General features: G+C 39.7%; 2 protein-coding genes across 2 annotated transcripts; one reads left to right on the forward strand and one right to left on the reverse strand.

Moving 5' to 3' along the window:
• Window positions 1–13527: 13527 nt before the first annotated feature.
• GORASP1 (golgi reassembly stacking protein 1) lies at window positions 13528–24331 on the forward strand. Its single transcript, XM_074574025.1, has 9 exons — window positions 13528–13763; window positions 16955–17035; window positions 18061–18264; window positions 18945–19031; window positions 19383–19513; window positions 20083–20224; window positions 20754–20898; window positions 21235–21390; window positions 22096–24331. Exons 1-9 carry the CDS (start codon window positions 13701–13703, stop codon window positions 22377–22379), a joined length of 1293 nt encoding a protein of 430 aa, XP_074430126.1. The 5' UTR covers window positions 13528–13700; the 3' UTR covers window positions 22380–24331.
• Window positions 24332–27925: 3594 nt separating this feature from the next.
• WDR48 (WD repeat domain 48) lies at window positions 27926–57742 on the reverse strand. Its single transcript, XM_074574026.1, has 19 exons — window positions 57602–57742; window positions 48577–48717; window positions 46788–46866; window positions 46424–46506; window positions 46176–46305; window positions 42775–42863; window positions 41804–41905; window positions 41214–41438; window positions 39930–40004; window positions 39492–39594; window positions 39085–39182; window positions 37146–37253; window positions 36686–36782; window positions 36075–36170; window positions 33770–33875; window positions 32209–32296; window positions 31551–31627; window positions 30601–30793; window positions 27926–29999 (listed from the first exon to the last, which is right to left on the reverse strand). The coding sequence occupies exons 1-19, from the start codon at window positions 57647–57649 to the stop codon at window positions 29904–29906; spliced, it is 2034 nt and encodes a 677-aa protein (XP_074430127.1). The 5' UTR covers window positions 57650–57742; the 3' UTR covers window positions 27926–29903.
• Between the last annotated feature and the right edge of the window lie 11982 nt (window positions 57743–69724).

Consider the following 69724-nt stretch of genomic DNA (forward strand, 5'->3'; position numbering starts at 1 on the left):
AAGCAGGGAGCAAGATAATAGATGGGTCGTGCCAGATGCTAACTGTGTTGTTCAACACAATTCGCAAAGATACACCTGTGCTATGGTAATGGTGACAAATAAAATAGTGAAGAGCAATATTGCTAAAGAATAGCATTTCCCTTAACAACCGAGATCTAGAAAGAACCTCTTTGAGCAACTGGCAAGGATGATTTATAATTAGGGTAGCTTACAGCATTAGGGTATTGGCTCATGCGCTCTCCAGTTACTTACACGGCTCAAAACTGTTATCAGGCAAGCTCCATCAGCTATGCCAAGGGTAATGTTACATGTGCAGTTGAGCTGCTCTAACAGCTTGTTGCTACAAAAAAAAGTAACTTCTTATCACTCTGCCCCTGGCAACGAAGTCCTCACTTGCCTTGAGCTCTGGAACTTTTCCTCTCACATGGTAAAATTATATGACTCACTAACCTGGGGGAAAATACATTTATATTGTTGCTGGTTATTTCTCTGACATTTTAGAAAGCTGAATCAGGCAGGTACAGAATTGAATCATACGGCAAGAAGCAAGGCAGGAGGAAGAGCAGGACCTTCCCATTTCAGCACAGCAAGTGCCCGAATCTGTATCATATAGTTAGACACCAATGATCAGAAGTAAAAAAATTGCACATCTACACAATGAACATTTTATTAAGTTTTTCATTCAGTGCTGCAAAGACAGCCTGGTGCAGGCTGAAAGGTCTGCTCAATATACTCTCTGTTGCGTCTTCTCATGCTTAAGACATTCCAGTCGCTTATGCTTGTACAGACCTACTCTGAGCAATCAAGTCACAAAGAAATCACTAAAGACTTAAGTTAAACAGATTCTAGTTACAAACTATTTGGGTTTGTGTATTCTGCATTACGCAGTAAAAGGAAAAAAAAATAATACCACCGTCTTGCTGTCAGATTGACTATATAGTCCAAATTAGTTTTGTTTAATCGTATTTTGATAAATCATTTACAGATAAATATTAGATGTAAAATCTTATAAATATAACCTCTCATTTTAAAGCCGAATTCTAAAAAGATCTAAAGCCAAAAAGTAGACTAAGAACTGCCTGGACTTTTATATACAACTGGAAAATGTGTAAACCCCCACATTTGTATAATATAGAGGTCATGTGTATAACACAAATGTATAGAAAATGTTTTGAGATCTCAAAAATAAACAGGTGTCTTTTACAGTGTGTTACAGGACTTATTTGAATTCTCTTACTGACTACAGTCTGGAAAAACATCTTGGTCAGAATCCTGGCTCACTGAAATAATTTAAGCTGGGATTTGTCTCCTAATGTTTGTAGGTGGAGGGTTATTTACAATCAAAGCACTTGTGTTAAGTATCTGCAGTTGATATATGCACATCAATGTACTTTTCTATTTGGAATACTCTATTTCACTACACATATAGCTTTCCCCATCTTCATGCTCCAGTAGTCTCCAAAAGAAGTCTTGACTTATTAAGAAGATTGCATTTTTATCAGCTCTAACTTATAAGCAAATCTGAAAACACTAGTTTCATTTTTGTGCACATGAAGAAACAACATTTAAGAAACTGAGTCTTAAAGCAGTCACATAAACTGGACAGAGGTTCTGCACCATTGCTCTGAAAATCCCAAATCCGCAAATATTCCTTTGTATGCCTTACCAGCAGTAGAGTCCTTTGCAGTAGCTATATCCAGGTTCCAAAAATAATCATGTTTCTTCACCATTTCAAAGAAAAATGTAGTTTTATCAAGGTTACCACCTTTTCTCAACGAATCAACTCATCTTTCAAGGGCTGAAAAGTTACCTAAAAATTATAAAGCAATAAAGTACGTTTTATCTCCATCTTGCAACAACTCAGATGCTTTCAAATCTGGAAAAAAACTTAAATATTGACTTAAATCATGCAGATTTTTTGTTGTTGTTGTTGTTTTGGGGGCTGTAATTAATAAGATACAGCAATACTGCTTATCTCTTGGTAAGAATGTAACGTTTTTAAAAGTAATAATGGCAGAGCCACAGAGTCAGAGATGTGGTGATTTCCCCACAGCGTTCTGGTAAAGGTTAATTGCTTGTTCATTCTTCTGTTTCTGCTTCATCTTCTAGATGATCTGCCATCATCTAGAAGACAATAACCCGTAGAAATAAAAGGAGATGCACAAGGAAAAACATCTACACGTGAACTGGCATTAAACAGTATCCCACATTTGGTTCTTTGAAATGTTATCAGAATACATAATAAAAGAACTAATAATTACCATACCAAAAATCCTGCGGGACATTTCCACTTATTAGGAAGAGGGAGGTCCAAACCCTTCGTTAGGTGTCACACTGTAATGGACGGATCAATGTCACCACTTTGGTATTCAATTACCCACAAAAAGCAAATATTTCTTCTGTTTTCATACATGCGTACAGAGCGAAGACTTTCTTCTGTTCTCCAAAGACTGTGTTTGGGGGCTACAGATCTCCTATTTTCATCATTCCATCGCTTCACTCCTTTTCTAGGACTTTTTCTGAAAAACTTTAGTGATGCCAACCTATCATGCCAGCAATTTCAGTATTAGTACTTTCATGTAAAAATAGTGTGCTGGTGTGTAGACTGGGAGAACAGTTATTGGATCTTGACAATCAAGCACTCAAATTAAAATACGCTAACTTCAGTATTGTCTGAGAAAATGAGAAGTAATTAAAAATGAAGTATTTAGATAACAATTTTAATAAGTATCAAGTGCCTGTTATTTTCTCTCTATTGAGTTCTATCGTAGAAGACAGAAACAGTGCAGATCAATTTTTTTCAATGCAATTTCAATCTACTTTTGTAATTACACCAAAGATAGATTTCCCCATTAGCACAACTATTGCAGTATCCAAGTAATTATGAATAATCAGCAAAGGATATTCTTTACTGATTTTTCTTGTGCATCATTAATTATCTGAAGTGACAGGGCTAACATAATTTCTATTATGAATAAACAACTAGAGGAAATACGGAGGAAATCAAATACAAATAATAATAAGATGGCCACTCTGAAAATCAGTGTAATCCTGGAAAATGTTAAAAGCGGTTCTATTTAAATGAAGCTGCATGTGCTTGCTAGACATTAAAGCTTGTAATATGTTGCATATCATTAGTTCTCAGTAAAAGCGTAGATGGAATTCATATCTAATTCAATGCTATTTTCTGCCAGTTAATGGCCCCAAGAATTAAGCATTCACAAATGCAAATGGGAGTTTTTCCAAACCAATATTTTATAGGCTTTAAGAACTAGCTTTTACTGCGAGTAGAAAATTATACTTGAGCAATTTTCTTTGTTCTAAGTGTGACCTGATTTTTACATTTGTAATATGATACTCTCTTCTGATAATTTGCTACATTACACATGGATTTTTCAATATTTTTCAATTTCATACATTTTATTGAATTGATGAATAATGGCTAACATGGCTGTATTTCCTTTATGCGTTCGTGTTCCTTTTTGGCTCTTATTCCATTCAAATGTGTTCAAGGCCAGGCTGGATGGGGCTTTGAGCAGCCTGGTCTAGTGGGAGGTGTCCCTGCCCGTGGCAGGGGGTTGGAACTAGATGATCTCTAAGGTCCCTTCCAACCCGAACCATTCTATGATTCTATGATCCTACAATATGATTTAAGAATTCACCCATGGTAATTCTATGCTCTTGAAAAATCAATAAATATTTCCTTTTCTATATTTTTCAAGACACGACACTAACACAACAATTTCTCTCACTTATCTTGTATATAGATACTCTTGGTCCGAAAAACTGAACTCAGTTCAACTCTCCTACCACCAGATTTGTGTCCTAAAAGCCAGAATGGTATTAAAAGATAAATTTCTTCCAGTCATTGCCCACTGAAGCTCTTCCATTTTGCATAAATAACATATTAACTAGACTTGTGCAACCTGCCCTGAGCCTGTGGGGGGGGCATTGGACTAAAATGTGAATATTTTTTTCTTCCAAGCATGTTTCATACATAAGTGTGGATGACTGAGAATACAGTTAAATAACTAACCATCCATTGAAATATCATGCCTTTTCCTGGTGGATAGATGGTTCTCCCCATCTTCTGGCTTGACCCTTGCTTCTTAAGTTCACTTCGATGAACTCTTTTCAGAACTATGTTTACATTAAAATTCCTGCTCTATTTTTGATGGATTCAAAAAATGTATAAATTGGTTTCTCGCTCACAGAAGCATACATATATATATATATACCTGGCTCCCGCACCACTGATCCCACTCACTGACTAATCTGGTTTATTATTTGCCACACACTAACACACATACCCTCACCCACTCCAGCTGCTGGAACCACAGACACGCAAGTCCATGTGACCCATGGTCCCCACCCCAGTGGCTGGCATTTAGACCCCCATATAGAGGTCTAAGTGACAGATAATGCCATGAGCGATGGCCAGATTTCAAAGGGGGTTCAAAAAGTCACTTGAGAAATGAGTGACCCTCACAGATAACTGGAGGAGAGCACTGAGGACCTTTTTGTGGAACCGAATCTTGCAAGGCCAGCAACACCGAGTTAAGTGCATCAGTATAAGGCATAGTTAACGGCATCAGAAATACCAAATGAGGTTATAGATACAGCAAAACTGGGACCAATGGGGAAAAATGAATGAGAGAATGAGATGGTGTTAAAGAAAGAGAGCTACAAAGGTGGAAAAAAAGTAGGGTCAAGAAACAGGAAAAGGGATAATAATGTATGGAAATCATGTCATCAGTGCTGTTTGGGCACATCTGCTAAGCAGCCCTGGGCTTCTTCATCGTAGCTGGAGCAGGACAGTAAACCAAACCCATTAATTGTGAGCTCCTGCCAGGAGGAGCAGGGTAGAGGCAGAGTGGGATGGTTGGCTGGAGAACACCTGGACAGATGGACTGAGCATTCTGGTATCATGTGTTCTGGGCCTGACTCCATTGGCAGCTAACCACTACTTCATAACAGTCGCTATCATCTTGGAAAGGTCACAACCACCAGGACACAATATCGCAATCATCTTCAACACTGAATATCAAAGGAAGTACAGGCTGGTCAGCCTGACCTCAGTTGTTGGGAACAACAAATACTGTTTAATGTCATTTCCAGCCACCTGGAGGACAAGAAGGTGATTGAGATCAGCCAATATGGATTTACCAAGGGAAAATCACACCTGGCCAACCTAACTGCCTTCCACGATGGGATAACTGGCTGTATGGATAGAAGGACAGCAGTGGGTGTTGTGTATCTTGACTTTAACACATTAGTCTCCCACAGGATCCTTATAGCCAAATTGGTGGCATACGGACTGGAAGACCAGGTAATCAGGTGGATGGGCGGCTTATCAGGTCAATTGCGGCCAATTACTAGTGGCATGCCTCAGGTCAATACTGTTCAATATCTTCATTAGTGATCTAGATGGTGGGATAGAGTGTGCTCCCACTCAACTTGCAGATATTACCCAACCAGGGGAGTGGCTGATAGGCTGGAGGAGACAGAGATGTAGACAGGCTGCAAATGGGCTGGTATAAACCTCCTGAAGTTCAACAAAGGCAAATGCAAAGTCCTGCCTCTGGGATGGAACAACCACACACAGCTGTGCAGGCTGGGGGATGACTGGCTGAAAGCAGCTCTGCCGGAAAGGATCTGGGAATCCTGGTGAACAACAAATGGCACATGAGTCGGCAGTGAGCCTGTGCAGCACATAAAGCTTGCCACGTGTCGGGCGGAATGAGCTCTAGCGGAGCCAGCAGGCCCAGGGAAGAAATGCTCCCCTCCTACGCAGCAGTTGTTAGACCACATTCCTGGAGTAGCGTGTCCAGTAGCCCCAATGCAAGAAAGGCATTCACATACTGGAACAAGTCCAGTAAAGGGCTACCAAGGTGATAAGGAGGCTGGAGCCTCGAGAGTTAATCAGCTTGCCCCACAGTACAAACCTATACTTTATCAGCAGAACACGCCTTTAGAGTCCCTTGGGAGTGATTTGGTCACATAAACATAGGCTCATACAGCCATTTTAAGTGCCCCAGAATATCTGACACATCCCCGCTGGGCTGGCAGTCTGACGTAGGACCTATGTCTACACACGGGCCTGGGCAACCGGCTCCTGGCAGCCCTGCTTGAGCACTGGGGTTGGAGAAGAAGACCTCCAGGAGTCCTTTCCAACCTCAACCATTCTGTGATTCCACGGGAGACCCAGTCACATCTGAAGCTTTGGGGCAACTTAATCCAAACACTCTTCAAGCTATTCCGATTTGCTGACGACTGCATTACCGCTTGACTGCTGTCACGGCAGTCAGCCTGCTCCTCCATCAGGCAGCGCAGCTCAAATGCTGGAACGTTTCCAGGAGCTCTGTTTGTTCAGGAAATACCTTCGCCTGCCCACCCAAGCAGCTGTGACAACACGGGCACACTGGTACAGGAACAGACAGAAGAACAAGTTACTTGGTCTCTGCAAGTCTCAATAATAAGAAAAAAAAGACTATTAAACACATGCTATGCTATACGGCTATACTAAATTTAGCTGCGCTCTAGAGCTTTGGAATCACCACAACTTTCTTCACCAGTGAACATCAATATGTTATTTATATTAAATGGAAATTCTCTCTTGTGAATACAAGAAGGAGCTTGAAACACACTAAAAAATCCACAAAACTGGATACAAGTGAACCCTTGCCTCTGCCTGGCAACTTTTATGTGTAGAAACACCTTTATTTATGCTTCTCTGGGGTTGCAAGATTCATTTCTTTACAAGTTCTGAAGAGGTGATACTGTTAACGAGGTAATGGTCATTTATATTTTTTATGTTTGATGCACATGTGAAAACACTGTTTTGTCATTGTTACGGAGACAACTGCTTTCAGAATTCTTGATCATGAGCATCCTGTCCATGTCTCCAAAGAGCTATAAACAAATATGACTGATTTAACAAATCTTGACAGATTTAATAGTTGCCAGTGAAGTGGATAATCTTGTCAGATACATAATCATTCATGACTGAATTAAATTTCTAACACATTGGCATCTAGTGTCCCTGGAAATCCTCCAAAGTATTTGAAGTGAGGGCTTGCGTCCCCCTTCCCTTGAGATCCGCTTTTAAACTGAGGCTTTACCACCAGCCCCTGCTTGTGCTGTGTCTGCTCCCACTCTTGGACTATGGCCCTGGTCCAAACTCATTGGCTTGGACAGTGAGAGGAGGGAAGTGCTCAGGCCCTACCACCCTGCTGACGTCCAACACACCAGGCTGCCACAATCTGCAGCAGCTCTCCAGTGCAGACAGGGGAACCAACATCTAGCCAGTACTGTCAATGGAGTCTACAATGCTGTTGATCTGATGCAATGTAGGTGCCTACTTCAGGTGAGCTGGACAATTCTCCACATTCTAGACCTCCATCCACTATAATGGGAGCTTTGACACCTAAGGCTCGAATCATTGACCTGCACGTAGCTGTCCGGTGCCACCTGAGATGCCATACAGTATCTCACCTCGCTTTCAGGTACTGTTCCAGAAAGGCACTAGTATCCTGTCATTCCTGTGTAACAACGAACTTGTACAGATTTCTCAAGTGCCCTGAGGCATCTCCGCTGGCACTCAAACCCCATTTTTAAGCAAATGAATTAGGACCACAGGCATTATGCAGACATCCTAATGTTGACCTGAACACCATCCTAGTAAGCACTATTCCACCAAGGCAAATAATACTGCTATCGAGTAGTTTCCAACTCAATGTCAAGTTCACTTTTTTTTTCCAAAGAGATCAAGCAATAAAATGTACCTTTTGAAATAAGTTTAGCATCTTTAAGAGATGGACAAAAACATGTTTTCAGGACAATAAAGGCCCTGTAAATCACCTGCACAAGTTCAAGGTGATATGAATCTCCTCCAAAAAATGCAGTTTAAACAGGTTTGATCCACCAGATGCTCTTCCTCTTATTTCTGCATAATGATTTTCTGTGATCCGTCCTCAGTAGTGCTCAGTTCTTATTCCCAATTATTTTGACCAAAACATTACTGCTTGTTTAGGGTCAACTTCTTTGCTCTTCTTAAAATTTATTATAGGCATATTATTATACAAATATTTTGCACTGATAATGAGTGGAGAACTAATCTTCCATTAACATTTTTCATCATTCTTGATTTTTTTAACGAATTAAACTCATTCACAGAATTTCCTCTGAGTTGCAAGCTCACTTATGAAGCTTACTGAGTTCAGACGTGTAATATTTGGAAACATTTACTCCTTTGAAATTTTGAATTTGAATGTTTATTCCTTTATAATTTCTGATGAGTTCTACAGAAAACAGTTCTGAAAGAGGCCAAAGATCTTTATTCGCACTACGCAATTCTTCTGCCATACTGAACAATTACCTGTACAATGGAGACGAGAAGTCCTTAATTATAAGAGCTACAGTTGAGAAGTGCCTGTTTTTCTCCACTGATTGAAAAAAGGAACCTACAACTAACTCAGCTTCATCTTTTTATACCATATCTGCATATCTAAACGTGTTTTAGAATGGTCAGCACACATTTCACATATCAGCTTTCATTTACACAGGAACCTTTAGAAAAGACTGATATTGCAAGCAAGCTGTAATTGCTAAGCGTACAAAGAGCTTTGAAAAATAAGCACTTAAATTTTACAGTACTCTGCAGAATCTGTCACTTCCACATTACGTTGTTTTAGTTCCATTGCCATGAATGATAAATGACTTTTCTTTCAAAATTCAATATCTGCAAAAGAAAAGACGTCCTATAGATATAACTGTGCGAAAATGCCATAACGCTGCACTATTTCTAGTCGCTTAAAGCCTTATAACAATCAGAATATATTTCTAATGACCTGCCAGTTGTCATGTTTTTAACCTTGCATTACCAATTAGGTGGTTTTTATCGTGTACTGCCTTTATTATAAAAGGAAAACCCTCCGTTGACAATGTATTTTGGAGAATGCCTGAAATATAACTCTTAGCCATTTACTAACAATAAAACAATCCTCTTCTTACTGTCTGATACACAATTAACAGAATGAAATTTAAAAGGTAAGATTTCAAAAAGTGTTTACTAAGAAACTTGGCAACAATTTTCATGCACGAGTTAGGGAGTGTTAACGACATCAACATGCAGGTATGTAACCTTTACGCAGTGTCACAGATGGGACCGGACAGTCCTCCTCATATATTTTCAGAAACTGTTTTACATGTAGGCTGTTTCCTGTCTAACACAATTCATGAGGGAAGAATAATCACAGAAAGAAATACAGGAAGAAGAAGCTTTAAACTCTTCTTAAACTCTTTGTACCTCTTTCTCAGTAGGTCAGGATTTGCCTCTTAGTGGAGCAGTCTGTAATACCTGTTCAGAAAGCCTTTAACTCCAGACTCCTTGCCTCTGGCGTAAAATTACATCAAAGTAATTCCAAAGTTACACAAAAATGTAAGTAGACCTGATGAAACAGTTTTACCCCCAACTCCTCACCAGAAAAAAGAATTTTGGGTTAATGTAGGAAAATCCAACAAAAAAAAAAAGAATCAATTAATTTTTCCAGATTTTATTGTAAACAAGAAATGTAATCTAGGTAATGATAACCTTAGGTACAGTATAAATTAGGTTTTGCATATTTATATTTTCTTGCATTTGGCTAAAAGTCTCATTTTACTCTTTAAATAGTGAGTACTTCTGTCTTGTTACGGATGAAATACCACTTATACACTATCTCTCTAGACCCAGGAGACATGATTTCCAGCATTCTGTCAATTCCTTCATCATTTTTATCCATTAGCCATAAAAACATTCCTGCACAATATAATTCATTAGTGCCTCTATTTTTCCAGCTCTAAACCAGCTTCACTATCTAAAAACAAATACTCAAACAAAAATGTCCAAAATGTGCTAAATTTTGAAAAGTCATATAATGACAAAAACAGACAAATCAAACAAGTCTCTTTAACCCTGAAACCCACGGGTAGGTAGCTTCTCAGATTGTGTTATTGAAATCAAAATTGTTCAGCATTTGCCAGATTGGAAAGTAAATTAGTAAGCTTTTCTCGTTTAGAAATTTTATCTCTAAAAATTGAGTTATTTTTGCACAAAGGCACACTGAAAAATAATATACAATTCTCCACTGATATAGGATGTAAATATCCCATTACTTTGTACAGGACTTCAGCTCAGTCCCAGCTGCTGCTGAACCTCGGAGCACTCCTGTGTGAGCTGCAAGTGTTCTGTGTCTTTCAGGATCTTCCTATTCCTAAAATTTATTACCTCTAATAGAAGAAATAGCTACTAGTTAGTGTTCTCCTCTAGTGTCTGAAATATTCTTGTACTTCTTCTAGAAACACTCACGCAACTAGTCAAATCAAATCTTTAGTGTAACACAGAATTTTCATGTATGTAGCAACACGAAAATAAAACTTGATTGCTCTTCATGAGAATGCCGTAATGTGATCACTATGAATTCTGCCATGCATTGCTGTTTAATAGTTTATTGAAGTCTCTGAGCTTCATGTAAGTTGGCAAATTGAATACACAAGCACTGCTTAAGTGTTGAATAAACACAAACTGAAGTATATTTCTAATAAACAAAAATGTGTTGCAAAAGAGTGATCCAGGGCAGATTACATTTTTTCAGTAATTTCAGACAGCAGCACTGGTTTTAGTATGATTTCATTTAGCAAATTAGGCAAAATATTACTTAAAACATACCTACGTTTCTCAAAAGTTGTTCTACATCTCCGAATGTAACCTGGATAAGTGGATGAAATACTGAACTAATGTATTGCCAAGTTTCTGACTGTTGAAACTTGTGACATGTAATATGTAAAAGCATGGGGGAAAAACCCTTACCTATATTTTAACACCTTTTGTGTGCATACATGAGTACCAAAAGACAACACAATGACACATCAGAATGGTTCTTTCTGGCTTTTCCAAACTGTAAGGTAGCACCTTGCATTTGATCAGCAGAGATGTTGCAGATGGATGGTTGATTCAGATTTTATTAGCAATCACTTAAAAAGTTAGTTGTCTAAATTAACTCCGAGCCACAGTCTAATTAGGTAGTTTGTTTCCTTTGCATGCTCTATCACAATAAGCTATTGCCAGTGCATGCACGTTTCTATGATACCTTTGTAAGCTATGTGGAATAGGAAGGAGTAATGAGCTATGAGCATTAACATCAACAGCAGCTGTGTTGGGCCAAACCAAAGCTACATCTAGACCACTCTCAACCTGCAACAGCAGATCTAAAGTGCTTAGCGAAGACTAAGATCAGGACAAGTGAAATGATTCTTCCCTCAAACAGTCTCCCAGCCTTAAGATGGTTTCAGCTCAGAAAGTATCTTTTGTTATATTGGCTCTGTGTTCTTACCGGCCCTCCCCAGATTCTTCTTCAGTGGCCTTGCCCACTGCCTCCTTGAGTCCAAGCAAACTCTTGGCATCGCAGTCTCCTGTGGCAGTGAGTTGCGGAACTCAATTAATTGCCATGTGAAAAATCACCCCCTTTGGCTAACTTCGAATGCGTCCCCTCACACTTTCAACAGTTCTCTTGTTATTAAACTGAAAGAGACCAAACACTCAATTCCTGACTACCCTCTCCATACCACAAGTGATTTTATAGCACATTCTCTCTTCAGTTCTCTCTCTTCCAAATGAAAAAGCCCTGGTTTAGTTATCATTCCCTATGTGGCAACTACTGATACTTTTAATCATTGCTGCCCTCTTTCAAGTTTTCCCATTTCTAATATTTATCTTTTTTAAATGGGAGGACAAGATATGGGAAAACTATGAGTTTATACTGTAATTCAGCTATGTCCTCTCTCTCGGTTTCCATTGTTTTCCTGATAGTTCTTAACAATAGATTTGCTTTTTGGCTATTTCTGGTTTCAGAAATGACACTTTGTAAACTCTAGATCTCAGTTCAGGCTGCTGCTGAACGGCTCAAAGCCCACTGTTTCACATGTGTAATTAGCCAGGACTTTCCCCGACATGTATCGTTTAACGTTTATCTGCACTTAATTATACCTGTGGTTTTATTGCCCACATAATCTCCTAAAATCCTTCTGCAATTCTGCAATTGCTCTTTAATTTTGCTATTCTGAATAATTCCATGACATCACTACATTTTGTCATCTCAGTGCTTAGCTCTTTTTCCAGGACTTTTGGAATGTGAAGAAAAGCAGGGACTAACCATATTCTTGAAGAACCTTTGGATGATCTTTCCAAGCAGCGATCATTCACTCCTATCATCTACTTCTTATCTTTTAACGACTCATCTGAATAAAGATACCTTACGATATTGCTGCTTAGGTTCCTCAATAAGCTCTTGATAAAGCTTCGATAAGGGACTTTCCGAAATCTGAGCACCCAGATTAGGTTAGGGGGTGACCTGCTGGAAAGCAGCTCTGCAGGGAGAGACCTGGGAGACCTGGTGGACAACAAGTTGCCCATGAGCGAGCAATGTGCCCTTGTGGCCAATGGTCTCCTGGGGTGCATTAAAAAGAGCATGGCCAGCGGGTGGAGGGAGGTCATCCTCCCCCTCTACTCTGCCCTGGTGAGGCCACATCCGGAGTAACTGTGTCCAGTTCTGGGCCCTCCAGTTCAAGGACAGGGAACTGCTGGAGAGAGTCCAGTGGAAGCTACGAAGATGATGAATGGACTGGAGAACCTCTCTTATGAGGAAAGGCTGGGAGATCCAGGTCTGTTTAGCCTGGAGAAGACTGAGAGGGGGTGTCAAGAGGATGGGGCCAGGCTCTTTTCAGTGGTGTGCAGCGAGAGGACAAGGGGTAATGGGCACAAACTTGAACATATGAAGTTCCATCTCAACATGAGGAGGAACTTCTATACTTTGAGGGTGGCACAGCACTGGCACAGGCTGCCCAGAGAGGTGGTGGCGTCTCCTTCTCTGTAGATACTCAAAACACGCCTGGACATGTTCTTGTCCAACCTGCTCTGGGTGACCCTGCTTTGTCAGAGGGGTTGGACTAGACGATCTCCAGATGTCCCTTCCAACCCTCACCATTCTGTGATAACTCCTTTCTGTATGTTTGTTAACACCTTCAGGAACCCCCAACGGATGTGTGAGACAGGACACCTCTTCATCAGAGCTACGCTGGCTCTTCCCAAGAGTATAACACTCAGACACAAACGCCTCGCCCGTTTCTCCTCAGCGCTCCCCCTCGCCCCCTCCTCCTCCTCCTCCTCAGAGCTCCGCTTCAGCCCCTCGCCCGTTTCTCCTTAGCGTTCCCCGGCAGCCGCTCGCCCATTTCTCCTCAGTGCTCCCCCTCAGTCGCTTCTTCTCATCTCCTCGCCCGCTCCCCCTCAGCCGCTTGTCCTCAGCGCTCCCCCTCAGCCCCTCATTTCTCCGCAGCGCTCCCCCTCGCCAGCTCCCCCTCAGCCGCTTCCCGCCCAGCGCCCCCGGCGGCGCGCGGCGCCCGCCCCGCCCCGCCCCGCCCTCCCCCAGCAACGCCTCGCTTCCCCCGCCCCCTCCACCGTCGCTAAGGGCGTCACGTGCCCCGCCAGGGAGCGCAGTAGATTCGATATCCATCTCTCTCCGCCCTGCATGGGTGCTGCGCTCGGCGCTCGCTTGCTCAGGCCTGCGACGCCTTCCGCTGAGGGAGCGGCGGGGGGGTGATGCTCGCTGCTGCCACTGCCTGAGGTCCCGTCCCGTCCCGTGCGGTGGGGTGCCGCAGCGGTGGACATGGGGCTGGGATCGAGCTCCGAGGTCCCCGACGGCGGCGCCGAGGGCTTCCACGTACACGGGGTGAGGCGGCCGTCACCGGGGCGGGAGGGCCCTGAGGGGGCGGGGGGCGCTGAGGCGGCGATCGACAGGGCGCGGGGTCCCGCTTCCCCTCTCCAGCCTCAGGGCGGCCGAGCCCGGCACCGGAGAGGGCGAGGGGCTGGGGGCGGTGGGCCCGCGGGCTGCCCGGCCCCCTCCACCTGTCGGCCCCATGCAGGGAGCTGCCACGGCGGCAGGGGAGGAGCGGCCGCACCACTGCCAGTGGCAGCGAGGGGGAACTCGTCCGGCCCGGCCTCACACCCGCCCCGGCGGCTTCAGCGGGCTCAGAGCCGTGTCTCGGCTGCTGGACGGCCCAGGGGAGCTTTTTATGCCTCTTTTGAGGAATTAGAAGTAGTTTAAGAGTAACCTCGTGAAGTTCAACAAGGCCAAGTGTGAGGTCCTGCACGTGGGTCGGGGCAATCCCAGGCACAAATACAGGCTGGGCAGAGAATGGGTTGAGAGCAGCCCTGAGGAGAAGGACTTGGGGCTGTTGGTTGATGAGAAGCTCAATGTGAGCCAGCAATGTGCACTCGCAGCCCAGAAAGCCACCCATATCCTGGGCTGCATCAAAAGCAGCGTGGCCAGCAGGTCGAGGGAGGGGTTTCTACCCCTCTGCTCCTCTCTGGTGAGACCCCACCTGGAGTACTGTGTCCAGCTCTGGAGTCTCAAACATAAGAAGGACATGGACCTGTTGGAGTGGGTCCAGAGGAGGCCAGGAAGGTGATCAGAGGGCTGGAGCACCACTGCCGTGAGCACAGGCTGAGACAGTTGGGGTTGTTCAGCCTGGAAAAGAGAAGGCTCTGGAGAGACTTCATAGCTCCTTCCAGTACCTAAAGGGGCTACAGGAAAGATGGGGAGGAGCTTGTTATCAGGGAGTGGAGCAATAGGGTGAGGGGTAGTGGTTTTAAACTGAAAGAGGGGATTTAGATTAGATATTAGGAAGAAATTCTTTACTGTGAGGGTGGTGAGGCACTGGCACAGGTTGCCCAGGGAAGTTGTGGATGCCTCATCCCTGGAGGTGTTCAAGGCCAGGCTGGATGGGGCTTGGAGCAGCCTGGTCTGGTGGGAGGTGTCCCTGCCTGTGACGTGGAGGGGTTGGAACTAGGTGATCTTTGAGGTTCCTTCCGACCCAAACCATTCTATGAATATAGCCCTTCCTCTCTGCGCCTCTCCAGATTCCCTCGGCTTGAAGATTTGACTGATTTCTCTGCGGGTCTGTCCAGCATCTGGGGAGTTAATTCCTGCAGCAGCCAGTGTTTTCCCGAGGGGCCGCTTCTCACAGGCACTATATATATGTACACACAAGTTTGTTCCAATTCCTCTATCTGGCTTATTGTCTGCACACACATTTGTTTAAATGTGTGTCTCGGAGCTTAAAGATAGGCTGAGGTTTTGCTGATAAGTTAACAGTTGTTGCATAAGTTATCTGCTCATTTAGTTGGTGGTCTTCCTCCCTGAAATAAGAGTGGAACTGTTGTCACCATATGCTGCTTTCCACTTCATCAGCAGTTAGTGTTTCTCAGCGTCCAAAGATGCATTTAGGATACCAGTGTTGTAATCTGCATTTGTCAGTCTCCTTAACTGAGTTAACACCATCAAAAATGACTATCGATCATGAAATGCCGCCTCCTTTTATGTTCAGTGCGGGATACTGCTTAGTTGTCTGTACTGGAGGATGATTTTGGTGACCTACAGTATGCAGGAGACAGTCCTTTTTTGTTTGCCTCCAGGGAGTTCATGCAACTTTTGATATGGTATCATTTTAAAAAACAAATACTGTAGGCTTTTTTATAACTTGCAGCTTCCTGTGGGAATCTGTAAGGCTTTGAGAGATCTGAACAATGATGTCGTGAGCTCCGTAGTAACTTCCATGTACGTCTTTTTGTGTATACTTTCATCCTTGACGTTGTGTTACGCGATAGTTTGATTGTAAGGCTTCCTGCACATTATTTAGAATTGGGATATAAACTGTTTTAACTTTCAGCTTGGTTCAGTGTAAACTGTCTGGTTTTGATGCAGTTCAGGGTTGCGATGAAAGTTAGTACTTCCTACTCCAATTGTGGTTACAGTGGTCAGTCTTGAGTGTTTAATAAGAAAGCATAATAATTTTTTTTTGCTGTAAAAGCTTTTGCTGAAGTAACTATATTTAAAATATGTATATTTTAAAACTTGCATAGGCAGTTATGCCAGCAAAAGCCCCAATACCGATACAATTTTATTTCAAAAAAAAATATACGACAAAAGACCAAATACAAGATACAAGTGTTTTTATGTTGCTAGCAATGAACTTTGTAGTTCAGATGATATGTGGGTTGTAACTTAGCACTTAAATCATGGGGTGGCTTTCGGGAGTCACATATATTGCGGGTTAAGGGCTGTACTGCTGAGTTCACAAAAAATAAAGTTAAAAGCAGTGCAAACTGTTAGCAGGTTTGCAGTGGTTCCCTTAATATCATGTTGCTTTGTTAGTGTACTTTGAAGTGGGTATACTCTCATAGACTCTACATATATCAAGTTCTGTGTAACTTTTGGTGGGTTTTCTCCTGGTGTGAATGCAATTTAATAGGTATTCTCTATATTTCTTTATTACATCTGTTTTACGATAACTTGGTTATAATGAAATTGAGATGTTGCAACTCTTATTTCTTATGAACCTACTGTAAGCGATGGCAATCTTCTTGACGAGTACTTGTGGTTAGCCAATGTTTTTAGCATGCTCTTTTGAGTGTTCTTATTCTAATGTGCTGTAAATTGTGGGAACTTAACTGTAAATTCTGTTTATGTAAAAAGAGGCTGTGATGTAATTGGGGGCTGTCAATATGCTCAGGCTATTAGTAGCATGGAAGAAAATCCTGAAGCAGCACTTTGAATACTAAGCCCTTCTCCAAAGGCAAAGGGCTTATTCTCCAAATAATTCCATGCTGTACACTCTGAATCACAATACTTGTGTCTTGCATGGGGTTCAAAACCTGGTTTTTTACAGCTTCATTTGGACACCTGTTGTTCATGGTTTTATAAAAATAAGTTCACAATTGTGGACTGCTTCCCGAGGTCTGTCATTTGGTATCTTATCTCTGCTTCAACTCAAAAGTAAATATTGAATCAAGTGTAAAGATTAACGTTGTCACTGTAACTAGAAATCAATGTGTAATAAAAATAAAATGTATGTTTTGCAGGTTCAAGAAAATTCCCCAGCTCAACAAGGAGGACTGGAACCTTTCTTCGATTTCATCATTGCCATAGGACACACTAGGCTTGTAAGCCTCAAGTGTTTTTATTTTTTTTTTATTTTTTTTTTTTCCCTCTACATGAAATGGGGGGTTTGTAATGATGAAAGGTAGAAGCCAAAGTTGTCGCAGTAAAGAAAGGTTTGCACATTGGACATTGTATATGGCATTAGAAAGGTAAAGAAAAACTTGGCGGTGTTCAAACTCTCCTCTCTGGCTGGATCCAAATTTGAGGAGTCTTATGCCTTTAGTCACCTTAACTTCTTAATAGATTAATACAATGTTTATGATATTACTCATTCATGCATATTTTCTGCCACAAGGTGAACGTTGAACTGGTGAGTCAATGGTAAGAGCTCAACATTTGTTTAAACAAACTTGTTTCAATATTTGATAAAACATGGAAAAGAATCGTAGCCTGTCTCACTTATACTTTAAGACTGGGAATGCAATTCCTGTATGTTAAGTTATGACAAAAGTGTTGAGTTTTAGTTTGTTTGTTTGTTTCCGGTTTAAAAGGTTCACAGCTGTGGTTTTATGCTTCATCTTAACGCTGAATTCATTAAGTTTGTCATGCTTTTATTAGTGGAAGTGATCGTTATAATGGTAGATTTTGGAGGAATATCCATCTAATCTTTTAACATAACAGAAATAATGATAGTTCCCCAAGCTGCTCCCAAAAATAGTCTGTCCTTTCACAGTCAATTTGCAATGACTTTGAAGGATTATTGAATAAGGACTGGGATCAGAGGCATGAAGTAAAATGTTGCTGCTTATTGTTAGACTGATATAATTTAATAGCAGTTAAGAAGAACAAAAAATATAAGTGATGAAATGGAGCAATAGTAGGTACTTATGTAAAGGGACATGAGCTGACAGTACTGACTCTTTTCTAATAAAAGCAAATTGAACTGCTGGGACAGATTGTGAAACACAGAGCCTAAATTTTGGTGGTTTTGGTTCTTTGTATTCAAATTCTGCCCCAGGCATGCCATCTATGTTACAGATACAGATAGAAATAACGTTAATTGTGTATCTCTTTCTGTGCTTTACAGAATAAAGAAAACAATATGTTGAAAGATCTGCTGAAGGCAAATGCTGAAAAAGCAGTGAAGCTGGAAGTGTATAATATCAAAACAATGAAAATAAGAGAGGTGGAGGTGATCCCCAGTAACATGTGGGGAGGACAAGGTCTTCTTGGAGCCAGTGTCAGGTTCTGCAGTTTCCAGGGAGCCAATGAACACGTGTGGCACGTTCTGGTGAGACAGAATTCTTCATTGGCTTGTTTGTGTTCATACAACCTGGTTTTAAAGTGTAACGTTTAGAAGTAAATTGTATACTGAAATCACACAGAAGAAGGGGACACAGTCTTGAAAGTTTGCCTGAGTTATTTGAACAAGGACAGGTAGTGGGCGACTGTTAGTGTTGCCTGTTGCTATGAAGAAAATTATCTCCGTCCCTCCCAACCCCAGTCACTGTGTGATGGGGAGAAGGGTTTTGTCATCTTATGATAAAAAAATCAATGGCAAAAGCAAAAAAGATTCTCTTCGATAAGTGTCTCTGTGTTGGCTAAACTTCCTCCAAGTAACATTAATGTTGCAAAAAGCACCAAACTATTATTTTAAAATAGAGGGAGAGCTGAAAAGGTAGAAGAGCCTAGGAAAGACTGACATGATCTTTTGTTATGTTCCTTGGTTGTTTAAATGAATGCAACTCTCAACGTCTTACAGAGTATCTCATTTTGAATTGGTAGTATCTTGGTCTGTCTTATTCAGTATGTTTTACAAGATGTCACATCTAGATTTAGACTGTTCAAGGACTTCTCTTTTGTCTCATAAGCAAAATGTTCTTTCCTTCTGGTGTTCTTGGAGTTAGTTTTCCTTTTTGATAGTAGTTTATCCTGCTGAGAGTGCAGATGACACGTGTTGTTCTTTCACAGGATGTTGAACCTGCATCTCCTGCAGCTGTAGCTGGTCTCCAGCCCTACACTGACTACGTTGTTGGATCTGATCAGATTCTTCAGGAGGTAGGGTGCATGTTCCTTCAAGTGGCAGTTGTCTTCATGCCTGCCAAGTCTATGTTGGAGGGTTTGGGTTTTTTTATAAATCTAATTGCGCGTACATCAAATGTACGGGAATAGTTTTCTGGAATTTTGGGAGGTTGTTTATGACAGATACTTTATGGTTGAGGTAAACATTATCTTTTTTTAATGTGACAATAAAAGAAAGTTGCCCCTAAAGATCAAACTACACTAGTGAATTTTAATCTGTCTTTGGGTTTTTAATATTTCATGTTGAAGTAAATAACCGCGTAAAATGCTAACTTGCTTCTCCTTGTCTTACACGTTTGAGTAATACTACTACTCTTTTTTTCTTAGTCAGAGGATTTCTTTTCACTGATTGAATCCCACGAGGGGAAGCCCCTGAAGCTGATGGTTTATAACACTGAAGCAGATTCCATTCGAGAGGTAGTTGTGACTCCCAATGGAGCTTGGGGTGGAGAAGGAAGGTACTGATCTCCGGACAGTCACTGGCTGATGACAGGTTATATACTCACTGTAAATGAGCTCCTGTTAAGAGTATTATTATTAATAATATTGATTATAGCTTGTTGTTCTCAAGTTAAGCCTTGTTTCCTTACACTTGTCACACAAAACTGTTCATCTTTCCATAAAAAAACCCCAAAACTTAGAATTAAGAATTAGTCATGTTTTAGATCTAATCAATCATGAAACCAGTGGGAAAACCTGTGTTAACTTCCCCACTAGTAGTTTCACTTGCTATGTTCTCACAGTCAAACATTCAGTTAACGCAAGAACAAAATCCAAACTGGGTCAGATTTATATATTTTGTAAAGATATAAAAATAATCAACTGAGACCTAAGCTGTGTATGGCTGAATGTCAGTTGCAGAGTGCTCCTTGAGTACTGTGAGTGAAATGATTCTTGCAGGTAGGTCTTTCTTGCTGTAGATTAAAGACTCAAACTCTTCCTGTTGTATAGAGTCAACATTTATAATCCTTACTAGCTTTGTTAAGAACACCATTTTTTCATGTCTTGTTTTACATTTCTTGTACAGTTTAGGATGTGGTATTGGATATGGCTATTTGCACAGAATTCCAACGCAGTCCTTAGTATCGAAGAAAAAGCCAGAAAGCAAACCACCTTCGCCCTTACCAGAAGCTGGAACTCCTCTACCACCTACTAATGGTTACACAGAGGTATGTAAGAAATTAGTTCGTATCTCTGGCACATTCTCTGGAGTTTCAAAAATTTCTACGTGTTGGAACATTCATAATACAGTATATTTGAGTACAGCGTACAACTGTGCTTGAATGAAATGGAGTTAGGTGAAGGGAAAGTGAGAGCTGACGATGCTAGGCAGATGACAGGTCACCGGTGTTGGCTGATACCAGTTTTTGCGAGATATTTTCTTCCTGTTTTGAAGACTTGGCGTGTTATAGCTGTATCAGTCAATGAGAATCACGTTAGAAGAATACCCTGCTCACTAGGAAGCAAAATACACCTACAAGAATTAAGAATGGACTGTTCTTCTAAGAACATACTGGTTTTAAAAGGCTGCATTGGAACATGTCCTAATCGGTGGCTTGACTGTGAGTTTTGGCATCATAGGTTCTCTCTGAATTGGTGTACTTGGAGACCGAGGCAGAATGCTTTCATAGGAAGGTCGTCTGCAGGTGAAGCTTTCAATATAAAAAGATGCTTTTCCTTCTTACTGTGTTATTCCAGACTCCATTATTGGCACCCACTTCTCAGAGTGACCGCTCTGAAATAGTTATGAACTTGGATCATTCCACAGATCAAGAAACAAGTGGTTACTCACCAGAAAGCTCACTTTCTCCTCCTCCCCCTCTCCAGAGAGTTATGGATCCAGGTATATTTTCTTAGGTCCTTTTTTTTCAGCATTTCTTTAGAGGACCTCTAAGTAAACTAAGAAGGTCTTAAACAAGTTTGAGACTTAAATGCAGAACTGTGAGCATTGGTGGTTGCTTTCCTTAAAGTTTTTGACTTCTCTAGATTTTAGAGCTTTAGAATTTGGGTGCTGATTAATGTTAACGTGATGCAGAAGTCTTTCCACTGATGTCACCTAACAGGTTAAATTTATTTGTGTTTAGCAGGGAGGGCACTTCAGTCTGGATAGAACATGTCTTTTTGAATCGAGAATTCTGTGTTATATGTAAAACAGTACTGTAATTGCTTTCTCCTTCAGGATTTCTAGACATGTCTGGTATTCCATTTCCTGAACTCACTGACTTAACAAAGCTGTCCAACGTGTCTTCATCTGCCTCCTTCAACATGCCAGCAGCAGATGCTTTAGTAGGCACTGAAAAGTTAATGTCAAACAATGACGCTTCTGCTTATTTTGGTAAGTGTCTTCAAGGTTTCCTTTAGGCCTCTGACCTAATTTCTGGAATGGTACCGACTCATTCCTGCTCAACAGTATCATGCTTTTTTGGAAATAAGCCAATTTTAAGAAAAGTCAGAAAGGGGATCGGCTGAAGTGAGATGGAAAAAGTAGCAGAAATCAGGTGTAGAAGTGGACAAAAACTAATGGGCTTTTTTATAAGATTATAGAATGCGTGTCTCTTTAAAATGTTGATGATCCAAATTAAACGGACCTCAAGAGTAGGTATTTCTAAAATCAGTGTAAATGAATTTTGGTACCAAAGGCTTGTCTTCACAGTTGTAAACTGAAAACAAAACTGCAGTCATCTTAATGGTGAATTTTCTATTTTAAAAAAATTTTAAATCTTTGCATTATTAATGCCTTTCCCTTGTAAAAGGTGGGGTGGGTAAGAGTTGTGACACAAAATACAACATCTCTGGTATAAGAATACAGCAGACCAAATGGTTCGTGGTCTCTGAAAAACCTACTTGCACCATCAGATTTTTTTGGATTTGGGGAGAACTGAGTAAATGCAGCCTGTGTATTTGACAGTTGTGAATCTGGTTATGTGCCTGTACGAGGTATCTCAGTCAGGCTGATTTTCCTAGCTGTATGGTAACCAGAGGAATCATCTATTAACCTGACAGTTCATGGGTTTTTTTACAAACTGTTTCTATTTCACAGAAAATGCCACAGCTTTGGACCCTGAAGATGTAACCAGGTATTCCGAAGGCGCAGTCAAGCAGCCCGAGTTAGACGACCAACTGCCTTCTATTCCATCTTTACCTTCTTTTGTTCTTCCTAATGAAATTTCTTCAAAAACAACACTAGGAACTGATCCCGATAACCAAGAAACAAAGCTGCTGTTAAACAGTACTGAGAGCTCGTTAACCGCTCCTCCGGTGACACCAGCTGATGAAGCAGCACGTGAACAGAAAGAGGAAGAAGCTGCACAAGACCATGAGTGAAACGGGATGCTGCTTTTGTTTACGGACTGCTGTATGCTGTAATACTACAGCTTCGAGTATTTTTCTGATCTTGAAAGAATTACAGCTATTTTTGTTAGTGTAGACAATATTATAAAAGAAATCATATGAAATACACATCCTATTGTCTTTTCCAATCATTGTTTAATAGATTAATCTGTGTTCAGACTCTGAATGCTGTCCAAAATCACCAAATAAAGGGAGAAATTACTACAGAGAGAAGTTGGACGCGGCCAAAATGTTGAGTTCCTGAATTCACCTCTGCCTGCAAGTGCTCCTGAATGTATGTATGAAGGCACTCTGCCTCAACAGTGACACTTAATGATGATTTTCTGTGTGATTGATAGCACTAAAAAGAAAGTATTTATGGTTTTGACTTGATAAAAAGCTTTTCTAATGGTACACCTCGATTAGACAGCTCTAGTGAGTTTCAAGGCATTTCCTACCCCAAGACATCTTTATTCCTACTTACTGCTCTGCAAACTGTTGCTTTTCGTGTTTTAGAGCCCCTTATCCGTAACAGTGATCCATGGACCTGCTCTACGCCTCCTTCTGCGGGAAAGGAAGTACCACAGGGTTTGAAGTGTCAGCATATAGATAGAACAAAATTGTGTTGGTGGGTCCCGTCATTCACTTCAGCACATCACGTGGCGGTGTCACAGTTTTATTTAAAAAAAAAAAACCAAAAAAAGGTGCGGGGGGAATTACGATGGTTATTTGAAACAAGCTGAAGTCAAAGATGATTTTAAGTCAGGGCCATGTGTTTTCAGGGTGATTAACCTTTTCAGTGGAGTTGACTACGTCCTGGCTTCTGTAGTGACAGAGAAATGGCATCTCTTTAGTTGTGCTTTTCTGTTTATCCATTTCTGTTGTTATACAAGTCAGTGTAAGTTTAAGACACAGGGATGAAACATGTTAATGCAGCAACAGCTATTGGTTTTTTTGTTTTGTTTGCATTTGTCTTCAAATAGCTTTTGAATGTAATAGCAAACATGAAACAAACAATGAAGGAAATGCAGGTGTTTGTACACCCCTCATGGTAGTGATTTATCATGGAATTTTAAAGCTGCTGCCTGGGAATATCTTCACTACAGCTGGTACAGTTACTGCGGGGAAAATCTTCCACAAATCAAGAGAAGGGGGTACAGGGGAGGTGTGTGATTAAGCGATAAACTACAGTATACTTATTTAGCACAATATTGTCTAATTTCCTTTTTTCTGCCGTGTTTCTGCACTGTGCCCTGCGGGGGTCAGTGAGCGAAATGACTGGCTGGGCTGGAATCCCGCAAGGGCGCGGGATGGGGAGTCGGGGGCGCACAGATTTGCCTCCAAGAGCTCAGCTTCAGCGAGAGGGCTGCAGGCGAAGCTGCAACACAAGAGAGGGCTGCAGATGAGCACACCCCTACGTGAAATCTGTCCTTTATATTCCTTCACCTCTGTTGTTGGTCTCAAATACTGTTTTCACATAAAATACAGTGGCTTCAAACAGGATGGTTAAAATATCTTTTGCTTAAAAAAAAAAATGCATTAAGCCCTAACTGCAGGTAGTAGAATTAAGAAATTTGAAATGGTCTGTTAATAGCAAACATTTTTTTTTTTTCTGTATATTGCTAATTTCCTCTTTTCTTCCCCCAACTGACTGCTACAAGGGTCAACAGCCAAACACTAAAAATAAATGCAATTTAAGCTATTGGTAAGTTTGGTCCCAGAGCCTGATGACATCTAGGTGATCTATTTGTTTGGGTTTTTTGTTGTTTATTTAGGACTGTTTCTACTCTTATTACCTTTGTCAAAACTGTTTTTTTAAGTGGGTAGTAGCTCATTTAAGTGATGCTGTACCGTTAAGCACCCCTTAGAAACTTAAGGGCAGGAAATGTCAAAACTCTATGCTACATTTGAAATGTCACAGCAATAAACAGCTTAACGCTTAGGGCAATCTGTGTCCAGCCTAATTTATGTGGGAAAGGGGGGGGGGGGGAGCTTTTTTTCCTCTAACATCCAACTGACCAATGGTTTAACGTACAGCTTTAGGAAACTAAGAGTTAAACATCTAGCCGTAGTATTTGCATTCTCCTCACCTGTAACTTTATCATTTAAATGCTAAATAAGGCGAGTTTAACCTCCTCACCACATTCCTTTTCTCTTGGCAATTCGGAGACTACCTTTTGAGATGCCTGAAGCTCCCTCCCTGCTGAGACAAAGAGAGTGCAGAGGTGAGAAAGCTGATTAGAATTTCTTAGTTTCAAAATAAAACGTAAAAAGAGTGGTAGAAGCTCCTGCCAGGGGCTGGAGCCAGACAGGATCCAGTCCTCCTGGAGCCGCGGACAGCAGGAGAGCCATCCCCTCGCATACAGGCTCTGCTGTGGACTGAGCCGGAGCATTTGTGATTATCCCCCTGCTGCTGGCCCCTTAATTTGAGGAAAATTCAGGAAGGGAACGACCAGGTACCACTGCTGAAAGAAACGGACCTCATAAGGCCTGTGAGGACAGGCCGGCTCTGAACTAATGAAGGTAATATTTTGTAGAATGGCTGTGGAAAACAGCGATCTTTGAGTGAAAGAACCCAGAAGTAGAAAAATTACTTGATTCATGGGAGCTTTCGACAGCCAGAACCCTGTACCATGACAGATCCTAACCCCCAAAAATCACGGTGAGGAAATAGCCATCCTAGCGATAAACACGCAACTCTCATTGTTACCGGCAATACGGATGCTGAGCTACTTCCAGCTGAACTTGAACGTGTGAATAAACGTATTTAGTGCCTTTGAGGTGCACAACAACTGGCAAGAACTGTTGAAATACCAAATTCAGGCAGCGATGGCTTTGTTTGCCCTCTCAGACTTTTACAGCCGGCTTCACCATTTACCGAATCTCCTGCGGTGCTACTCCAGGCTCCGTCCAGAAACTGCTCCTCCAAATTGCCGCCCTTGACCGCATTCCTCTTAGCCGTAACTGAGGAACGCTGCAGGAAGGCGGACTGCAGCACCGAGCAGAGATCACACCGCTCACGTGCGTGCTGATGAACGGTGCCTTCCCAGCTGCTGGGGGGGTTCAGAATTTCATCTCCGCCAGCGCTGAGGATTACAGCACCAAGAGGGGAAGCGGGAGACTGCAGCTGTTCCAGCACCTCCGGGCTCCTGCACCGTCAATTTCCCAGAAACGGAAAGCGGCGGAGGCAGCCTGCCAGGGAAAAACCCTTTAATTCAGCGTTCCCCCCAGCGCCCTCACCCTTCTCCATCTTCCCCCAGAACTGGGCAATTATTTCCAACTCCAAGCAATTATGAAAGTAGCAGGCACCTCCGCCTCTGGCCCTTAAGAGAAAGCAGCTACAGGCTCCTCACTGCATTAGCCTTGACTGTGCTAATCTGTTATTTCCTGGGCATTGCCACTAAAGTCCACACATCCTCCCTCTTTGCTTTCGCCTTAAGCCAACACTAATCTGCGTTGGTTCTGCTGTAAGGCAATTTCAAAGCCATTGTTTGGTTTAAGCCACATTTCTAAGCTACGAAAAATAATTAAGCGTTCACAGTCCCATGAAAAATGGCCAGAAGAGCGTCACGATATCCTCAGGGAGAGAAGGGCCACGTCGCACCCAGCCTCTAATCAGTGCCTCAGCTCTGCACGATGTTTGTACAGCTGCTTGCAGGAAAAAGCTTCTAGCACATAGCGCAGGAAACTGTTTTAGTCAATCACTTTCTTGATATTTAGGTGTGCACGTGCTTTTAACACTTCTGTTACCGAGCTAAAAGTTTGATGCTAAATACCAAATTCAAGTCGTTTCTAGGGATAGAGTCTGAATCAAATGAGACCTCTGTGAAGGAAAAAGTAATACCTCGGTGTAACAGATTGGCCAAAATCTGAAGTACTGTAACTGGATTCCTGCCTTCACCTTGGGCAAATGTCTTCTCTCCCCCTTCCTGGCACCTCCCCACTAACACTGAGCTCTGCACCTTCCCTCTCTCCCCCGAGTCTCTCGGGTCTACACACGTCGACCAGACACCCACACTTCAGCCAGCGTGACCTAAACCGTGGGACGGCTCTGCTCTGCCAGTGCCCCGGTCACCCCTCTCCCACGGAACATGAATAATCCAACCAATAAATCCCAAATCCCTTTTTTTCCCCACTACTTGGCAATGAGGCAGAACTATATTACTGTCTCCCGCCTAGTGCTTATTTTGAGTACTTTTTTTAGTGTTTCTAAAAGTTAATTCTAAATCCTTCAAGTAGTTCTCTTCCTAAAATGATCCTTGCACTTCAGCTGCAGCGCCTGAGCCCAGCTCTCCTGTGCTCAGCACCACCCTGCCTGAAGAGGAAGAAAAAAAAAAAAAAAATTTGCCTGACACAGACAGATTAAATGTTTTTCTGGGAGACAGGTTACACTACTAAATACCAGATTTACAACCCCTTTCCATTATGAACTTGGAAATTAAAAAAAAAAAAAAAAAAAAACAAAAAAAAACCCCAAACACAAACTGTGACAAATCAGCAGCCTTTCACAGAATGGTTCGGGTTGGAAGGGACCTCAGAGATCATCCAGTCCCACGCCCCTGCCATGGGCAGGGACACCTCCCACCAGACCAGGCTGCTCAAAGCCCCATCCAGCCTGGCCTTGAACACCTCCAGGGATGGGGCAGCCACAGCTTCCCTGGGCAACCTGTGCCAGTGCCTCACCACCCTCAGAGTAAAGAATTTCTTCCCAATATCTAATCGAAATCTCCCCACCTTCAGTTTGAATCCATTACCCCTTGTCCGATCACTACATGCCCTTGTAAGAAGTCCCTGTGCTTCTGGCACCCTGCAGCCCTGTCTCTGTCCCTAACGCCCCAAGGAGCTGTGACTCTCATTAGCCCCTCCCGCTCCTGCCTTCAGGACTCCGACAGACAGCACGACTCCAGAAAAGGTGGCTGAAATTAAAAGGGAGCAGCAAAAAAAACCTCCTCTCACTTCACGCTCCGCCCCCGATGGATGCTGGGAGTCTCTGGGAATACATTTGGTCACTGAATTACCGCGTCCTCTCCTAGAGCTGCCCAGTTGACAGTCCTGACACCAAATGCTTTTGAGTATTCCCTACTGGCGTTTTCAGCATTGGGAAACCCAGCCTTGGTTTCCCATGTGTCTCCTACAGCGCTATAAACCTTTCCACACCCAGAAAACTCAGCGCCAGCTGGCACGAGTCCCTTCTGTCAGGGCCGTCTCGTCTTACGCACCACGTCGGTGTCGGCACAAAACATTTTCATAGTGGAAAAGCAGGCGCTTACCCGTGCGAACGGCACTCCTCCAGCACATGCTTCACCTCGACAGTATCTCAGAGCTGGTGTCTGAAGGCTTGCGTGCCGGCTAAATTCTTATATCCAACCCATGTTACAAGATCATCTTTAAGGGATTTCGTTAAGGCAGTGCCATTTCTTCAGCCATTCCATTACCGGAGGCTTCAAAGGACTCTGAAGCCCTTTGTAGCACAACCACGAAGTGGCAATGGTCCAAGCTCTAAAACTGCATAATTGATCCAATACACAGAACAACTGGAAAACGTTTTAACTAAAGCCTTTTATTCTATACAACTGTGAAACATCATTTACCCTTCTGGCATTGCAGACTCTTCTGTCAATCTTTCCTGAAACTGTGTTTCGGGATAGTTAGGAAGAAAAAAAAAAAAAAAAAAAAAAAGGGAAGAAAAATTACAACCTTGGCTGATTTAAAACAAAATTCCTGGGAGCAATTCCAACGTATACAACGGGACAGCAAGACAACCAGAAAAAAAAACCCCAAACCCAAACAGTGCCTATTGGAACAAGTGTAGACCCTTGCTGTTAATAAATACAAGTCAGGACAATTTATCAATAAAAGTTACAGTTCTGTTTAACCATTTAATTCACAAATATCACTGAAAATGTGCGGTTATAGCACAATTGTGTCAAACTGAGCATACACAGAAATGGGGACTAAAAACTGAACCTGACCCTCAAAAGACAGGGAAAAAGACACGCTAGCTTAGTTCTGAACCACATCTTTTGTCTAAGCGATGAGTTTGTTTAGCTAGGTTAAGAGTGCAGAAGGTAATGATTTGGTTACTTTTTCAAATAAAATACGATGAAAAATATTTTACTTTTTGTTTGACCGATACAATCCCAGTAATAGAATTTATTGGGACTTTCTTTAGGCCTCAACCTAAATCTCGACAGCAAGATACAGGAAGGGCAAGAGCATATGTCTCCCGAAGAAACTCCATTAATATACTGCCCTTTGAAGGCACTTTGTGCTTCTGCTTCAGACAAGAGTCATTTTTACACAATTTCTTTAAGAGGATTTGTAATTTGTTCTGGCTACAAATGGTTTTCCGGGAGAGCCCCACGTTTTCTCACGAAAAGCTGAAATGCCTTCACCCCCTCCCCCCAATAAGTTAAACTCTATAAAAGACTACTATGAGTCTATGACAGTCACAGATTTTTAGAAATAACAGTGAAAAGAAGATCCGCATAAATCTATAACAAAAGAACAACTGCATATAAAACTTCGGAAAAGAAGAATAAGTATTTTTATATCATGAATATGAAATCTGCTGAGAAGTTTCTAAAGTTTAACATTAAACATAGGAAGTTATTTTCAGAATGGTCTGAAGTTTTAAGAAAATGTCACAGAAGTTTGGAGCACAGTTACCAAAAATGAGACTAGTGCGTCTTCAGAACACCTAGGACACAGTGCAGGAAGTAGTTATATATATTTTAAAAAAACCCAAACAAACAAACAAAAAAACCCCAAACCCCAAACTTTAAGTTGCTGCAAAGCATGTTCACTCTATTATGATGCACAGCATCATTGGACGACTGCTACAATATTTATCTAGTGTTCTTCCTCTGCACGTCAACAGCTCTCTGAAGCAACAACTGCGTCACAGTATTAAAACAATTCCAACGCTAACCCTTCATTTGCAATTAAATGGGCCGATTCTTTCAAGTATACAATACCTATTTTCTGTTGGATTTCTTTTCCAAATTTCTTTAAGTGGTAGAAATGTTTGAGTAACCTGTGAGAAATCATTGTAGGAACTTTACGAATGGAATGTACTAAAAGATACCTTGTGTGCAGTTCTGAATTATATTGTGAACACAGCGACTAATATGGCCGAAATGATTTCATATCAAGCATGAGCAGATGAGGACATTACGTTCTGGAGAAAAAAAAAAAAAAAAAGCAGAAAGGAGGAAGCAAAAGTCTGCACTGGATTATCATCCATTCTCTGTACACCACACAAAACGAACCACTCAGGGACTTCCCATCTCATTGGCCGAGACTAGGACAGACTTTAGTTTAAGTCATATAGATTTTTTTTTTTCCTCTATATTACAGATCTATTAGTCACTTCAATTAAATGTATGCTTTCCGTCCATACTGAGTCATTAGAAGTCTCATCTACCTTAGGGGTTCAGTGGGCTTCTATAGTACTACACTTGGAACCAGTACAGTATGGTCAAGTAAATAAACAACCATTTGGGTCCACCACGCCCTTCACGTCGATTTCTGGCGATAATGAAGCGTCAGATCACCACCACTCTTCCAAATGAAGTGCTTTACAGTTCGAAGGTCCATGTTCGGATCCAAAACCTAAAGAGTAAAAATTCATCTTTTACTCGACAAATCTGCCGGACAGTCAGAAATTCAAAGCTAAAATGGCTCTGGTTGGGCTAAACAATCCCATGGGCGAACTGGCATCAAAGAGGAACCATGCAAAGGCTCAGATTTTTCAACCAGCAAGTAAAACTGTTGCAGTGCGGAAAGATTTTACCAGTGTGACATATAACTTCATATTACAACCACCTCGTCAACATTCAAACTTATTACACAATTCATGATTTTGGACAAATTGTAAACTCTGCTAGAACTGTAGAATTAAAACTGTTCCAAAATGTTAGAAATGAAACTCTATGGAATTGTATTAAGTCCGTTTGTTGGGTGTGAGTAATCCCACAAAGGTAACTCGTCAGAACCAAATTAAACAGGGATCCTATATAAATTCTTTGATCCAGCTGCTGAAGCTATCTGAACTTGCGTCAGCAGTCAGTTCGCAGGATGTCAAAACATTTACTTAGTTGTAAAGGTAACAAATAATTTGTAGCCTATTTCAAGCTCAGCATTCAGAAATTCACACCTGACCCAGTGCTAGACACGGCTTTTGTTCACAGGCTGAAACACCCAAGTAACTTACCTGGTCCTGGCACAGAAGTTCAATCTTCTCCTCTGCTAGCACAGCGATGTCCTCCTCTTTTTCTTGCTCTCCTGCTTTTTCATTGTTGGAAGAACTAGTTGTCTGAGACTCATTATCCAAGTTTATGATTTTCTCATACACGTGTTCCATCACTTTTCTCACCTGAAGCATATCACTTGCCGACAGTCGGTCTCTATATAAGGTAAGCGAAGTTTGGCAAGAAAAAGCTTGAGAAACTCTATTTCTTATCTTCAGAATACCCTATTTGTAGCAAACTATGCAAGTACAAAGATAAGCTTTTTACATTATAGTAAGTTTATTAGTAAATTATCAGGATCATCCAGAACACCATGACCGTAACAGTTGTTTATCCAAAGATTCACACAGCAGAAGGGACTCAGAAAAGCGGTAAGATACTCAAAAGACCGAATTAAAATCAAACCTTAGATGAAGGGTATTGTACGCAACCCTCATTCTTTCTGTAGAAAAGGGATTAGTACAAGAAGGACAGAGGATATGGAATAATAAAAGAAGTAAACCAGAATATGCTTTTCACCCTACTACATGAACAGAAGGGCATTCTAAATCAATAAGCAGCAGCAGTTTTTCCACAAAGTACACAAAAAGTCTATTAAGCTCCTCTTTCACAAATGATGAAAAGAATTCAGAAAGACTCAAAGAGGAACTGGGCATTGGTGGAAAATACCCCGAACTGTTGCACAGAAATGGTAAGCGTATTGTCTATGACATTGATTTCATATCTGAGGACCTGCACTGATTTCTAACCTGTGCAGGTTTTGTACCTTTTCCTTTTAAAAAGCTATTATTCATCACAGTTAGAAATAGGGAACGTAATATAAATACATATCATTAGTATATTTAAATAATAATAAAAGTATAATTAAAATAAAAAATAAATAGTAATAAAAATGCAAATACGCATTACTTACTTCTTCAGAGTTTTTGCCCCTGATGATGAATGCGGTTGGAGGTAGAAGGGAATCTTATTGAATTTGGGCATATTTTTCTAGAAGGAAACGAATTTGAGAAGTGTTAATTTAGGATGAACTGTTATCAGCTCCTATTTCCACCAGCTGGTATGTGAAGTACATTCAGCTCCTAATTATCAAAAACCACGAGAGATTCTTAATCAACATAAGCACCACAGCCAACTTCCAAATTACTCATACTCCTGAGATGCTTCAATTTAGATGATGCACATATTATATCTAGCTTTTGAATATAAATTACCATTTATTTCAAAGGAAATTAGATAGTATCAAAAGACTGCAGCAATATGAAGAGTATTCTCTGTTCCTGAGCTCCGCACTTGAAAAGGATAGCAATTATGCACAGTGCTTTGAATTCTTTTTCTAAGACTTTCTATCAAAAGAAAGTGAGCAAAAATACCTTAACTGGACACACCAAAAAATAATGAATCTCAAAGGGTCTTGGATACAGACCTTGAGAACACTTATTTTAAATACAAACAAGAGCAACAATTTAAACTATCATTTCAGATCCTGTACGGTTAAAACAACTCCAGTTCACCTTTAAAAAAAAAAAAAAAGGCAACAAAAAAGCAAAATCTGTACACATGATACTTACATCCACAGTGATGTCAATTACCCATTGTGGCACAGTTTCATTAAGAAGCATAGATTCAGTTTCACCACCCGAATCCCGACATAATAACCTAAGACATACAGAAATAATCTTTGTGAATGAAAACAATTATTGTAATGTGCATTAGAAAGCTCTCAGGAGAGGACCTGCCCTTTTAATGGGCAGGGAGCTTGAACTTGGTTAGCCGGCCCTTCACATCATCAAACTTATTGAGGAAGTGATCGCATATTTTCTGTAAAGACCAGAAAAAGCAGCTGCAGGAAGAAGACAGATCCCTAGAGCAGAAACAGGGAGAAGTATCTCTGGAAACTAAAGGCTATGGCACAGAGAAATTTAAAAAACTGCTTCACTCATGGATTGCGTGTGTTTGTGTATTGAGGTACAAAACAGTCAGGAGAAGGGGAAAGGCGTCTGGCAAAAAGCAGTTCTTTTCTGTTTGGGGAAAACGAGCTTGGCATGTAAAGCGTCTGCTAAGCTCTCACCAAATGGAAAGAATAAACCCAATTTTAAGAAATGTGCACACACAATATGAAACAAAGCCACATACAATTTTATAAATTCCAATCAAGTATTTTGTCAGAGACTCCTGCAAGCCACCCTTTAGGTCCAATAAGTATGGCTTGCTCCCTCCAATGGCATCTCTTCTGTGTTGTCTTGAGAACAAGCTATATAAAACATAACGTCCACCAGTACGGAATGGATGCAAATATTAAGCCCCAGCAAGTACATTGATCCTGCAGACAAAAAGTTACCAGTTTTCAAAGCTGAAAACAGGTTGCCCTGTTTTACTGGCCAATTCATGGACTGAAAACTATGTAGACTTTGGGTCTATTCAGCCTGGGAAACAAAACCCCCAAATTAAATACTCCTCATTCCCAAATTAAAATCCATTGTGTTAGTAAATATTAAATGCTTCACAGTATTTGAAAGCTTGGCATTTTATTTGCAGCACTATTAAACTGTCTTTGACATATCATATACCACAGTTAGCTTTTCAACATAGAATGAAAAGAAACAGAAGAGTCATCAGTATATACACGTTACAGTACAGAGCCTGTGCTCCTACTTGCCAGAGCTGAGGAGCTTTTAATGGGTCATCAACTATAATTTTGGGAGCAGAAACCAACTCCCTAATGAGGAAGATCTCCTGTCTGAGTCATTAATGGCTCAAAGACCAGCACAACAGACCCGTAAGAGAAGTTCTACAAGAATCTGAAGTAGCACAATTTCTTTCTAAAACTAAGTTCATTTAATCAGTTTGCAGAAAGAAGGCACCGAAAAAGATCTCAAAGCTATGACATACAGCTAAGAACAATATACAACTCTTACCGTTGTAAAACCCCACACCTTGTTGATGTTCAAAGTCATGCACTCAGTTGGACAAGGCAAAATTGCCATTAACAGCTGCTTATTTTGCCTGTCACAGGTTTGTCTTGAATATACAGTACAGAACAGATGCAAGTATTACCTTCGGAGAACATTTCTGCTTGCACAAAGAAAGTGATCGTTTAGCCACTGAATTTACACTCTTGAATTTTTATACCTGAACAAAGTGCGTCCTCCAGCCTCACCAAAAATAACTGGTGTATGTGGTGGCACTTGAAAGTATCCGTTTCCTTTCTGGACTCTGTTCTCCTGCTCACCATTCACTGTTGGAAAGAAATAATATACACAACAGTGAGACTTCACGAGGCCTTAAAACTGGGTATACACAGGCCAAAAAGTGTCCTTTCCACCTAGAGTTAATGTATCGCATAAATTAACAAAACCATAAGCTTCATAAAAAACAAGAAAATCCCCATTTCCAACACACAGAAAGTATATAAAAAGAAACACTAGAGAGTAACTAGATCACGAGAAGTTTGTGGAAGGCCTATTCCAAAAGCCTTTAAGAAAAGGTAAACAGACCTCACGAGCCAAAATCTGATAACTACTTTCCTCCAGTTCCATAACAGAATTCTGAGGATTTGTGAAACTGAACAATACTAATATTAGAAACCAGCTAAAGAGATTCTGCTGAGACAAGACTATTTCCCGCCCCCCCCCAGTGACAGTACAGAACTCTGAAGGATCTTAGCTTTGCTTTTCTACCTGGATTTGCCAGATGTCGAATTAGTGTACTAGTAAAGCTCAGACTCACATTTCCTTGAAGTTACTGCATTCTAAATTCAATTTATTTTTAGCTAGTTCTAGCAGCATGGTCTTCAAACACTAAAGAACCTGATTCCACATCAGATGGATAGGATAAGATTAAAGAAAAATCAGCATCATTTATGCAGCTCTTGAACAGTGCAGCTTGTAGTTACAGGTATCTTGAAATACAACGTAGAAGTATTTAGATGCCTTCCTTTCACTTGAGAAAGATCACCTCGATTCCATTGCAGCCTCTAACTATTGTATGTTAACGTTGTGTACGTTGAATTCAAGCAACATAAGAAATTTAAATGGCATCGTCTCATGAGATTAATATTTCCTTAGCTTTGTGGCCAGTAGCACATGTAGTGAAAGAAAGGTCAAAAATCATATCAAGCAAAGAAACCAAAAAAGAAAACCTATTCTCTATTAGAAAGGATGAAATGATATTGAAGTTAGAACAAGTGAAAAATCCTACAGCTTGAAGGAATTCTTCATAACAGTTCTGTTAACAACTGAGAGGAACAATCCTGCACACATACAAACACATACACACATATATGTACATTTAAGTTATTGTCTCTGCATACAAATTTCAGTGCCCAACAGGTACACTTTATCTTCTTAAGTCACTGTTCAGTGTCAGTTTCTTAATTATTACTTTTGAAAGGGAAAACACAGACTGATTCTGTAGTGAATATTCCACTAATCCACAACTATTCACGGAAATAAATAGTGCAGCATCATTGTTCCAACAATACAGAAGCCTGAGTTACACTTCTGGTGTGTATTGTCTGACTCTCAAGCTGTAGACTGCCAATACACAAAACGATGAGAATCGGCAACTGTACGAGAAAAGCCTGCCAAGTGCTGTTAACCCTCCGTGGAGGTAATTTTTGAAAGAAGAGAGTAGCTAACTCTTGGCACAATCTTTGTCACAAAATGGCAAGATATTGCTGAACTTACAGTTTTCTTAATTGCATTATCTGTAGGAAGTAATTTCTTAATCACCAAAGGCAAGACTATCCAGTGAACTGTGATCCGAGTTGAATTCACTTCAGCATAATCCACAAATGTAGGAGTTATACAGGCTCTTTATTCTGCCAGATTCAGCCACTATCTCACGTTTTATACAGCTGTGCTTTTTATCTCATGCCTGATGAGACTTAGAATTATTACCTTGAAAAAACACCCTAACATGGTTCTGTATAGACCTACCTCATGTGTTATTCTAATAGCCACTGAATAGATTTTTTTCGAATAAATCTTTATTTTATTTTATATTGTTCATAATGCCTAGAAACAAGTTGGAATTATGTCAAGAGAATGCTGGCTAATGTTGAATAACTGAACTATTGCTCTTTGCCGTCATTATCTAGGCTATTTCTTTTACAAGTCAAGACTTAGTTTTGCCAGTAATTGTTTTTCCATCAAGGCATCATGTTTCTTTAACTTCAGAATCATCTTTTTACCTTTTTTTTTTTTTTTTATGAACTAGAATTCTTAAGATTTTTGCTGATACTTTCAGAAGAAGAAAGCTACTCAGCAAATTTTGGTGTAAAGCAGATATAAAAGCATTAAAAAACATTAGTCTATAATGCAGAGAGAGGCAGGTATAAGACAGCAAGTCAAGTTATATCTGTTAAAGAAACAGAAATATAAACAAACAGAATGTATGAACAAATCCTAAAAGAGGAAAATATTAAAATACTAACCATGATTTATTTCATTTTCTTCTTCATCCATTGGATTGATGTGTGTTCTAGGCCAATACTCCAGAAGTGCCTGTAGCAGAAGCCCTCCAAGGTTTACTGTCAAGATGTAACGAGGTAGAACTTCAGTTACATAAAAAATGTGGGCATCATAATATTCTACATTTGATCCACAGCTGAAAATTTTCCCAAAAGTTTGAGTAGTTCTGTTCCCAAACTAAACTATTTATGGGCACAGAAATCTGCTCATCACAGAGCTATATATTACTGCCTTTCAGAAAAAGATGAATTTATAATCACTACTGTTGGATCACTCGTCCGCTGTAACATTCTCTAGATTAGGTAACAGTTCCAAGTTTAGGAATATTACTTTTTCTCTTTTGCTTCTTCAAGGTTTTAAACCAAGTTAAATAGAAAACCTGAACATGAGTGAAATGTTTCAGAAAAAAGCAAACATTCTCATCGGAGAATTCTCTGCAGAATTTAGTCTCAAGAAAATAAGCCCTAATATCCAGCTACTGACATATGTGTCACTGGAATACTTTGAAACATAAATACTGGAATTTATTCTGCTTTTTTGTCTCAATAAAACACTAATATTAGTTAAAACTTACATTTTGGATCAGAACCATCTGGACTGCTAAATCCAGCATCCTTTGCTGAAACCCAGGCTGCGAAGCAGTCGCTTTCATCCAAAGTAATTGTCAACATCTGTTGGGAAAAGACCACCAGGAAGAGGAATGCAATAGTAGTTTTGTATCAAACACGTCTATAAATTAATTTTGTTCATGCTTAGCTGGGAATACAAAACAAAGAATTTCTAAATGCATGATAGCACACTTTATTGGTATTATTTATTGGTATTAGTGGATTTAAACTGACCATACCATAAGAAAATAAAAATCTGTTATTCAGATTATTGAGAAGTGAGGTAAAATTTGCTGTTTTGCTTCAAAATAATCCATCAGATAGATGATGATCGTTCTTCAAAACTTGTAACACAATAAAACCTTTGTGAACAAACAGTATATGAAATATGACATTAGAACAATAGATTTAGGAGTTGTATCTCACCCCAGTTTTCAAGTCTACTGAGAACCAGTTTGGCACATACACCATTTTAAATCTCTTCTTAATTTCCTCTTCAAAGTCTACTTTCCCAAGGTCTTCAACTTTGCATGCCTGTACACCAAAAGAAATGCACAAGTTTTAAAATTCTGAGCACTGAGTCATATCAATACCTCAAACCTTTTACTTGACTTTCACATACACCTGGAATGATTACGACTTCTGATTTCTCCATGAATACTGTAGCCCAGAAACGCACAAGTTAAAGGTTCAAATTTTTCTCAAAAAATTGAACAACAGTTTACGGGGTAACTAAACTTTATTTTTTATTTCTTATTTATTTCTGAGGTAGTGGCAGCAAGCCCATGGACAGCTATGAAAGTATTACTTCACATTAATAAAACACATTTTCCCTGTCACTGAGCAGAAAGCTGTCTTCTAGCCTCCTCTGTCATTCTCCCCATCAGTATCAATATTTCAGTACAATTCTCCAACAAATACCAATATTTGTTGCAAATCTAGCAAAACTTCAGCTCAGCTGCTGCAATGGGAACAGCAGTGAGTAAATTTGTACGCAGATTCTTTTTTTCCTGTTTTATTTTATCTATCTGATTTATTTTATACTTTTATTTTTAAAGTTTCTCAAGTAATTCTGTTAACATCCCAACTCTTGTAATCTACTTGCAGAGTCATCCTGAAACACGTGCTTTGAGCAAATGCTAAGAATTGTAATTTATTACAAGACTTATTTCCTCAAAATCCAGGAAAAGTTACAGGAAGCAAAGACTGACGGGTGTAGCTACAGGTAAGAAAACCTCCCTCTCTTCTTCCAGCATCCTCAATAAAGCCTCTCGGCTTTAGAGCACAGTGACCCTACACAAAAGATGACACTTTGACCTGGTGAGTAACCCCATCTCTACAGTGAATATGTATTCAAACATATCTAAGAGATGGTTCTGAAACCCTTACCAACAGAAAAGGAATTGAATGAAGGTACAAATTACCATTGGCATTTGACTTTGGTCCTGAAATCTAACACTGTACTTAAATAAATACCAACTGTAAATGAAAGAAAGAAAAGCTATTCACTTTTCCGTAGAAGATAATTTTTAGTACAAATTTACATTCTCCAACTTAATTCCCTGCTTTCTCACTTCATTTAGCAACTCAGTAAGTCAGCTGGGCGTGCTTTACTTCATTACTGAATTGTGGCTGGAGCACTGCGTAGTTCAAGATGAAAGATTTAGAAAAGATTTAGAATTTCAAAATGGATTTTGCAAGAGAAGAAATTGCTGACCATCTCACTGATCTGGGAATCCAGTCCTTTCTCTCTGCACTCTTTTCCCTCTCCTCTGACCAATTGTTGGGTAAAGCAAGATAAATGCCACGCCAAGTCTCTCTCTCTTCTCCCAGGAGCAAGTAACACTAGGTAGGAGCCATGCCTCCTCCTGCTAAGTCTCCTTCCAGTCCTGGCTTTCTTGCCAGCTGCCAAGGGCAGTGGTGAGTTCCTGCCCTCAGACTGCTCCACAGACTCCCAGTCAGCACACTCGAGTGGGATCCGTGGGTTTGCAGGAGGACCTGAAGCACAGGTTTTCCTTTTGCAGCCTAAGCTGTCTTATGCTATTCCACACCACACTGGACAGACAGGCCTCTACGAGTCCTCTTCAAAACAAAACCCAATCAAAACCAACACTACTATTTTCAGGAGAGAATTCAAGGGTCTCAAGTTCAGGTGAATGAAGGTGTCACTACCCAGCCTCGCGTCAGGCAAAGATGCAGAAAAGCTCAGAAATGTCCCCTGCCGTTTCAAAAACAATCTTTGCATTGTGTCTCGGGACAGAAAGATGACTGACTTTCCACCACAGGACTAAAAAAATATATAAAAAAAGGTACAAAATAATTAATCATCCAACAGTAGATGTTTAATCCAAAATGATATACTCACCTTCAAGACGTCCCAGTATGCCACGTTATTATTTGTGTCTTTGGTTAATATGTGTCTCTTGTCATTAAGAATGTGGCACTGAATAATACTAGCACCCCCTAGCAAATAAACAAGAATTAAAAGTCACTACAGTGATTTTTTTTTTTTTTGTAATATTACATTAAATTAAACTGTATAACACAACACGTGTGATTGTTCTTTGGTTTCACTATTTGATGTAAGACTTGGATATCACCAAGGCACTATTTTAACTGTAACTAACACTAGATCGATGATAAACACATTGTCTTTGTTTCAGATGAGATCATAGTATCAGTTACCTAAAAACTTGAGCCAGTCCTAAAGATGTACCATTTCTGCTAATGATAACAGATTTTATAAAGGTACTCTGGAAAACAGATGTTTACCTTTTATAACTTGGTCAGGCTGTGTACACAGGGGTGGTATAGGATTGGTACAATCATTATCATAATCTCCAGATGCTCTAAAATTATGAATTCCCTTCAAAGTCTAAAGAAACAAAATAATGACAATTTATAAACTTTGCTTTTATCTGTGAGTAACAACTGCCAGTTCATGCTGCTATTTAGATGTTAACCATCCAGTTCCGAGTAAGATAATTTATTTCTAAAAGCGGCGTAAATAGCTAGCAAAGGAAGTAATTCAAAGCTTAATGTCTTTTGATCAATTTCAGTATTAGCATTTTATAATTTTTTTGAAAGAAAGCTTACAGATCATAACAAGTTACAGTCAAATTGCAAGCAACAGCCCAACAGTTCCCAAACCAAGACTGCAAATCTGTGACTACTTAATTGAATTCACAGGGTGTAAAATACATCACTTACCCATTTATTCACTGAGGATTTAGTTGTTGCAACCCAAAGTGCTGGAGGAGGATCAGCTGATCTATCAAGTTCCATCTAAATAATGAAACCACAGATATTTTCAGGCACGCTTAACTTAATTTTCTATTGGTCAATTAATATTTGCTCTGTGCAGACCTGCTCCCATACTTGGATGTCATCTCAGAAACAGCACTACTTTCCGTTTACTAAAGAAATACGAAGTTTAAACGAAAAATAACTAAGCTGCAATTTTTGAAACTCCAGAGAATTCGTTTCAAATATTCAGCAAATAAATTCTGGACATGGACAACAGTAGATGTGACGTGTCTAAAGATCCAGTATTTAAGTTGCCTCTAGTATGATGCGATCTTGTCTAATGGACAGTTTGATATTTTTCTGAATTACTTTGCATTCAAATGCTCCACATGGCTAAAAAGAGAATGTAAGAAGTTCTGTACTAACTAAAAAGCAGAACTTTATACATTTGGCTCTGCTGTTACATTCCCTGGACAATAAGAAATCACTGTAGCTAAGATATTAGAGACCCCTTCTGATCTTCGTACAGCTGACCATAGCTTTCATTTTCCATTTTGAACTGAAATTTCTCAGATTCTGACTTTTTCAAAACTACATTAATACCTCCATGGATTTATCTGAACATACTAGGCCAAAAGAGTTCACTCACAATGAAAGCCAGATTGCTTGTATACTGCTATCCGTTTCAATTGCACACTCCTGACACACCTACATGTTCCAAGGCCATAGATATTCCTGCTAAGAAACATCCATTTTTGTCTAAAGCCTTGGCAATGCTGGCTTAGTTTCTTAAAACTGTACTAGAGTCTGGCAAAAACAACTTTTCATGTCCGGAGCATTTTCAATTTCAGAAATATTTGAATTTGCAGAGTTTAAGTAGCTGCCAGGCATTTATCTTCTTCAGACAATTAAGTTTCAGATGTAATTTAGGAGATAAACCCAAAATACTGAAGACATGGTGTAGTAAACACCTGTTACCCAATACGCATTCTTCTATCAACTTACACCTCAAGCCACTATTTCATTAGACAACATGCCATAAAATTACACTTTTCTATTGTGAGGGTGACAAAGCACCGGCACAGGTTGCAAGTCTCCATCCTCGGAGACATTCAAAAGCCGTCTGGACTTGGTCCTGAGCAACCAGCTCTAGGTGGCCCGCTTGAGCAGGGGGGTTGGACCAGTTGACCTCCAGAGGCCACTTCCAACCTCAACCATTCTGTGATTCTCTGAATTCAACTCAATTACCTTAAGAACAGGTGCCTTTTCTTCACAGATAAGAACACGGATATCGGGATTTCGTAAATCTGTACAATAAATCTTCCTGTCTCTTCCTCCTGAATAAACATGAGTGAAGGCTTCATTGACCTGCAGAGCCCAAACACCTTCATCATGGACTCGATATGTGGCTATACATCTCTGCTGCCCAAGGGACCACAGGCGGATAGTCCCATCAGAGCTGCCTGAAAGACACTGAGCAACAACCATCATACTTAAATCAAGCAGGTTATTTAAGTCTTTTAAAATCACTTTATCCATAAAGAGCTTTCATAATTCTTATGGTTACATTTTTCCATTAAGACAGCGCTAAACAAAGACTGGCAGTTAACAACTCTAGTCACAGTTTCCAGACCTTTTATGTAAACCACCCCCTCCATACCTAGATGGACCTGTAATAAAACAGAGCTTTCACCCACCAGCCTCTCTCCTTTAATCACTAAATATCTGTAAAATACATGTTAAGCTGCCTTCTGTAATCTGTGACATAAAATATTTAAAAAGACTAATGATACTTCTGCTTTCTGTAAAATGGCTTTGTCTCATGTTAAAGCACATACCTGGGTACCATCTCTGTTCAACAACAAAGCTTTTACGTTGTCCGTGTGCCCTTTGAGTTTCATTAGTTTTGCACAAGTTCTTGGATCCCACACCCTTAGAACCTACATAAATAGACATTGGATAACTGGCATTAACATCTTTCTTCCCAACAATGCATTTTCTCTCCAGAAAATTAAGCCTTTCCAAATAAACTGACCCTTATTCCCAACACACAGACATCCATCACCAAAAACATTCATTAGAACAAGACAGACGTAACTAGATCTTATGCACCTCTAATAATCAGATGTGATTTCACTAGATTTTAATTTCATTCGTTCTGGCTTTTTCTGTCTTCTTAAGAAATTAAAGAATGGAAGTGACTGGAAACAGGACAGGGTGATGTGGGTAAAAAAAGAGATTCTGCGAATCCTCTCAGATACTTCGTTGGTGTATCGTATTTTCATTTTTATACTGACTTGAAAATAAAATTGTCTCAAGGTTAGATTAGGTAAAAAAACAACTCGTAGGGGACTTTAGAATGTTTCACCTTCCTTTACAACAAAGAGCATGGGCTTGACTTCATTAGCTCACTTCATTTCCCAGCTCCTGCAGGGGTCTTACAAATTGCTGGCACCACTTCTTTCTTCCCTGTGGCAACTGCTTCAGTTTCTATAATCATCTGGGTAATGTGCCCCCAAAATCAGAGCTCTTGTGGTGAAACCTAACGATAACTGATAGAGAGTGGGTTACACAAGACGATCTGATTGTCTTTTCTGTGTATTGAAGCTATATGGATACATACACATGCTCAGAATGAGGCAGGTATTTGTACCCTACGCTTACACTCCCCGCTTCAAAAAAAGGTATCTACCCTCACTATTAAAAACTCAAAAGCTGCTACAGACATGACATTGAAAATGAATAAAACTGTCTCTTTATACTAAGCTTTGAACTGAAGTGGAATGAGCCTTACCAGATTTTTGCTCACCTTTTCAGTGGACCCTGATACAATAACTGTTCCCATCTGATTCATTGCCAGGCTGTAGATAGAGTCTTTGTTCCCACTCAGGGAAGACGCTATTTCAAAACAAAGTTTACATTTTCAATTTTAATGCTGTCATTTGAAAAACATATTCACTCAAAAATGGTATTTTAGGGTATTTTAATTCTCTGTGATCCATGAAAATAGTGCCACTCTCCCCCATATACAGAATCACTTTAAAAAAAAAAAAAAGACAGAGTATAGACAGCATATTGCTAGGAAAACCCCATCCCAACTTTTTAATCTCCTGCTGCATAAAAACAAAGTATCCCCCAGCCTTATGGTCATTACAATTCTGCTGCTCTTTCGGCACCACAATTCAGTGCCAGGATCGTCAAGGGACTCTTGCTCTTCATTAGAGAACAATACTTCTGTGTGATCTTGCAATACGTAGCATTTGGATTTAATCTTATTCCAAGCCAAGTAGCAGTGAAATTCTACATTATATATTAAAGGCTCTTCTCTTAGTTCAGCAGAGATGCATTACTGAAGTTACACTGCAGTGTTGAAACGTGTTACTTAAGCACGGATGCTACTTCCGTGTTTGGGAAAACCATATGGCAACGCCTTAGCATCACACCTACCATCGGAGTTAAGAATTCCGTACCATCTAGCTTAACCTACTTTTGGACAGACAAAAGTACCAATCCCTCAACTGGGAAAAGCACAGGCATAGCAAATGAAAATCATCTATTCAGAGAGCACCATTAGGCACTTCATCAAGCCCCAAAACCATACGATCAGTATGCCACAAAGGCTGAGAATCGCAACAAACTGTATTGCCAGTAAAAATGTGACACTTTATATAATGATTTATGTATATTATGGAAATAAATTTCCAATATGCTATTTGTGAGCCAAAATCATGAACATTTTGTCACAGTGGAACAATTACGCAGCTTTACTTCAGGGCGCTCTTAATCACTAGCTATGATTATCCAAATGTAAACTTTCAAATGAAATCTATTATTTGTAGCCAAAATAAAATGATAGTCTTCCACTGTCCCCAGAGAATAGTTGAAGGCAAAAGCAGAACGAAAAACTCTTGAAGGTTAGCGCACTCCTCAGCAATCATCATAATTTATGAAAGGATAATGTACAGAGTTACCACAAGCTGGACATCAGGAAAGGAAGAGAGAATCTCAAGTGTACAGATGCAAAATTTATGCCAGAACAGAAGCAAAGCTCGACTCCACCCTCTTCTGGAAGGGACCACCTCTCAAAAGCAAAGTCTCTCCACTTAATTTAAATTATGGCTATGCTGACTGAGAGACTTTTTAAAAACAGGCTCCCTTTTAATGCTGGCTTGTGCATATTGCTTCCCTGTAATCAGGTAGGAGATTAATGCACAAGAACAATCTTCATTTGCACTCTGAAAAAAAGCCAATATTGTTTTAAAGGACTGAGGAAAACCAGCTTCTTTAAGGACATATACTGTGTTCTTCCCAACAGAAATACTGTTAGCTGGGAGCACTAGAAAGAAAAAACAACTCCCCTGCTTCCCCTTCCTCCCCCTTATGAAGCATTACTGTTCTAACTCTGGAAATGCAAATTTATTTCTGTCATCTTAGAGGTAATGCCTCAGCTTCCGTTTGATCTTGGGCTTAAAACACGCATCAGCTCCTCAGTACTCCCCATCTCCCAATTATGATTCACTTGAATCACTCAGGTTCTGTATCACTGTCGCGGTGTTCAAGAAATATTATCTCCCCCCCGCCCCCAACTGAGTTTTCCTGCGAGCCAGGAATTCTTCCTTCAAAAATTCTCTGTTCAACAAGAAGATAGCATAACTTACAGATATCAGCAAAGTGTAGTGATAAAATAAGTCTACTTTCAGTGAAAGAAAACCTCCGGGAAATATAAGGTAAACCTATTTAGTTACGTGTATTCATGTGCCATCCCAATCCTATTCTGCAGTCCAACACAGCTCACTAGAGGCCACCTCTCTTCCGAAGGCTACACAGACCTGCCAGCATAAGGCTATACTTGAATTAAAAAGCCCTGTAGACAGAACAAGTACAAAACTGACAGTTCTGCCCACCAGATGCAACTTTAGTTTCAGAAGATCCCAAACCCATAAAAATAACAAACCTTTCAGAATCAGCCAAAACAGTAAGCCAAGAAAACACATGAAACCAACTATATGCCAGCATCTTATTTACAGAATCACATATTCCTGAAGTTTCTTAAAAGCCTGTTGTGCTAATTCCAAATTTAGTTTTGCAGATTTTTCCTGAGTCATTCGTAACCTATGAATGCGGAAATAAGTAGTCTTATTTAGAAAATTCAAGTGTGGCAGTGTAGCAAGATGGTATATTCTTTCCCAATGCATAAATCTGAGACTCTGCTACTGTTTAAACACGTATCAAACAGAAAGTATAAAATGAAAGAGATCAGACACTTTGAACGCTATTTTTCCAACCTACCTACAAGCAGCCAAACACACACAGTCAAACTAGACCTCTTTCTGAAAAAATAGCCAATACAAACCAGGATGCTGATGATCCAGATTTACCTCATTCACTCCAGCAATTAAATCTAACTGAACTTGAAGGCCGGTGTTGTACTTCCCAGAAGAGAAACTTAACTAGTTCTCTCCTGACTATTCTAAGAAAGCTGTGTTGGAATTGCTCTATAGGGAAAGATCTCGTAATTTACTGTAATATCTTTATTGTGATAGAGAAGCGGGACAGACAACTACTTAAAGGATAATGACATTAAGGATTAACTCTGATAAGTAGAATCTACAGACGGTTTCCCCTTGTGTTCTAATATCTAACTAGTAAGTTAGATCTCACCAGTATGCTATCCTTACATGTAACCGGTGCTCGGTATTACTTCACACTTTTTAAATCTAAATTTATCTAATAACTTTATTCTTCTGATAGATTTGATAAATGTACCAAGTTTTGCTTTAGGAGCTGTACTGCATGTTTTGCAGCATCTGCGTAAACAAAACAACCCTCAAAAAATAACCAAATTATAATACATTGAAAATGCACTAATAAATAACCTAAGGGAAAATTTCTGTAACAGGTTAGCTGAGGAGCAAAAAGCTTCTGAAGCTAAAGCTCTATCAAGTTTCAGAGAATACCAGCACATTACATTTCAGGAGAAAACGTTCAAAGAGACCTGTCCTCTATTCTGAATGCCGTGACTGTTGGCTGCTCTAGATTTTCAGCTATTATAAAATGCAACAAATGGACCAAGTACATACTAAAACCACTTTAAAATTTCTTGCGCATTTTTTATGTACACAGAAACCGGTACCTATAGTCTTAAATGGATCTCAGATTATGCTATTTAATAAAACACATTGCATTTGCCTTCCCTCCCTAGGTACCTACTTGTTACGGTGTTATTTGAGGCAGTCAGTGCTGTTAGAGTATTTACATCCCAGAGGAATATCTGTCTGTCCAGCCCGGCAGATGCTACCAGTTCTTTATCTTTTGCATATGCTAAGGCTTTCACATAATCCTACAATGAAGTAAATATAAGAACATGAATCAACAGCATTATCCACTTGCAGTCTACATCTTAATATTTAAAAGATTGTCAGTGATAACATACAGTATTTACAGATAATGTTTTTCACCTTATGTGTCCTTAGTGTTGACATGCAAAATCCCTTATGTGCATTCCACACTTTAACAGTAGTATCCGAAGAAGCAGATATCACTAAAGTGGAAAGAATAAAGAGTAAATTTTAATGGCTTATATGTTAGAGTATCACCATGCTACTCATTAATTTTCTTTTCAAAAAGATTAAAAGAATCATATCTAAACACATTTAATTTTTTCAGTAAAACACCTACTTACATTATTTACCAAATTTACAATACAAATAAGAGAAATTAATTTTACTTGCTAAGAAAAGACAGAAAATACTTAAAGCGTAGATTAGATACTTTTATACACAATTTCTGAACACTGTAGCTTTCAAACATTTCAGTACTTACATGTTTTGCCATTACAGCAGAGCACAATATCATTTACCCAATCTGTGTGATGTTCCATAGATGCTATATAAGGGTCTTGCTGCAAATTAAGAGAAAAGTTTATAAGATCTCTTCACAAATGGAAAAGATTGTGACTATCAGATGTTGTTGGGACATTTTCTTCAACTTTTAAATAGACCAAAAGTTGCTTAACGTAGAGTTGCTTGAAGTCACTATTCCAGATATTTTTGGTGAAAGAACTATACAGCTACACAAGACACCAAAAATTAGTTTTCAGTGGAATTCCTGTACATTTTAAACTCACAGTTTCATTTCATATGTAATTTCACATTAAAGTGTTTGGTTTTGTATCCCAGAAAAACTTGTCACCAAACCAAGAGGGACTGCCAAGCTAGTGTTATTTCTGCTTTTATAGAATTGGACTTGTTCTGCTGTGAAGAGGAACAGAACAATCAAAACACAATACAAGAAATCTCTCAGGCTCCCTAAGTCATGAACTTTTATGCTCTGCACCATTCACATGGAAGCCCTGGTTTCCAGTAATCTGCTCAAGTTCTTAACACCGGCCTTTTTTTCAGTGGGACCCATACACCAGCATACACTGAGGGCCACCCACCTGGAAAGCAGCTTGGCAGAAAAGGACCTGGGGGTCCTGGTGGGCACCAAGGTGAACACGAGCCAGCAACGTTGCCTTGCGACAAAGGTGGCAAATGGTATCCTGGGCTGCATCAGACAAAGCAAGGCCAGCAGCTTGAGGGAGGTCACGCAGATCATTCTCCTCTCCTCAGCACTGGTGAGGCCACACCTGGAACACTGGGTCCAGTTCTGGGCTCCCCAGTACAAGGGACACATGGACATACTGGAGAGAGTCCAGTGAAGGGCCATGAAAATGACTAAGGGACTGGAGCACCTCCCCTATAAGGAAAGGTTGAGAGGGCTGGGACTGTTGGAGAGGAGGTTTGTGGGGGCTGCTCATCAATGTATATACATACCTGAAGGGAGAGTGTGAAAAAGGGAGAGCCAGGCTCTCTTTCCAGTGGTGCCCAGTGGCAGGATCAGAGGCCATGGGCACAAACCGAAACATAGGAGGTTCCCTCTGAACATCAGGAAACACTTTTCTACTGTGAGGGTGACAAAGCACCGTCACAGGTTGCCCAGAGCGGTTGCAAAGTCTCCATCCTTAGAGATATTCAAAAGCCATCTGGACGTATTCCTGGGCAACCAGCTCTAGGTGGCCCTGATTGAACAAGGGGTTTGGACCAGATGACCTCCAGAGGTCCCCTCCACCCTCAACCATCCTGTGATTCTGTGATTACTAATTTAGTTCTCTCCCCTCCTTCTCTTCTCTTTTAGTTATTAGATTAAACACAATGGTGAAAATAAGTGGACCAAAAGAGTCTGACCAATGCTTCCTTTTTTTCTTCAAAGATAACAATAAAAGGGAAAAGATGACTTAAGATTCTTCCCAAATTTCATCATATAGAAAATACTCCTTGACCAAAGTAAACAATCCATCAAAATGTACGTTCGTAACTAACAGAAGATACACAATTCTAGTGACTGCAGTTACGTCTCCTTTATCACTGGAAATGGCATAATTCTATATTTAACTTTTTTCTCTCAGCTGTGACTAGTTCTTCAGAGAATAAGCAGTATCAAAAAGGTTTTCCTATCATAGTAATTGGCAGCCGTTAAAAAAAGAGTATCAGATGTACACTTGTAGGCAGCTTACCAGCATGATAACTTGCAAAAAAGTAAGTTTAGACATAGGAATCCTCTCTTGACTTACCTTGTGCTGATTGACACTCCATATCCTTATAATAGAGTCTCGGCCTGCTGTGAAGAGTCTATTTAATGCTGGATCCAGCTGAAGTGCATTTACCCCATTTCGGTTATACTTCTCCACTTCATCTCTAATCACATAGGAGACCTAAAATACATTTACACAAATCCAATTATGGTATTAAGATACTGACTTGGCCATAAAATGCTACCGTATAATTTCATTTTAGTGAGATTCTCAGGTAGAAAATATTAAAAGCTTTACAAGCATTAAATAGTGCTTGTATTATTTTGCGAGTTACCAACAGCACCTCTGTAACTCCCCCCCACCTCGAAAAGGGGAAGAATCATAGACAAGATGTCAGCAGCGCTAGAACTGGAGCCCAAATGATTATTTAATCATTACAACTCCAGCTTAGACCCAGAGAATCCTTAGTTCAACTCCCTGCTCTGCACAGATATTCTGGGTGATCCCAGCAAACACACTGAGTTTGTGTCTCAGTTCTAAGTAGGTTTCATAGTTTCTATCTGGGATGACAGCATTTCCCAGACTCACAAAGCAGAAGATACGGTCGCTAAGGATTACAAACCATTGAAAGACTGCAGATACAAATTTTATCTACCTTTTTCAGGTGCAGCTATTATTTTGAAACCAATTTTTTTAAGAACTGCCTACTTTCTAATATAATAAGAAGTACAAATATTTACTGCACTTTCAGATAAATTATTCCTTTTGTTTCTTTCCTTCTGTATTTGACAGTACTGTGTGGATAGGTTATTTCATTGTTTCGTTCAGAAACACTAAAAGGAGACTTAAGGAGACATACTTCAAAGGCTACAGCACTCTCCACTATTATTGTTCAATAAACGTGATTAAGGCACTGCAGCTTCTTCAGAGCTACCCCATCCGCACTGTGCTGCACCTCTCCCGATCAAAGGGCTTACATGGGGTTTATGCATTACTATGAGGAAAGCCCTCACACATAAAGGAAGGGAAGATGACAGCTATGTTCCTTCCCAGATTCTGTAAAATATAATCAGAACAACAAGGTAAAATTTTGGCTTGGTATAATCCAATCTGCCCACAGCAGGAATCATTTGGATACATAAATACCAATGTTTTGAAAATGCTTTCAAGGAATAGTCTTGGGCTAGAGATCTGAAAGTAATGTTTCTCTCCAATAACTGCATTATAGCAGTATAAAGAAAATGTTTTCCAGATCAGATCTCAGTTACAAATGAAGAAACATTTTACAGCATCTCACATTCTATACCACAAGAACTGACAGGTCCATTTAGTGAATGTGGGCAACACCTCAACTGAATTATCTGATCCCAGCGCTGCACAGTAAGAAAACAGATGCTTCTAGAAAGCACGTATCCAGTCTATTCTCTGTTTTAGAAATGGTTGCAACAGCTCTATCGACGAACACCGGAGGATCAAAATTAAGAGCCTCCTGAATCCTTCTGCCCTAATACTCTCCATTACCATTCCACCTTTCCACAAGTCCATTTACTACATTTATTACATCAAGTCCCAATGCCCTTAAAGCACTTCTTGCTCACCATCTTTGATAGCAACTCACAGTCCTTGTAGAGTCACAGCTCTTCCTCCAATTTCAGATTGTGTCCTAATTTCCAACACTCTCTGCTTCCCTCAACCATTCCAGACTCATCCACAACATTCTTGCTACACATGCTCAAGTCTCCGCCTACGCACAGCTTCAGAGACATTACCGAGAGAAGACATGGTCAACCACGCATAACAGTGTTATGTTAAAACACTTCAAATACTTCAAGTATTTATTTTTTTTTTTTTGTACAGAGAGCAAGATGTTTGTGCAGCACCTCCCCTTGTCTTGATCATTTCACATCTGTATCGCTAGAAGACCCACACAGACGTCTTGAGTAAAAGAATGATACAAAGTCAAGGTCTAAAGTCATACAAAACACAAGGCAAAGGGATGGCCGTTAAGTTCACACTGCTTTCAAACTCTCTGAATAAAACCAATGAAAATGTTCAGTTAAAAATACTGTGAGCATGTAAGACACAAACTAAAGGAACTCAAAACCTAAAGGTCAGTAGATCAAATTTGATGTTAGTTACTATGGAGAACAATCTCTTCCTGAAATATAGTGTCAGACACAGGAACAGCAGGGGCCCTTCAGCCCTTGCTTCTCCAAAGTGATAGCAGGATGTTTTTTGACAAAACCTCAGTTTTTGGATTTGTTCCTCTTCTGCCGGTCACCTCCCATATTCGTTATATTTTCAGGTATAATATAGAGTTCTTTATCTTTATTCCATTTGTAAATAAGACAGTCAAACTACGTTAGTCACCCAAGCATTTTAAGGAGCTTTTTGCTCATACTAATGTTACTTTTTAAATTTACATAAGTTCAAGTAAAGAACAGCCATAAATAATTGTCTTAAAAATGCAAAAAAAAGCAAAAAGTGGCTTAGTCTCGTAAATAAGGTACTTTTCATACACAATCAATACTTTCACAGGACTGTGGAAATTGAGAGTTGTATTTCTATGTTAATCGTGACAGAATTAACGTCATTACATAATTTCTTAAAATGCAACGGATAAAGTATTTTTGTGCTAAAATAAAGAACTAAATATTGTTCTTAACACAGAATCTAGAAGGAAAAAAAGCTCACAGAGATTAAATGTAGTAAAATAATTTTAACTTCTTTCTATAATGGAATTTGCATAACTATTAAATTTCCACCTAGAAGACCTTGAAACTGTGGCTGTCAGCTCACCTGGGCGCTATTTTTCCATCGTTCAAAGACATAACCGGGGAAGAATGACAACCACTTCCCACTACCACCAGTACTGCAATATTTAAATGAAAGCCAAATTTAATTTGCCCTTTAATCCCTTTAATAACTCCCACACATGAAGTTAGTCAAACATCTCTTGGCAAGTATTGTTTATATATTTTAAGAGAACTGAGACAAAGAGAGGAATTCTATTGTTTCAGGGTTAATAGGTCTGTGGTAGATCTAAAAGCAAATGCTAGACCTCAGTACCAGTTCAGCGTTAAATAAAACATCATCCTTCTTTCTTCCTGTGAGAAACTTGACAAAGTAACTCTGCTGAAACAACTGAATTAAAAAAAGATTAAAATCTTACTTCTTATTGTTCCTTTTTTTTTGTGTAAATACATGACAGCTTTAATGAAAAAAAAAAAAAACCAACATGGCAAAACAACAATAGAAGCTTGACACTTCGAAAATTACCCAGCAGTGATTGCTGCTGTTCATGGAATTCAAGCAGTTACTCTTGTCTCTCTCAGACTCACAATTCTACAAAGTTTTATTTTCCATCCACAAAAGCAATAGTATACCTTTCCTGATAAAGTGCCTTAAAAACATAAGAGTAAGAAGGAAAAGAAATCCCTATCGTATAAAGAATAGATAATTGCGGTTTTCTGCACGTGATGGGAAAAAACTGTGACAACCATTTTTCAATGATAAAAGTGATTCTAATCCAAATTAAGCATGTGCTCCATAAAATTCTTTTTTTTTTCTTTTTTCCTAATTCTAAAAGCACAAGGGTGAGAAAATTAAAGAAAATGATTTTGTGGTCAGCAAGTTTATTGGATACCACAGCAACATTTCACAGGATTACTGCTATTTGAGCAGTTACACAAAGACAAGACAAACCACTTTTCATGAACAGAATATGAATGGGAAATGATGACAAAGGCACAAAAATGGACTCTTCAACTCTCACTGGAGGCCTAATGACATCCTAGTAACTGTCAGTTGCTTACACTGGAAATACTTAATAAATGTATTTTCTCATCCAAAACAAAAAATGTTAAATGGTCCACTCTTGAAAACCAGTCATTGAGACTGAAATAAACATTTTATATATTAAAAAAGCTAGAAGAAAACTAACAGAATATGTGGCTGAACTAAAAATAACCTCATAAGACATTTGCTGTATAGCACATGGAGCCTCTTAGAAAGAGAGGAATAACATCAGAAGCATCCAGGCTTGCATTAAAATACATTAATTATATATTAGCACAGAGGGACAAATTAAGGGTTCCACAAAATCAGTTGAAAGGGTGTTGAAATGCCTCTCAACACAGAGAACTTAAAATGGATCAATAAAAGCAACAGCAACTTGATTTAAAAGGCCCACACTTGTGTAAGCATGGTGGGCAGCAGGCAAGTTCATTAAACTCAGAAGTTCTCGAACATGAACAGAGGAAGACTGCTGATAATCCACATGTGGTTCTCCATTATATTCTTATTTTCGGGAAAAAAGGTCAGAAAGTTTTTTGTTTGTTTGTTTTAAATTTGAGTGTCACCGAGTATAGAAACATAAGAACTATTAGTAAATATAGTAACTATACAAACAAATACAAAAATATAAAGTATATATTTAAATGTGTGTGTGTATACACACATATCTAAAGAGCGTAAAAGCAACAGGCTTTTGGCAGAGAAGAAATTGCTGTGATAAAATTCAACTCTGACCCGCAGCATACGTATCTTTACGGCTCCAGATAAGGTACGGTGTTCTGCCTGACGAGGACTGTGGAGGCCACCAGGAAGTTACAACTCTGAGCACCAACTGGCATTCACTTCAAACAGGGCAGACTGAAAGCACATTACTACTTTGTTCATCGCGTTGATTCACAAAGTCAGTTGCAAACCACAAAGATAATAATGACTATGATATAGATCATAGTCGGTTTATTGCCATGATGGCCTGGGAGTGGCAAGATTTGTGGGATATGAAATATTTTAATAACATCCAAGGCCTTTTACATTTATACTGCTGTCGCTTTTATAAACTCCCATAATGAATAAGAATCTTTCACTGCAGCAGTGCACAAACATTACAAGGCAATGGACCTTCATTATGAAGAATTTATGGGATTCAGTATCCTAAATGGATCAGGACTAATCATTTTAATGACTATCTAAGAGCTCCAGAGAAAAAGTTACTGTCAACGGATACGTTTCAGCACACAAAGCCAAGTGAATTTCTTACAGAACCCATGATGTTTCTCCTTCGTGGACGAGTGCATCAGCTGATCTGAAATCTTGTTACACTCGTTACATTACATGTCTTATGACAGATTTTGTCTTAATAGATGGGTAGAGCCTGCTTTTAAAAATACCCTCACACCATGATGGTGGAGGCAACAGTGAACAGCTGAGCTCTGTCAGCACTCATTCCTTGTTTGTAAGTAGAGAAAAATTTCTAAGACACAAACGCTGTTGTGAACAATTCAAAACCTGGTATTTTTCAAACTCACTGGAAGGATTCCATGACATCGGACACAAACTGCATCAAAAAATGAAAGCAGCAGCAGTCAACCTCTAAGAAAAAAAATAAAAACTATTCCCTCAATATCTTAGTAGGGCACATGTATCCCTTAAAATAAGTTTTTAAATTAAAAATTCAAATATCAATGTGTTTTTATCAGGCGCTCCAGGTCCTAGAATAAAAGTAATGGAAGGCATTAAGAAGTTAATTTTATCCTTTTACAACGCTGTCAACTTACTAGCTGTTCATTTGCTTAAGTATTATAATAATATAATAAATATAAAAAAATATTTTAAATATTTATTATCTATAAAATATAAAAACAACAGATATGAAATTTGATAGATTATAGCATACAAAATCTAGTGCTCTTTTAATAAATGGTACTATTAAAAAAATCAGTAGCTGAAATATTTTCTACATGTAAAGGTTTGTTTCACTTTCTACTTGCTTTCATAATGCAATATGAGTGCATAAATACGACAACGTCAGTGCAAAAAGATCTTCTGATTCTGCACAAGGCTTAAAGACAAAAAGAACTTCAAATTAATTCAATAATTTTATAAGAAAGATGCTGATTCAAATCACTTATGGCAAAATTCCCACGTTCTCTCAATAAGTTTTGAGTGTGAGGGTGAATTTATTCTGGCCAGGCAGCAAGTCTGCGACAGCAGTTCCAATGCGGCCCCTCAAGGGCAGCTACTTTAAGCCACCTGCTGAAAAGTGACTTCATCTTGGCTTAATTCACAGGAATAACATATCTGAAAGCTACAGCATGTGGCCAACTGTTTCTCATCACACGGCAGGGTCTGACACACCTCTGCGTCCCCATTCCCTTCTCAAATCAGACAACCTCACTACTGCAGCCTTCACACACGCACAGCTAAGCTTAAAACAAATCAATAGTGTGCCCCTGGACATTTCAAATGCCCGACTTACATTTAAATAATTAAACTTCTTAACTTTTTTTATGCATGGAATTTATTTTGAGGCCTAAAAAAAAAAAAAATCTATTCTGATTCAACCCTTAGAAACATACAATTACATGCAGAAGCTCCCTAAACTGACTATTTTGGATGGTTCTGGTTACCAGTAAAACAGGTGCATCCAAGATAATAATAGTTCCGATTTCCATAGATTTCAACCAGCTCTCCTCCCATGTAAGGAATCAAGTTCCTCCATGCCCAAGAGGTATTTTTTTAAAAAGCTTCTTCCTCTAGCCTCATAGGTTTGGGATAAATTTCTCCCCCTCTCTCTCAAAAGCTTGATGTAGTAGCACCCCAAATGCTCAGCCACTGGAAAGTAAAACAAGTTATTAGTGGTTTTAATTTTCCATCAGTGGCTGATAGGTACAATAGCCACCTAGAATTCCATTACATGAACAAAATACTGTCTTTAACCAAGCAGGTGAAATAATAAAGGTGCAAGAAAATAGCTTCTAATCAAGGCTTTATATATGCTTATAATATAACCAAAGTTATTCTCTGCAGAACTTGACTTACAATGTACTGGCTGAGACACAGGTCGGTGTAGCAGTACATGAAGCGGGGAAAAAAAAAAAATAATAATGTAACACAGCGAAAGCGGAAAAGACGACATCATAAACCAGCACAAACCGACCTGTAAATACAAGCTTTTGAGATAAGTAATGTTTGGAAAAGGAATGTAGTAGTAAAAAAGGAAACAATGTACTGTTTGATGTATGTTGCTGTCAGGGAAATAATACTTCAGAAAGAAATAGGACTACATCAAAGAAATATCTAGTTACCATAAAATCCCTCTCCTTAGGAGAGCAACCTGCAACAACTTGTTTATGGCACAGGCACTGAAGTCAATAAAGGAATATTATATTTCGGATTCTTTGTATTTTGAAGAATGCCTGAGGGTTTTTTGGTAGGGAAAGGGAATTCTTTATACAGTATTGACTGAGTGCTTACCTTAACCATGAAAAACACTAAAGACTGTGAAGAAGCGCACATTTCCTCTGTGTGATAAAATGCAAAAGATGTGTTCAAAAACCAAACACACTTCTGTTTGGAGGGATCCTAATGCTATTTCAGGCTTAATAAATATTTCATAGAACAGTTTGGGTTGGAAGGGACCTTTTAAGTCCTCTAGTCCAACCCCCCTGCCATGAGCAGGGACATCTTCAACTAGATCAGGTTGCTCAGAGCCCCGTCCAACCTGACCTTGAATGTTGCCAGAGATGGGGCATCTACCACCTCTCTGGGCAACCTGGGCCAGTGTCTCACCACCCTCATCGTAAAAAAATTTCTTCCTTCTATCTAGTCTAAATCTTTCCTCTTTTAGTTTAAAACCATTACCCCTCATCCTGTCACTATACTCCCTGATAAAGAGTCCCTCCCCAGCTTTTCTGTAGGCCCCCTTCAGGTATTGGAAGGGGCTATAAGGTCTCCCCAGAGCCTTCTCTTCTCCAGGCTGAACAACCCCAGCTCTCTCAGCCTGTCCTCACAGGAGAGGTTCTCCAGCCCTTTGATCATTTCCTTTGGTCACAGTGGATGGATACAGCTGAAACCTTCACTTGCCGCTAGAGTCAGGCACTTTTACACGTTGATAAAGCATTAAATCTTTTCCATAGTGAAAGCTGTAAAAATGTTTGCTGGTAGTATCATCACAAACAAGAACAAAAAAAGTTGAGAACCATAACAAAACCATTTTCATGACTTTTACTGTTAAAGGGTCTTTTTACACACACTTTGGTAATTCCAGTCTCCACCAAGGCTACAACAGTGTACTTACAGCTACATACAAGCCCACACCACCAGGTCTGATCACCTCTCAGGGGAGCTGAGAAAGTTTACACCCACCAGACTGCCCAGGCCACAGTCTTCCTTTAAGGAACACTGACCGGAGTTGGAAAGGGCCGACAGGTGGAGAGGTTCAGCCCTGCCTCCTCCAGGCTGGGGAACCTGACGCCATTTGGCAGCGAGCAGCACCTCTTTTCCCTCATGCAGCCAGGTCATGGTGCTTACAGCAGCCACTCACGCCCTCCCCAGACATTAGTGAAGATGGGGGAGCACCACTGGGGGGGTGAGGGGGTGTATCCTCTTCATAGAATCAGGAAATCATAGAATCCTCTAGGTTGGAAGCTACATTTCAGATCATCTAGTCCAACCATTAACCCAACACTGCCAAAACCACCACTAAACCATGTCCCTCAGCACCACATCTACCCACGTTTCTACCCATGCTTCCATGGGTGGCGATTTAACCACTTCCCTTGGCAGCTTTTTCCAATGTTTGACAACCCCTTCCGTGAAGAAATTTTTCCTAGGGTCTAATCTAAACCATCCCTGGTGCAATTTGAGGCCATTTCCTCTTGTCCCATCATCTGTCAGCTGGAGCAGAGCCCAACCCCTTCACCCCAGTGTCGTTTGGAGAGGGAAGGAGGCGACCGCGTTGCCATAGAGACCCCCAATCCCTGTCCCTCCCCCAGCTGAGCGCCGCCACAGCCCCTCAGTACCGGGCGGCAGGGCCCCGCTGGGGAGCCCTCCCTGCCCCAGCGCCCTCCCGCCGCTCCCCACCACCTGCCCGACGCCTGCTGACCCCACCCCCGCCACCGCCCCTCTGCCGGGCCGCGCTCCGCCTCGCCACCGCGACCCGTCCCCGTCCCCGTCCCCGTCCCCGTCCTCCTCCTCCTCCTCCTCCTCCTGCCGGGCCAGGCCGCACCACAGCCCCGCCGCCTCCCCACGCTGGGCCCTGCCTCGCCCTCACCTGCACTTTCCGCCGCCCCGCCGTGTTCTGCCGATGATGCGCCGCCATCTTGCATGTTGACACTCCGATGTCATTTCCGAGGAGGGCGAGCCGGGGCCCCGGAAGTCCCGCCCCCTCGCGCTGTTCTCCTCTGCCGGCCCGCGCAGGGAGGCGGGGCGGGGGCGGCCGCCGGACGAGGCGTTGCTATGGGAACGGGCGGGGGGCGGGGCCAAAGTTCCCGCCCTGCCCCCGGCCTCCGCCATTTTCTCCACAGAGCGCCTTTTCTGCAGAGCGGTTTCCGCATAACCTTTCTGCTCAAAGGATAAGGCGTATTTCTTTGCCCGTGCTGCTGCTCGCGGGGTGTCTCCTCTCCTTGCGGTGCCCTAGGGACTATGCTTTTTCCCCGGGGGGTTTGAAGGACAAGGTCACTTGTCCCTTCTGCAGAGCTCCCCTCAGGGCTGAGGCAAGGGTGGTGCTGGGAGCCAGCCCTGAGGTGCGCCAGCTCAAAGGCTGAGGCACGGTGACGTGCTTCTGAGGTGCTGGTGGGTTTATACACACCCTTGTAGTGCCTAGTTTCACCCTCTTCTTTTTAAAGCATCTGTGGAGGTGTGCAGGTGTGCAAAAGTGAGATGCTGCCTTGCCCTTTGAGGCTGCCACACGGGGCAGACTAGTAAAGACTCAACTCCCTTCCCCAGGTAATTGGGGAAAATAGTATTAATGAAAAAGGGTTCCTGAAAAGTAGTGTATGATGGCATGAACTTTAATACTGTTATAGTTGAATTTAAAGTAAATCGAGTCCAAAATAGATTCAATAAATATTCATTCAGGTAGGAAGGCAAAAGCAGCACTGGGCGGCTGGGGAGTCGCAGTTCCACCAAAGGCTCGCAAATTCAAGCAAGCTGAGCAGCTCTTTTTATCTTCACGGAGGTCGGTTTCGGCATCTTCGGTACGCCCCTCTGTAGCTTCTTGCTTGAGGTAGTTTAGATAAAATGTCGGTCACAGAATCAGCGCAAAATAATACATTCCGATAACATTGTGGTTAAGCTTTTTGTCAAACAGGAGTTCCCATGTTGGTGTAGCAAGATAACATTGTGGACATGTCTTCTTCTGGTTAAACAGGGAGTTCTCAAGACTGCCACAATGGGTTCGTTCCTCTTGCTTAACTTGTTTGATCAGCAAATCACCTTTAGTTACTTATTACAATACTGTTTTCCAGAGAAGGTTTCCCCCTGCTCCAGCTCCCAAATATCTCTGGTATTGTAACCATTAATACAAACAATGTTCAGCTGCTGCAGTGACTGTGTTCTGGGTGAGGATCTGTATGAAGTTGTGTACAGGACTGTCTTCTTGGCACACCCTTTTGTTACACTGGTTACTTAATTACGGCAGAACAGTAAAGGTGCTAGTAGTTAATTATCAGGGAAAAAAGTTACTGTGAGAGGAAAAAAATGTTTAAAAGGAAAAAAAGATACATTCTGGTATTCACATTCTTGCTTAATGCTAGTTGCAACCATAAGTAGAAGACATAATGGCCAATTACTTCTGCTAATTTAAATGCTTATTTTGATACAGAACACATTTTCTAGCATTGCTGAATGCACGGTGTCCTCATCACAATTGCAAGTGGAGGGTATGATTCTTAAATGAAATCTGCCTTGACCAAAGACCTTCCTTAACTGCAGTATTTCTATTGTTTTATCTTATTACAGCAGTGGGAAGCATATGATTTAAGGCGTCTCATAAGACAAATGTAAAATGTGTTTATTGTTTAATAAATTTCTTTTTTCTTTCAAGGATAAAATTAAGGCTTTTTTTGTTCAGAGTTTAGTTGTGTACTGGCCTCAGGGTAATGGTAATTGTCGAAGTGTTTCAGATGCTGTCATGCATAAAGTATGTAATTTTATTGGATTCCGGGCTGGAGAAGAACGAGGCAGCGTGAAGTTTTCTCTGCAAGTAAATACTGAGCAAAGTGCATTATTACATTTCAGTATGCCTTAGTCCATTAAGAGGCTGATGACTTCTTTTCATAACACGGTAATTTTCATGCATACTTTGAAATAATTTCTTGCTTTCTCTTAAAGATATTGAAGTCCTTTTATAATTTTTGTGTTATTCTTTCATAAAATGAAATAATAATTTCATTCATAAACGCTAATCATCATTTTGTTATCCATAATCACCAATGGATTATTCATTTAGTAAAGTTAATGTTGTGTCTTCAAGGGCAGTCATAATCTTTTGTACATTTGATTTAAAATTGATTTTGTTTATGGACAGAGAACCTATGTTTTTTTACATTATTATGCAATTTAAAAATTGCTTTTCCTCTTTTTTTGTGCTTCAAAGAGCTTTTTGTGAATAGTCACTGCTATTAATATTTATAATACGGTGTTTCTTCAAATTTTCAGATCAACAATTCATTATGTGAAGGACAAAAAAAAGTACAGTGATCCCTTTGTGTCAAAGAATCATTGTGGTTGGAAAGGATCTCTGGAGATTGCCTAATCCAACAAAGATCATATTTACTCAGGTGCGGGGTGCTAACAATATGAGTATTATAATAGTGATCATTTTCTGTTTTCTGTGTGTATGCTTATGAAGCCTGAACTGAATACGATATTATGCAAAAAATATTGGTGGCAAGATTTTCTTTGTTATGCAGGTAATCTCTCAGCCTTTCATCGTGATTGTGTCATTTTAGCAAAGTGGTAAGATGATCTAGTTTATAATGTTAGTTGTTTGCTCTTGGAAGAGAAGGAACGTGGTGTAAATATGAGTCTAAGGATTGTTTTTCAATTTCCATGAAAAACTAATCATCTTTGGCTAAATTGTTAATTTCTGAAAACACTAAAGTGAGCAAAGAGCTGTTGAGCCAGAAAGGAAGTGGTGAAGAACTGAACAGGTCTCAGCAGTGACGCCAGGATGCTGAGATAAGTGGAAAGGTAAGGATGGAAATGGACAGAATGTAAGTGTTTACTGGGTGAATAAGCATTGTAATAAGTAAGAGTTTAAAGATTATATTTCCTTAATAATAGTAGGCTCAAGAATGCTGTGGAATTTCCTAGCTTCATCTGTCTGCTGCTCCATTCCCTCTTTGTGAGGTTTGGAAGTATGCTGTAAGAATGATTTGGAGACTGAGAAGTATGAATTACGATGTAAAGTTCAGATGGATTTTGTCTATGGAAGAGAAGATGAAAGGAAACATGGTAGTAGTTTTCAAATAATTAAGAAGAAATGTGACACAAACTCATCTTTGTGTCCGTGATGAGTGAAACAAGAAGTAACAGGCTGAGATTGCAGTTCATGAAATTCAGATGAAGTACAAAAAACCCATTTTTGTCAGTGAGAACAGTGAAGCACTAAAATACATTGCATATGAAGGTTTTGGAATCACCATCTGTTTTAACAAGAGACTAAAGAAATATCTCCAGGAATTACATCAGCAGAGTTGATGCTGTTTTGGGCTAAAATGTGAACTAGTTGGCTTCAGGATATCACTTCCAACACCATTTTTAAAAATATAATTATACAACTACAAGTAGGAAATGTTTTTCATAAACAAAGGCCTCTTTAATCCTCCAGGAAAAGCTGTGATATGTTCTACAGTTGGGATAAGAACTACATAAAGTCAAGATAGCAAGACGTGCATTTGAAGACCAGCTAATCACTGAAAAAAAATCCCCAAAGGACATGGTAGATTCTACATAGCTTGAATCCAAAAGTATTGTAGCCTATATATAATTTATGGGCATGAGTCAGATGCAACTGCTTGAAATTACTGTGTTTACTGTGTATTTATGGGATGTGAAACTTGGTGATCTTAAATCCTATTTAATTTTATTGCGTGACTAAATTTTCGTGGGATATCATATTCTACGTGTCTGCATAAGCATGACATTCAAGTAGTACAACCCACTGTTTTAGACTCCTTTGTGTCCAAAATCTACTGTAAATGCCACAAAAACACATTCACGGAACAATGTACGATGAGCTCAGTCTTTGCTGTGGTTCTCTGGAAGTGGTGTGTCTGTAACTGCCTCTTGTTGCTGGATTAACCCCTGAAAAGTTGCAGAATATCATCTAGAATGAAGTTATTTTAGATGACAGTCAGGCAGATTCCCAGACTTCCTGCGTTATTTTTCTTGCACTGTTTACAATGAGGGAATATTTGTAGGAATCTAACGAAAAATACTGCAAGTGAGTTTACAGACGCTCTGTTTTTGACTGCTGGATGAGGCGTTAGTTTCTTCACTGGCACAGAGGAGGGAGAGAGACTTCCTTGAGTCACTAAGGCAGTTGGCATATCTGGGCATGTATCGCAACTGGGCCATGTATGAGCAAAGGGTGCTGCAGGTACAGTAGCAAAACACTGACTACGCGTATATTTTAATGACTACCATTTTTAATATAAGTAGGACATATGGAACCAGCGTGATGGCAACTGGAAGCAACGGAAGAAACTAAGTTTTCCAGCCCCAGCTAGCTAGGGAGGAGGGATGGACAGAGCTGAAATCCTTTGGAGGCTTTGGAGAAAGGACATAAGGACATAAATTATTATTTCAGCATTAACTTTGTTTTAAATTTGCTTTCTCGCATTAATCCAACTACTGACTATTGCCTTCTAGTTCACTAGCATATATGGTTTGTTTGTTTTCAATTTACAAAGCTGTTTGGTATTACGTAATTTTTACGAGTTGCATTCTTGACTTGTTGAAGTTTAGACTTTAATCTTAGAGGGAGCTACAGTACGAAATGGGTTTGAAACCAAATGTCTCAGTCTTTGCTAGAGGTCTTGCGTTTGTCATTTTATGGTTGTGTTTGGAGCCATGCAATAAAAGGTGAGGTTTCAAGAATAAGCTGTGTTAGCAAATTGCATCAGAAATGCCGGAAATCTTTCGGAGATTGTAGTAGCAATATTCTGCATGCCCTTAGCAGCTTACTTTTGTGAAATACAAGACGCTTCAAAAATACTAACAGTCAGAATGCTAAGAAGAAACAGATGGAATATGTTGAACTTCAAGCACTGAGCTAATTTTCAGACTTATTCAGTGTACATTAGGTCATTAGGCAGAAAGCTACTTTGTGCAACAATGCGTTTAATGTGTACTTACCATAAAAGCTATTTCCTGTTGTTCTGTAAAGCCAATTAGCTATTTACCAAATACCATATTTCATGTCTGTGTGATTTCTTATTTCAATGTGCGGCATGACAGAAGAGAAATGCCAATCATATAAATTATTATCTTGATAAATATGTCATGTACTCTACACCATTAGATTCTTTTCTAAGAGGGATTGAGGTACATCTGTAGTTTATCTCAGAGGTACCTATTAGCCAGAGCCCCTCTTTTCTGTGACAGACTCATGCCTTTAGATATTTTGTATAACGTAATAGTTTCTCTGTGTGTGTGTTCATTTTTGTTTTATTGTGTATGTAATATTTAGTTATTCTGCATGTCAGGTATAGCAAAGAAGGTGTATTTCCCCATTAGTTTTCTTTTCGCCTGCTATCCTATATTGCTTTTGCTTTGGGGATGTGATATTTTGTAAGAGACGTTCCTGGAATCTCATCTAGGTGTTGAAATTAAGGAGAATCCTGAAGCTTCTGGCCAACAGCTGAATTAATTCAGCCCATGAAGGATGCATTTGTGTTTGCGTAGTAATAAATGTCTGTGAATTATTTAGAGGTAGCTCTTAATGTGATACATCAGAGGTTATAGAATTTCCCAAATTGTGGGCACGCCTGTCTCTGTATGCCAGTTTGTGTTCCAGACAGGAGGGAGGATAACAAATTCTTCGAAGTTGCAGCTGTAATAAACGGAAGTCTCTGCAGATACTTTTCATTGCAAGCGTATCCGATGCAAATGCTTGAATTACCAAGGAGTATGAAATGTTATTGCTGAGCAACGAACTGCCTCCATTACGTAAATTTGTGAGCAATATCATTTACGAGCTGTAAGCATCAGGGTTGATAACTGTTATACCACTCCAAGTACGTGTTATAAAGAAATATTGTCCTATGAAAATCTGCTGTCAGTTCTCAAGCTGTATATAGAGCTAGGTGGGGATTAGAAAATGAAGGTCTAATGCAATCAAACAGTAATGATTTTGAGTATTTGAGAAGGCCACAAGTGTTAACAAGTTGTTTTGGTACTTAGTTGTCCATCATGTTAAACACATGTGCCCTTTTTTTGCTCCACGTTTTACTACTTTAAACTTCAGCTTGCTTTTTTGGATAAGAGCCATCAACTATTAAAGCTTTTATTCACCTCTAAGTCCTTGTGATGTGATCGAGTCAGGTCTCCGCTTCTTATTTGAATGATTGAGTACGATGGAAACCATCGCTGAATTTGCTGACTGTTTTATCCTGGACCACATATTTCAAAGATATTTACCTGAAAGACATAACCAAGATGGTTTTGATCAGCTTGTCTTCCTTTTAAACACACAAGCCTGTTTCCCATAAAGATGCTGAAGATCTATAGACAAAACAGAAAGTGTACTTATTTTTTGTTCTATTTGGCATCAGTGTCTTGTCAAATGCAGTCACCAGGGGGACAGTATTTGTGCAATTACCTCTGTGTGTTCCATGTTGTCATGTGGCTGCCCCACAAAAAGTCAGCTGGGGAGCTGTTACGCCAAAAGCAGAACAGCTTTCCCCAGCGCTGGTCAGTGATAATTCTGTTTCGAGCAGAGGCAAGGAAACCGTGTGATTCGCACTCTGAAAAGACTGTATATAGCACTGTTGATCCAGGGCAGCGTGCAGATTTGAGGGCTTAAGAAAAAATCAGACTCTTAACATAGAAAAATTAGGATTTTCTGTTGAGAAATTCTGTCTGCTTTGATATCACTTACGCAGGTTTACCAAATTTCAGAAAGTTGCATTGATGAGGAGGAACTCTTTATTTTTAACTCTAAATTTACTTGGAAAACTTTTTTTTTCATTGCATGTGGTAGGGAGGCAAAAATAACAGCTGTTTTCTGTTATTATCAGCTTTTTGCTATGATTATGATTTGTGTTTATTCTTATTATGCGCAAAAGAGGCATGCTCTATTCCTGTGGTGTTGCTGTCTTTAAAGAAACAAAAAATACAGTATACCTGTGCTCCATCTGACATGGTTTCCATTTCCTGCTCTCCAGAGATTGAGATTTTGCCTTCAGAAGAGTATTTTGATGTCTGTGTTCATACCTATTTGCTGTTGTGTGCACAGCTGAATTTTCTGTGTTTTGTGGGGTTTTCTGTGTGAAACAGTGGTTTGTGTTTGCTGATTCTAATGGAGGATCATCGTCATCATCATATTTGTCTCAGACTCACTCGTGTCAAATAATGAGCAGGGAACCATAACCAGAAGGTGCAATAAGCACCATAATTAGCAGTTGTGATTTGTCTCTGGGAAAATCTTAAACTAAATTAAAACAGTCAAAAGATACTTTATATCAAATTCAATAGAGTTCTTCATCAGTGGATGCTACAATCTAGTTATGTATTGGATGACATTATTTTGCAGGATCCATTTCTGGGAAATATGGAATGTCTTTCTCGGGCTCGAGTAATTTGCCTTCCAACTGTTATGGTTGAAGTTACGTGATGTTTTTAGTGTGTAACTAGAGTGATGTGGATTTTTGCATTGAATTTTTGATAAATGTGTTTTCTCTCTGTAAAACACTTTTTTAACTCAAACTTTCTGTGCATTGGTGTTGTGTGGATAATCAGTAGAGAAGCTGTCGAATACACCAGTATACAACTTTCAGAATTAGGTGTACAGATACATCAGTTGACGATAGTGAGTTTTTTTTTTGAATTTTAAATTCCATTCCCTCTTGTATCCATCTTGTATCTTGTGTCCATCTTGTCATTTTAACCAATTATAGACATAGTATCTTAAAGGTAGAGATGGATCTCAAAGGGGAGTGTAGTGAGAAGGATTAGGTTTTCAGTGATCTGAATTTCAGACTTCTTATGTATAGTAGGGGGTCCCTGGCCATAAGCTATTGAGGGAAGGTCCCATCAGATAGGAAAAGGAGGGAAATCATGCTGAATTTGCAGTCTCATTCCTATAAGTGGGAAAAATAGGAAGAAAAACCTTGTATGAAGCCTTCTCCTTCTAAGAGAGAAGCGCAAAATGCATTGCGTGTCTATTATCCCACTGAATACAGGAGACACAGATTTCTAGGATTATACCACAGAGTATTTTTCAGTAGATAGAAGCGAGCAGATGTGGCGGCTAGATGGAATTTGAGGATAAGAGGGTCAGGGAATGTGCATGAACTGTCAAAAGCCTTGATATGTTTAATGACTGTATTTATCTAATCTGTAATTTAAAGCAGCATCTAATGTTTAGAGTTATGGCACAGTCACAAGATACATTTAATTATGCAAAAATCTTTTTTCAGGTCGTGACTTCTGCACACTCTTAGTCATTAGACTAATGGTGGTGCACTAATGCTACCAAGAAAAAAATATTTTTCTTGGGCTCTGGCGATAAAAAGGAAAAAAAAAGAGCGTTATCCTTTGCAGTTAATGGAAGAGACAGATCCATGTCAAGAACATGGTGACTAACAGAGTTAGTCATTTCAATAATGAACATTATCTTTTTGTTGCTAAACTTCAGCCTTTTTTTTTCATTATTATATTGAGGAATAATGCATGAAACTGGGAAGAAAACAATGTTCTTACTATGAAGCTCGTTTCCTGCCCTCTCTCCCCCCTGTAAGAAACTGCTTTCCTAATAGGGGAAAGTAAATTTTACGTAGTAACACGAGAAAAGTTACTTGTTTAAATGTTTCGCTCTTAGCTGCAAGTCCGAAGGCTTTCTTCTTTTAACAGCTACAGATAAAAATCTTGTTGTTTTCCGTGCCTTCCTCTTTTCTGATTATAGATATTACAGCATGCAATAAGGGCAGGAGGAGTGCAACTCTTCGCTCCTTTGAGTTCTGCCTTTATTCCCTCTGCCCCATTTTTGACAGGGACAGATTGATGAAGAAGATACAGCAGAAAAAATACGTCCAGGGTGAGGATCTTTTTTTGTATTTAGTAATATCAGCTGGTGCAGCATGATAAATGTGGCTTATTTTGACTGTAGCAGATATAATGCCATTATAGAATGATGCTTTACTGATCTTTAAAATTCTGCTCTCTTAATTGAACTTGTCTCAAGAACAGACTATTACTTTCTGGAAAAATAACTTACACTGGAACTTAAAATGGCTTATTGTTGTTTGCAGCACAGAACACTTAGCGTCTTTATTTCTTTAAAACCTTCTTTAGTTGTTTCCTTTGCTGATGATACCTATCAAGCAAAGTGTTTGATCACCGTTGTTTTTCTGTTTACATGCATTAGGGCTGCCGGGCTTTTAAGGACAGCGTAGTTCCTTCAGTACAATTCTTCCAGCAAAACTCATAGTAACGCTCTTATCATCAGGAAAGATGATCGGAAAGATTTAGAATCTACCTAATAAAGAGAAAAAAATTGTAGCTGTAAGAGAAATAACTATACTCTAGCAGTAGGGTTTACCGTTAATTTATACCTGTTACTATCCAATACCTGTTGCTAGGAGGCTTTATACACAACTTTAATTTAAATAAATATAAGCAATTTCAGATATGAGGGCAAATGTTGTGGGTCTTATTTTGCTGAAACAAGGTTTGGCTGTTTTAACAGAAGTTATGGCATAATGTGATATTGAATGTATATTGGGCTCTGATCTTCTATATATGAGAAAGTATGTTTGAGATGTTTTTATAAGGTACAATGAACATGCATCATAGCTTGGGAATAATAAAAAAATAGAAATTAAGGAAAGAAAAACAGTAATATGTAACCCAATTTTCTAACCAAAAGCTTTTAATAAAGGGCAAAATTTGTGCCAATCTTTAATGTGTGCTGGAAAGTTCATGCTGTTAAAACCTGAGAATGATATATGACGCACAACAGCTTTTGCTTTCATAGGTTTTTACATATATATTTCCAACTGAACAAAAGAACTCTTTGCTTTTAATAAATGTCACTATGATTTCAACAGAAAGAAAATAAATGATTAATATTTAGGTCACTATTCTTCAAAAGTATCACCCACGCACTTTTTCCTTTTTTACAGTGTTTCCAGTGAGATCACAAAATTTCATTTATTGCTGTCAGAAGAGAAACCAAGCTCCTCCCTCCATCCCTCCCCCAGGCATCCCAATACAAAAGAAAACTTTCCGCATGGGAGCTAGCTAGGGAGATAGGATGTTCTTTTGAATGGAATGGTGAAGGTGAGAAAATGAAGACTTTCTGTCTCTTTGAAGATACAAGCTAGCTGAAATTACCTAAAGAAATCAGTGTGAAATTGGGTTTTTTATCTTGAAAAGGACGTTGTAAGTATTTTGGTTTTGCTAAATGCTATGAGAAATTTCAATTGCTAATTTTCTTAACTTAAATCTATATGTGTGTGATCAAATTATTCAGGGATATATGTATATATGTGTATATATTTACGTAAAAAATATGAACATGCATGCTTTTAAGTCTTAGATGTGGTTTTATTTTAGGTACAGGTAGCATGTACATAAGAAAATGTGCCTTTAATGTACAACTACTATATTGCTGTAAACACGCAGCTCTTCCTTTAGTTTACGTGTGGCAGTATAACATTTTACTAAACGTTAATATATTTCTCATATTAATTGCTGATGGCTTTTTTGTCTTGTTTTGTTATATCGGCTTATGCACAGTACGCCTCAAATTGGCTTTAGTACTGTCTAATCTGAGTTATACTTACCTCGAGACAGTGGAGTTTCTTTAGCTACACAAATCTGGAATGTTTTTCTCACAAAAATGCTAGTGAGTGATTATTTTCAGGATGTTTAAATAATGCACAGTCTAGCCTGTTGCATACATTTCTGATTTGGAGATAATGAGTGAATAGATTTTATTATATTATATTGCTATTGTGAATAATTTTTTGTATTACCTGTTAAAAAAAAAAAAAGAAGAACCTAACAACTCCTACACACGCTGGTAGATATCCAAACACAAAGTTTTTGTTGGGGCAAGGGGGGAAGGAAGTGGGAAACAGAGAGTGGGGGAAAAAGTGCTAGGTGGAAGAAATATATTTTAGAAACAACAGTAGTCCAATAAATTGTCCAAGTTTGATTGTACAAAGTACAATCTGTTAAATCTGTTGATAATTATTGGTAGTTAAATAGAAGCAAATGGGGATCAGAGGACAGAAGTAATTTCTCTCTATTGAAACTTAGTAGGTGATTGGAGTAGCTTTCTCCAAGGTATTGTACAACACAGAAAAGAGAGAATTCCTAGTTTACTTCATAAGGTGTTGCTGTGAGCTGCTTTGTTGTTTTTTCTCAGTGCAGATGAACAGATGAACAGTGGTTCATCTGATATAAAAATATTTGACCTACATATAAAAGAGTGTTTTGATTCCTTTTTCGTCACCTTTTTTTGTGGAATATAAGTTACTGTTTTTAATAATGGGCATTCATTACAGTATACGTCTAGGGCATCCATAGTGATGATGAACTTGGAGATGCTTATAATATTCAGAGTTTTCAGATCAGTGTTCCCTGTTGTATGCAGTGAACTGATTGAATGTAAAGTTTGAAATCTGAAATAGCTAATGCAGATCATTGCTTTTGCTGACATCCAGTTCTGCACTTGTGGGTCATATAGGAAGGTGACTCCAGAGTGTTAGACGTCTCTGCTTAACAGCGAGGAAAGTTTTGGCAGCTATGGAATGATTCAATGTAAGATTGATACCTATGGTTAGGTGTCCAAAGGCAGCTGTCTGTCTGTGGTCTAGGTGTTTTATCTCCCATTAACAGTCAGTGGAGATTTAGTTAATGTTGTTACTGGAGTTTTAGGTGATTTTCAAGTAGCTGACTCCCTTTGATCGATCATTTGAATATCTCTGCAACCTTGATTGACTGTACATACCACTAGGTATCCACTGAGTGTAATGGGAGTTCGGATGTCTTGTTCACATGCAGGACCTCAATGAAGCTGTCTTTATCTACAGACTGTATCCAACCATAACATCTTTGTGGTTCTGTATATCTGGCCTATGTGTTAATATAATTTGGTATATTTTTAAGGTACTAAACCCGCTACTGATGTTGTTGATATAGCCGAAAAAGCATCTTGTTC

This window comes from Larus michahellis, chromosome 2 (assembly GCF_964199755.1).
Source record: "Larus michahellis chromosome 2, bLarMic1.1, whole genome shotgun sequence".
Lineage (NCBI taxonomy): Eukaryota > Metazoa > Chordata > Aves > Charadriiformes > Laridae > Larus > Larus michahellis.

Excerpts from the sequence above, each read along its gene's own strand:
- WDR48 (XM_074574026.1), bottom strand. The coding sequence starts at position 57,649 with ATGGCGGCGCATCATCGGCAGAACACGGCGGGGCGGCGGAAAGTGCAG. Across the intron at positions 33,876-36,074 it reads AGAAAATGAAATAAATCATG|TGAATGGTGAGCAGGAGAAC; the intron begins GTTAGTATTTTA and ends TCTTTCCAACAG. Across the intron at positions 30,794-31,550 it reads GGGGCAAAAACTCTGAAGAA|AGACCGACTGTCGGCAAGTG; the intron begins GTAAGTAATGCG and ends TACCTTATATAG.
- GORASP1 (XM_074574025.1), top strand. The coding sequence starts at position 13,701 with ATGGGGCTGGGATCGAGCTCCGAGGTCCCCGACGGCGGCGCCGAGGGC. Across the intron at positions 13,764-16,954 it reads AGGGCTTCCACGTACACGGG|GTTCAAGAAAATTCCCCAGC; the intron begins GTGAGGCGGCCG and ends TATGTTTTGCAG. Across the intron at positions 18,265-18,944 it reads AACACGTGTGGCACGTTCTG|GATGTTGAACCTGCATCTCC; the intron begins GTGAGACAGAAT and ends GTTCTTTCACAG.